General features: G+C 45.2%; 5 protein-coding genes across 6 annotated transcripts in view; 3 read left to right on the plus strand and 2 right to left on the minus strand.

Moving 5' to 3' along the window:
* LOC135532936 (thymidine phosphorylase-like) overlaps positions 1–1,043 on the plus strand; it is a 4,010-nt gene extending 2,967 nt beyond the window's left edge. Inside the window, 3 exon segments of the mRNA XM_064960365.1 lie at positions 118–345; positions 542–682; positions 805–1,043. Of these exon segments, the coding sequence (XP_064816437.1) occupies positions 118–345; positions 542–682; positions 805–944 (509 nt within the window). The 3' untranslated portion in view covers positions 945–1,043.
* An 8,521-nt stretch (positions 1,044–9,564) lies between these two features.
* LOC135532937 (U6 snRNA-associated Sm-like protein LSm8) lies at positions 9,565–13,413 on the minus strand. Its single transcript, XM_064960367.1, has 4 exons — positions 13,249–13,413; positions 10,789–10,829; positions 10,145–10,272; positions 9,565–9,903 (listed from the first exon to the last, which is right to left on the minus strand). Exons 1-4 carry the CDS (start codon positions 13,277–13,279, stop codon positions 9,813–9,815), a joined length of 291 nt encoding a protein of 96 aa, XP_064816439.1. The 5' UTR covers positions 13,280–13,413; the 3' UTR covers positions 9,565–9,812.
* A 1,349-nt stretch (positions 13,414–14,762) lies between these two features.
* On the minus strand, positions 14,763–29,229 carry LOC135532938 (RAD50-interacting protein 1-like). Its single transcript, XM_064960368.1, has 13 exons — positions 28,942–29,229; positions 28,487–28,728; positions 27,138–27,311; positions 26,628–26,768; positions 20,674–20,830; positions 20,143–20,253; positions 19,662–19,887; positions 19,197–19,334; positions 18,512–18,711; positions 16,751–16,971; positions 16,248–16,428; positions 15,829–15,947; positions 14,763–15,631 (listed from the first exon to the last, which is right to left on the minus strand). Exons 1-13 carry the CDS (start codon positions 29,170–29,172, stop codon positions 15,412–15,414), a joined length of 2,361 nt encoding a protein of 786 aa, XP_064816440.1. The 5' UTR covers positions 29,173–29,229; the 3' UTR covers positions 14,763–15,411.
* A 1,676-nt stretch (positions 29,230–30,905) lies between these two features.
* LOC135532939 (tetraspanin-8-like) lies at positions 30,906–40,883 on the plus strand. 2 transcript variants are annotated; one of them, XM_064960369.1, is made up of 9 exons: positions 30,906–31,167; positions 33,088–33,153; positions 33,430–33,546; positions 33,831–33,905; positions 34,901–34,996; positions 35,243–35,341; positions 35,793–35,903; positions 36,530–36,613; positions 40,298–40,883. In XM_064960369.1, the coding sequence occupies exons 1-9, from the start codon at positions 31,108–31,110 to the stop codon at positions 40,424–40,426; spliced, it is 837 nt and encodes a 278-aa protein (XP_064816441.1). In that variant the 5' UTR covers positions 30,906–31,107; the 3' UTR covers positions 40,427–40,883. The 2 variants fall into 2 exon arrangements, with proteins under 2 accessions (XP_064816441.1, XP_064816442.1); XM_064960370.1 differs by lacking the exon at positions 33,831–33,905.
* Positions 40,884–43,755: 2,872 nt separating this feature from the next.
* Positions 43,756–51,555, plus strand: LOC135532940 (ras-related protein Rab-19-like). The gene is made up of 3 exons (XM_064960371.1): positions 43,756–44,736; positions 48,754–48,937; positions 49,203–51,555. Exons 1-3 carry the CDS (start codon positions 44,533–44,535, stop codon positions 49,484–49,486), a joined length of 672 nt encoding a protein of 223 aa, XP_064816443.1. The 5' UTR covers positions 43,756–44,532; the 3' UTR covers positions 49,487–51,555.
* The last annotated feature ends 19,199 nt before the right edge of the window (positions 51,556–70,754 follow it).

Genomic DNA, 70,754 nt, shown 5'->3' on the forward strand with positions numbered 1-70,754 from the left:
TCAAGTCAATATTCTGTGTGTGTGTGTGTGTGTGTGTGTGTGTGTGTGTGTGTGTGTGTGTGTGTGTGTGTGTGTGTGTGTGTGTGTGTGTGTGTGTGTGTGTGTGTGTGTGTGTAGGTGGGCTGCTGTTGTGGATGATTGGCCGTGCAGGGAGCCTGGAGGAGGGTAGAAAGGTGATCTCTACAACCCTGCAGAATGGTGCAGCCCTGGAAAAGTTCCAGAACATGATGATTGGTCAGGGAGTAGCCAGTCAGATCGCTGCATCACTCTGTTCAACCAACGCAGACTACTACAGCATCCTGAGACGGGCAAACTACCAGACAGAACTGGAGACACAGGGCCACGGTAACACACACAGGCACAGATTAACAAATGCAAATGCGCACACACACACACAGGCACAGATTAACAAATGCAACATGCAAACACACACACACACAGGCACAGATTAACAAATGCAAATGCAAATACACACAGGTACAGATACACAAATGCACACACACACACACACACTGCATGATTTTGTCTTTTGGTCCTGCAGGAACAGTGCTGGACATAGACGGCATGGTCATTGCTCAGGTGCTGCACAGGCTGGGGGCGGGACGTTCGAAGGCCGGAGACCCTGTCAATCACAGCGTGGGGGCGGAGCTTCTGGTGTCTTTGGGACAGAAGGTGGAGAAAGGTGAGAACTCTCTGACCCTGTGTGTGTGTGTGTGTGTGTGTGTGTGTGTGTGTGTGTGTGTGTGTGTGTATGTAGGGTCGGTGTCACCCTGATCTGACTCGACCTTTGCCCTCTGACCCCAGGGCAGCCATGGCTGCGTGTCCACTACGAGACTCCGGCGCTGAGTGCAGAGCAGAGACTCAGTCTACAAGGGGCGCTGACACTGGGGCCCGTCGACCAGCTACACACACAGCCACTAGTGGCAGAAATCATACTGCCATAGTGACACAAATCCACTCTATGTTAAAGCTTGATTGGGAGATGACCTGCCTTTGGGAATCTCAGTGTTTAATTTTTAAAGGATGTATTTTTCACAACTAAAGCCTCTGTCTCCTGCTCTTCACTCTCAAAGTCCTCTCTGATTCATTCATATAAAGTCACAACGTTCTGTGGAGACTAAATAGATTTTAACCGTTTCCAAGAACTGCTATGAATCAGAGTATTGTTATCCAGGAAAACACACATTAAGTCAAGACATATGTTGATTTACAGCTGAGTTTCATTAGCATCTGTCTGTCTGTCTGTCTGTCTGTCTGTCTGTCTGTCTGTCTGTCTGTCTGTCTGTCTGTCTGTCTGTCTGTCTGTCTGTCTGTCTGTCTGTCTGTCTGTCTGTCTGTCTGTCTGTCTGTCTGTCTGTCTGTCTGTCTGTCTGTCTGTCTGTCTCTGTGTGTGTGTGTGTGTGTGTGTGTGTGTGTGTGTGTGTGTGTGGGTGGTGAGTGTTTGTGTAGGGATTTTCCTTTTTGGTTTGTCTCAGCATGAACTCAACAGATTCTTCCAAAACAACAACGATACTGCTTTTCCACGTTGCTTCTAAATATGAAAACACATGTCCACACATCTCTATTATAATACAAATATAAGAACAAAATGTTTGGCCAGTATGGCCCTGACAACCTGGTAACTTTAAAATATTATGCAAACGTTTGGTAACACAGAAAGAAAGGAAACATTGCAGAAAGAAAGGAGATATTACTGCACTGTTGGAGCTGGAACACAAGCATTTCACTACTCACTCACACACACCTGATAGATATGTGTACGTGACCACTAAAATGGAGTTTGATTTGATTTGTAAAGGACATCAATAAGGCCCAATGTAGGCTACATATCAATCAATAGAAAAATGTTTTGCAAATCTATTGAAAATTAAATACAGAAATCAAATTTTCATAGGTATTTACACCCCTGAGTCTATACTTGTAGAAGCACCTTTGGCAGCGATTACAGATTTGCTTTGTCTTGGGTTTGTTTGCATCAGCTTTGCACATCTGGATTTTTTTTCTTCTCATTCTTCCTTTTCTCACGCTCTGTTCTGTTCTCAAGCTCTGTTAAATAAGATGGGGAGTGGCGAAAAACAGCAATCTTCAAATCCTTCAATCCACAGATTTTCAATGGGTTCAAGTCTGGGCTTTGGCTGGGCCACTCAAGGACTTTCACATTCTTGTTCTGAAGTCATTCCAGTATTGCTTTGGCTGTATGCTTGGGGTCATTGTCTTGTTGGAACGCAAGTCTTTGCCTCAGTCTAAAGTTGTTTGCGCTCTGAAGCAGGTCATTATCAAGGATTTGCCTGTATTTGGATCCATTCATTGTTCCTCTGTCCTTGCCAGTCTCCCAGTCCATGCTGCTGAAAAACATCCCCATAGCATGATGCTGTGCCTGGCTTTCTCAACATGGTCTCAGAGCATTTCATATTGTTTTGTGCGTATGTAAAACCAAAACACTCCATTTACTATTATATGTATTGTATCTTTATTTGTGGATGTCCATTATCCATTTTGTATGATATATTATGAATAACAATTCACACGATATGTTTTGAATTTGTTAAACGTATCATATGTCACAAATTACAATTTTTTGTTGCTAACAGCTAAATGGATAACGCTAACTAGCTCTAGGGGTTAAGGTTAGGGGAAGGGTTAGCTAAAAGGGTTAGGGGAAGGGTTAGCTAAACGGGTTTGGGGAAGGGTTAGGGGAAGGGTTAGCTAAACGGGTTAGGGGAAGGGTTAGCTAAACGGGTTAGGGGTAGGGTTAGCTAAAAGGGTTAGGGGAAGGGTTAGCTAAAAGGGTTAGGGGAAGGGTTAGCTAAAAGGGTTAGGGGAAGGGTTAGCTAAACGGGTTAGGGGAAAGGTTAGCTAAAAGGGTTAGGGGAAGGGTTAGGGGAAGGGTTAACTAACTTGATAAGTAGTTGCAACGTAGCTAAAAAGTAATTGCAAAGTTGCTAAAGTTTTCTGTGATGAGATTCAGACACGCAACCTTGGGGTTGCTAGACGTTCATGTTATATGCCCACTCATCCACCCCGACAAACCACCCTACTTTATTTTTTGCCTTAAGAAACATGTCTTATGTAACCATTATAGAGGAAATTATTGAATTAACAACCATGTTGTTTAATTGAACATACTATGCTGTTTTTACTTGGAGAATTATCCATTGTTATATTTTAGTATAGGCTTGTCTTGTGTGACTTAGTCATGGGTCTGGGCGTACAGATAAGAGCCGTTTGGGTGCAACTGCAGAAATTGAGATCCTGTTTTAACAATCTACAGGAACTTTGATGTGTGAAAACTGTAAGTGAATTATTACGTATTTACCTGCTTTGTTGAATATTGATTGTTGAATTATATGCTTAACAATAGTAAGAGATTTTCATAACTACAAATGCTGTGCTTCTGTAAAGGGATGGTTCCCCTCTAGCTCCCTGCAGCTGGTCTGTGGGTATAGTCAAGGACATGGTGTGAGCCGAGATAGAGAGAGCCTGAGAAACAAAACAAACCCCTATTGTTTCTAATAATGTTTGTTTCTGAGAATCTAAGCCAGGGTACGGGGAACCAACACCCGGTGAACATAACCACAAAATGAACCCAAGGTAGCTTATGATTCCCCGATCTGCATGGGAGGGGTGGAACCAGCCATGACTAAGCATTTCTAGGTCTGCTATATAGGACCTCTGTTTTTTCTGTATCATTGAGCTCTCTGCCTTACACTCAAGAGTGTGGGGTCGACCAGCTTCATTATTGCAATTCTTAATAAATAAAGATGATCGTTTGAAGAAATGACAAAGTCTCTCTCACTTGGTTAGAATGTCCTGCTAAACATTCAGGTAACACAGACACACACACACACACAAACAAGCACACACACTTGTGCACACACAAACAAACAAGCACACACACACACACACACCTCAGCTGTTCACATTTGTCTTGATTGACATGTTTTTCAGTTAGTTTGTTGTTGTTGATGATGTTAAACAGGTCCTTTAGTTTCTAGTGACTGTGTATCTATACCACTGTTGGTCAGAAAGTCAAGCTGAGATACGTTAGTCAACTGATTCTCTCTGAGGACCATTGGGAACCAAACTCTGACTACCTTGATGACCCTGACTACCCTGAGCAAAAACATGGCTATCCTGAACCAAACCAGGCCTACACACATACAAACCTTGCCGAATTGATGCAAAATATTGTGCAGTAATGTCATTTTTCACTGGATAAGTCTGAAACTGTGCACACAGACTGCTGCCATCTGGTGGCCAAAATCTAAAGTACAGCTACACTGTGAAAATGATGGTGGGGGGGGGGTTGTATTATTTTTTACCATATCCAATGTGTTATATTCTCCTACATTAATTTCACATTTCCACAAATTTCCCAGAGTTTCCTTTCAAATGGTATCATGAATATGCATATCTTTGCTTCAGGTCCTGAGCTACAGGCAGTTAGATTTGGGTATATCAATTTAGGCGGAAATGGAAAAAAAGGTACGATCCTTAAGAGTGCTGCCTTTAAATATTTAATTGAGTTTGATAGTGCTATCATTGTGTGATGCCTGACATTGGTGATAAGTGATTGATTGTCTGTAAATTAGGCATTCTGAATTAGATTGATTGATTCTTCACAATGGCACCCTCTTCTGGTTATCTTGAGTAACACAGGTGGGTTTTATACATACAGAGTAACATTCTGTTTGTGAGATGTGGCGTAAGTGATGTTATGGGTACAGGCCTATGAAATGCTTTGATTAAGCTCCATTATGTGTCTTTCATATTTGATGGAAAACCATATCTATTAAGGCATTAGGGAAGACAGGTCAGATGTTAGGTACGGACTGGGGAGGGTACGGGTCGAGGAAGACAGGTCAGATGTTAGGTACGGACTAGGGAGGGTACAGGTAGAGGAAGACAGGTACAGACCAGGGTCAGGGAGGGTTCAGGTAGAGGAAGACATGTACAGACCAGGGTCAGGGAGGGTTCAGGTAGAGGAAGACAGGTACAGACCAGGGTCAGGGAGGGTTCAGGTAGAGGAAGACAGATACAGACCAGGGTCAGGGAGGGTTCAGGTAGAGGAAGACAGGTACAGACCAGGGTCAGGGAGGGTTCAGGTAGAGGAAGACAGGTACAGACCAGGGTCAGGGAGGGTTCAGGTAGAGGAAGACAGGTACAGACCAGGGTCAGATTAAATGATCAGGGAGGGTTCAGGTAGAGGAAGACAGGTACAGACCAGGGGGAGGGTTCAGGTAGAGGAAGACAGGTACAGACCAGGGTCAGGGAGGGTTCAGGTAGAGAAGACAGGTACAGACCAGGGTCAGGGAGGGTTCAGGTAGAGGAAGACAGGTACAGACCAGGGTTCAGGGAGGGTTCAGGTAGAGGAAGACAGGTACAGACCAGGGTCAGGGAGGGTTCAGGTAGAGGAAGACAGGTACAGACCAGGGTCAGGGAGGGTTCAGGGAGGAAGACAGGTACAGACCAGGGTCAGGGAGGGTTCAGGTAGAGAAGACAGGTACAGACCAGGGTTCAGGGAGGGTTCAGGTAGAGGAAGACAGGTACAGACCAGGGTCAGGGAGGGTTCAGGTAGAGGAAGACAGGTACAGATTTATGATAATGGATAGAGTTAATACACTGGATGATGTGGGGGGGTGGGGGTAAGGGGAGGGGTGAGGGTAAGAAGAAGGGTGAGGGTAAGAAGAAGGGTGTGAGGGTATTGGGATGAGGGGATGTGGGCGGGTCATATTTATTTAGGTCAAAATTACTGTTTCCCTTTCTGACTCGTGATGGGTTGTGACTACTGTCGTAGTTAATGACGAACTGACCCGCTCCACCACTCACACCCATTGGTCACTAGTCCATCCATAAAGACAGACAGAGAGGGGTATTTGACCGGTGTGTATCCTCAAGGTTGGAAGACATGACAGTGTTCAGGAGCAGCTTTCTGGTACAACTCTGATGTTTTGAAAACATTGACAGACCCAAATTGAAAGCAATTGCATAAAACTACTATAGATTTGTTCTCCTCCTGACTATAGTTATGACACTACCATTTGTTAAACGTATGATATGTCACGAATTACAATTTGTTATTGCTCACAGCTAGGTGGCTAACGCTAACTAGCTCTAGGAGTTAAGGTTAGGGGAAGGGTTAGCTAACTTTCTAACAAGTTGCAACATAGCTAAAAAAGTAGTTACAAAGTTGCTAATTAGCTAAAATTGTCCGTGATAAGATTCAAGACATTCGTGTTATACAGCCACCCATCCACCCCACTTTTGTTTTTGTCTTAAGCAACCTGTCTTTTGTAACCATACCATACCAAACATAACATACTAATTTGAGTTGTCCCAGATTTACTTTTAATTTGCATTCAGGTCAAAGAGCAACATTTTTGTCTCATCAGACCTTTATCCAAACTTAAGGAGTGCCTTTTCTCTGGAGTGGTTTCCATCTGGCCACTCCCATAAAGCCCAGATGGGTGAAGTCCTGTAGAGACTTGTCCTTCTGGCAGGTTCTCCCATCTTAGCAATGGAACTCTTTAGTTCTGCCAGAGTGGTCATTGGGTTCTCGTCAGTTTCCTGACCATCTTGACCAGTTTGGTCGGACGGCCAGCTCGAGGCAGTCTCGGTAGTTTCATATCTTTTCAATTTCCCAATGATGGAGACCACTGTGCTCTAGGAAACTTTCAACATTCTTGATATATGGCCCATCACAATTCTATCTCAGAGATCTACAGACAGTTCATTGGACTTCATGGTATAGTTCCTGCTCTGACATGCACTGTCAACTGGGGGACCTTATGTAGACAAGTATTGAGATGGCTCCGACAGAGATGGTCGCCTCGCTTCAGGTCCTTAGAAAACTATGCAGTATTTAGTTTGTTTAATGTATTATTTCTTACATTGTTAGCCCAGAACATCTCAAGTGTTATTACATACAACCGGGAAGAACTATTGGATATCAGAGAGACGTCAACTTACCATCAGGAATACATCTTTCCTGAGGCGGATCCTTTGTTCGGACCTCCAACCTGGACATGGGATCTAATCCCAGAGGCCGACCCAAAACAACGCTGTCGCCACAGGAGAGGCAGACGGAGCGGCCTACTGGTCAGACTCAGAAGGAGAAGACACCGTCCACCGCTTCCGAGCATAATACTCGCCAATGTCCAATCTCCTCAGGAAGCTGAAGAAAATGTATCCAAAACACTCTCAAACTTCTACAGAGGCACAATCGAGAGCATCCTGTCGGGCTGTATCACCGCCTGGTATGGCAATTGCACCGCCCTCAACGGCAAGGCTCTTCAGAGGGTGGTGCGGTCGGCACAACGCTTCAACGGGGGCAAACTACCTGCACTCCAGGACACCTACAGCACCCGATGTCACAGGAAGGCCAAAAAAATCATCAAGGACATCAACCACCCGAGCCACTGTCTGTTCACCCCGCTATCATCCAGAAGGGGAGGTCAGTACAGGTGCATCAAAGCTGGGACCGAGAGACTGAAAAACAGCTTCTATCTCAAGGCCATCAGACTGTTAAACAACCATCACTAGCATAGAGAGGCTGCTGCCAACACACTGACTCAAATCTCTGGCCACTTAAATACATGGACTTAATAAAGGTATCACTAGCACTTTAAATAATGCCACTTTAATGTTTACATAACCTACATTACTCATCTCATATGTATATACTGTATTCTATAACATCTACTGCATCTTGCCTATGCCGCACGGCCATCGCTCATCCATATATATATATATATATTCTATTCATCCCTTTACGTGTGTGTATAAGGTTGTTGTGAATTTGTTAGATATTACTGCAGTCGGAACTTAAAGCGCAAGCCTTTCGCTACACTCACATTAACATCTGCTAACCATGTGTATGTGACCAATACAATTAGATTTGTTTCTTTCAAAATGATGTCCAAACAATTGAATTTGCCACAGGTCAACTCCAATCAAGTTGAAGTGCCATCAAGGATGATCAAATGAAATTGGATGCACCCGAGATCAATGTGGAGCATCAGAGCAAAGGAGTGTGAATAGTTATGTAAATTAGACATTTATAGATTTCATTTTCAAAACATTTGCAAACATTTAAAAAAAAAACATGTTTTCACTTTGTTATTACAGGGTATTGTGTGTAGATGGTGGAGAAAAAAATATATTAAATCCATTTTGAATTCAGGCTGTAACACAAAATGTAGAATAAGTCAAGAGGTCTGAATGAATACTTTCTGAAGGTACTGTATATTTAAGCACAGGGGGTGTGGTATATGTGCACAGGGGGTGTGGTATATGTGCACAAGGGAGTGTGGTATATGTGCACAAGGGAGTGTGGTATATGTGCACGGGGGTGTGGTATATGTGCACGGGGGGTGTGGTATATGTACACGAGGGGGTGTGGTATATGTGCACGGGGGGGTGTGGTATATGTGCACGGGGGGGTGTGGTATATGTGCACGGGGGGTGTGGTACATGTGCATGGGGGGTGGGTATATGTGCACGGGGGGGGTGTGTGCACGGGGGGGTATATGTGCACGGGGGGTGTGGTATATGTGCACGGGGGTGTGGTATATGTGCATGGGGGTGTGGTATATGTGCACGGGGGGTGGTATATGTGGGGGGGTGTGTATATGTGCATGTGCACGGGGGGGTGGTATATGTGGGGGGTGGGTATATGTGCACGGGGGGTGTGGTATATGTGCATATGTGCATGCGGGGGTGTGGTATATGTGCATGGGGGGTGGTGTGGATACGGGGGGGGGTGTATATGTGCACGGGGGGTGTGTGGTATATGTGAACGGGGGTGTGTGGTATATATGCACGGGGGGTGTGGTATATGTGCATGGGGGGGTGTGGTATATGTGCACGGGGGTGTGCACGGGGGGTGGTATATGTGCATGGGGGGTGTGGTATATGTGCATGGGGGGTGTGGTATATGTGCATGGGGGGTGTGGTATATGTGCACGGGGGTGTGTGGTATATGTGCACGGGGGGGGTGTGGTATATGTGCATGGGGGTGTGGTATATGTGCATGGGGGGGTGTGGTATATGTGCACGGGGGGGTGTGGTATATGTGCACAATAGGGGGTTGTGGTATATGTGCACGAGGGGGTGTGGTATATGTGCACGAGTGGGTGTGGTATATGTGCATGGGGGGTGTGGTATATGTGCATGGGGGGTGTGGTATATGTGCATGGGGGGGGGTGTGGTATATGTGCAGGGGGGTGGTATATGTGCATGGGGGGGTGTGGTATATGTGCACGGGAGGGGTGTGGTATATGTGCACGAGGGGGTGTGGTATATGTGCACGAGTGGGTGTGGTATATGTGCACGAGGGGGTGTGGTATATGTGCACGAGGGGGTGTGGTATATGTCCAATATACCTCGACGCAATTGCTATTATAAACTGGTTACCAACGTAGTAGTGAAAATAATTGTTTTGTCATACCAATGGTATATGGTCTGATATACCACGGCTGTCAGCCAATCAGCATTCAGGGCTCGACCCACCCCGTTTATTATAGCCCTTTACTCACTCTGTTGTTGTGGAGTAACAACACACACTTCATGTTAAACGAAACACTTTATTAAAAAATATCACCACATCCATCAACATCCTATTATTAGTCCCCTGGGTCCTTCATGGGGGAGATAAACTGTGCTCTTCAGACAGGAACATCAGCTATTGCTGAGTAGGTGGTGAAAATTGAAACACTACTCTATTTCTAGCTTTCTCTTTCACACTCTCTCTCACACACAATCACTCAGGTGTAGCGGTCAGCACATCCGAGTTGGGGGGTCAGGGTGAGAGGTCAGTGGACTATAGAGTTAAGGGGTTCAGCGCGGATGTTCCCCAGGTCCAGCGAAGAATCTGTGTCCTCGTCAATCTCCCCAATCACAGCTCTGCAAAATAGAGGAGAGCAGTTGGGCCTGGGTGTACTACTATGTGTTGAAGTCTGGGGGGTCAAAGTGGCCAGTTAAAGTGTTCATTCCCCTCACGGTTTCAGAAATTTTGTCGACACTCAGTCTCTTCACCAATCCAAGTCCTTGATGGGGAGTGAACGGGCGCAGTGAGAGGGAGAGGTCATAAGGGGTCGTTTGGGTGAAAGGTGAGAGTTCCGCCAGAGGTCGACATGATACTTACACGTTGTCTCCTCTGACGATATATAGTCCCAGGACCACCTGCTCCACGCCCTGAGAGGAACTGAACACACGCTCATGACTCTCATCCAGAATCAGGTTGATGGTCTGGTCAAAGCCCTTCAGGGTGCCCTGAACACACACAGTCAGATTAACGGTCCAATCAAGACAGTACACACAGATCAACGGTCCAATCAAAGCAGTACACGCACAATCAGATCAACGGTCCAATCAAAACAGTACACGCACAGTCAAATCAACGGTCCAATCAAAACAGTACACGCACAGTCAAATCAACGGTCCAATCAAAACAGTACACGCACAGTCAGATCAACAGTCCAATCAAAACAGTACACACAGATCAACAGTCCAATCAAAACAGTACATAGATCAACAGTCCAATCAAAACAGTACACGCACAGTGAAATCAACAGTCCAATCAAAACAGTACACACAGATCAACAGTCCAATCAAAACAGTACACGCAGTCAGATCAACGGTCCAATCAAAACAGTACACACAGATCAACGGTCCAATCAAAACAGTACACGCACAAAATCAGGTTTATGGTCCAGTCAAAACCATTCAGACACATACAGACGCACAGATCTGGAGCCAAGTACGGCAGTGAAGTAGCCAGAGACATACCACTATCATCCGCCCGTCAGATGTAACGATGGCCACTGTACCTGAAACACAGCAGCTAAGGAAAACATTTGGGACACTATTTTCAACCTGGTCTCAGGGGTAGACGTAACATAGTAAATGTAAATCCGTGACGCTCAATATTTGTATAAGTTACATTTCGTATGGTATGTATTCACTTGTGGATGTCCTTCATCCATCCATCCATGGGCGGCAGGTAGCCTAGTGGTCAGAGGCAGGTAGCCTAGTGGTCAGAGGCAGGTAGCCTAGTGGTCGGAGGCAGGTAGCCTAGTGGTCGGAGGCAGGTAGCCTAGTGGTCGGAGGCAGGTAGCCTAGTGGTCAGAGGCAGGTAGCCTAGTGGTTAGAGCACTAGACGAGTAACCAAAAGGTTGCAAGATCGAATCCCCGAGCTGACAAGGTTCACATGTCGTTCTGCCCCCTAGCATTAGTTAACCCACTGTTCCTAGGCCGTCATTGAAAATAAGAATTTGTTCTTAACTGACTTGCCTAGTTAAATAAAGGTCAAATTAACATTTAAAAAAATATGATACAATACTAATTCCAATTTGTTGTGGCTAACATTAGCTAGGCTTGGGGTTAAGGTTAGCTAACATGCAAATTAGCTAAACAAATAGTAAGTAGTTGCAAAGTTTCCAACTAAAATGCTTAAGTTGTCCGTGATGAGATTCTTACAGCTTTTGGGTTGCTAGACATTGGCGTTACACACCCAACCACCCTACTTTACTTTCTACTTATTGAGTAACGTTCTCTCTTATGCATCCATACTAAACGTAACATATATACTCATTTGAGTGCCCAGGATTTACGTTTACTATATTACGTCTAGTCTATCCCCTCGATCAGACCGACAGCGTCAATGCGTTTTGGTTCATTCATTTCCAAAGAAACGCTGCACTTGCCTTGCAACATTGCGTTGCAGAGGCAGTAGCTGTGGTACATACGCTGAACAAAAACATGTGAAGTGTTGGTCCCATGTTTTACGAGCTGAAATAAAAGATCCCAGAAATGTTCCATACACAAAACAAGCTTATTTCCCTCAAATGTTTTGCACAAATTTGTTTACATCCCTGTTAGTGAGAATTTCTCTTCTGTCAAGATAATCCATCCACTTTAAAGGATAGGCATGTCAAGAAGCTGATTAAACAGCACCATCATTACACGGGTGCCCCTAAAAGGTCACCAAAATGTGCAATTTTGTCACAACAATGCCACAGATTTCTCAAGTTGAGGGAGTGTGCAATTGGCATGCTGACTGCAGGAATGTCCAACAGGGCTGTTGCCAGAGAATTTAATGTTAATTTCTCTACCATAATGTCATTTTAGAGAATTTGGCAGTACTTCTAACCACAGACCATGTGTATGGCAGTGTGTCGGTGAGTGGTTTGCTGATGTCAACCTTGTGAACAGAGGCCCCCCCATGGTGACGGTGGGGTTATGGTATGGGCAGGCCCCCATGGTTTGGCTGGTGATGCCATTCATCTTGCCCAATCGAGGCATATGAGACCAGGCTGAGCTTTTTATTTTATCATGAGAAGTTAAGCTGCACATGAGCAATGGGTTAACTGCAGAGGCAGAACGACTGTTGTCAGCTTGCATTCGATCTTGCAAACTCAGTTCAACACTCTAACCACTCCATAGTTAGCTTGCTATTATACACTGGTGGTTCAAGCCCTGAATGCTGATTGGCTGAAAGCCGTTGTATCAGACCCCCATACCACAGGCTATGACAGTGAATACATGGCTATTTGTACTGTTCTAATTACTGGCTGCATTTGGCACCCGAAAGACCATGACGCTTTGAGACCCGACGTCTAACCACTGCTACCCGACGCTCTAACCACTAATATGAGACCAGGCTGCTATTTCATGAGAAGCTGCACATGCAGCAATACTGTTGAGCTTGCACGACAAATCCATAGTTAGCTTGCTATTATACACTTGGTGGTTCAAGCCCTGAATGCTGATTGGCTGAAAGCCGTTGTATCAGACAGTATACACAGGTATGACAAACATGTATTTGTACTGTTCTAATTACATTTGTAAACAGTTTATAATAGCAATAAGACACCTCGGGGGTTTGTGGTATATTGGCAATATACCACAACTAAGGGCTGTATTCAGACACTCAGCTTTGAGTCGTGCTAAAGATCAGCCCATAGCCGTGGTATATTGGCCATATACCACACCTCCTCGGGCCTTATTACTTAAATAACACATTTGGATAAACATGTACCCATGTTTGGCTTCCAGGAATCATTTGTATTATATTTTATCTAACTAGCGCACAGTTACATGTCATTCTACTAAAAAGCCATATGCGATGCTATTGCTAGCAAAGCTCAATCTAGCAGGCCAAAGCACCCACGCATCAATAATCACGCGATTCATCAGCAAAAGTCCCATTCAGTGACTGTACCAGGATAACTTAAGTTCAAAGGATACGGTTGATGTAGCTCTCGAGGGCGGTTGACATGGTGACAACAAAAGACTCGTTCAAATCCGCCGGGTTTATTTGGAAAACACAAACGTAGTTCCACCGTAGATCACAAAATCGGCGTGCAGGCACAAACCGGAAACAGCATCAGACCAGACTAGATGATTGCAGATCCCACTAATGATTTTGGTCTCCAGAAGATGGCGCCGAATCCACAGAAAATGAGTGTCGCGCCGTTCTTTCTACCTCAGTGATCCATGAGTTTACCAGACCGCCCTTTCTAGAGAAAATAGGCTTGTTCGACCTTGGATCATAATTAATTACTGATTATTATTTGTAGATCTGTCAGTCACCATTTACCCACAATGCATCACGGATTTGATGTTCTCCAACCAAAGGGACCAGGGTTCTGGTCTTGAAGCATGGTTTCAACTGCTCCTACAGTTTTGCTTCGGTACTGCAGTTTAACTGACACCCGGCCCAGAAAGCCAATTTCCATAGATGGCCACATAGAAAAAAGTCAGATTAGAAAATTCATAATAAGACACTTTAGTCATAACCTTTGTGCACAAAACAGCCATTTCATTATTTGAATTATTTTCCCCCAGTGCTCACAGCTGAAGACAGATGTCCTGTTGGTGAGACAGATGAAGACAGATGTCCTGTTGCATCAACGTGATGTATCATTGGTCAATTGTGACTGACTGATCTACAAATAATGAGTCGTTATTTATGATGCAAAATTTGTAGATCAATCAGTCAGCAGTCACCTGCAATGTCAAACAAGCCCATTAACATGTTAATATTCATCCAATGTCTGCTGTTTTCGGATGACGTCATCGCTACTCCCTTTGCACATTGAGTGCTAGTGCACATGTGATGTTGGTCTGTATAAACCGGATAAAACCTGGCCATGAAGAACGTCAGTAGATTACCTTAAACAGTCAGACATATGGATGCCGTCTCTAGCGCTCATTATACCTCAGTGTCTCCAGCACGGCTTCTGTTTCTATGGCATACTGCACCTGGGCAGGCTGCTGAGACCCATACTGCACCTGGGCAGGCCGCTGAGACCCATACTGCACCTGGGCAGGCCGCTGAGACCCATACTGCACCTGGGCAGGCAGCTGAGACCCATATTGCACCTGGGCAGGCCGCTGAGACCCATACTGCACCTGGGCAGGCCGCTGAGACCCATACTGCACCTGGGCAGGCAGCTGAGACCCATACTGCACCTGGGCAGGCCGCTGAGACCCATACTGCACCTGGGCAGGCCGCTGAGACCCATACTGCACCTGGGCAGGCCGCTGAGACCCATACTGCACCTGGGCAGGCCGCTGAGACCCATACTGCACCTGGGCAGGCCGCTGAGACCCATACTGCACCTGGGCAGGCCGCTGAGACCCATACTGCACCTGGGCAGGCTGCTGAGACCCATACTGCACCTGGGCAGGCCGCTGAGCAGGAACGTACATGATTGGTTGTCAAAAAGGCAGTTACTGACATAAATAACATTTTCGGGATTTAAACGTTTTTATTTCTCACTTCTTTACAAATGTATATGACATTAAATAAGGTAATGTGACAGACAGGGCTGTCGTTGTTATCATATGCACTGGACTGCTTAAAACAGCAGTGTTAAGGTCTCCTATATCTCGTGTGGTTAAAGACAACCGTCCCTGTCAGGAAGTGAGAGGGGGACCTCCTGACATACCCATCCACACCATGTGGTACTACTAGATCTCCTCCACAAGAAGACAGAAGTCTGTGCTGTCAGTCAACAGACAAATAATGTCATCTACATGAGCAGTTCATTTAAACACATCCTTCAGGCTCCAGTCGAGGTCTCTCCCCTGCGTTTAGACCTGGAGTGGTGAGTTGATATGGAACAGGTGCTGAGCTTGTAGACGGAGGATCGGCGGAGTAAACTAAACTGGGATGAAACGGGACGGGAGTATTCAGGAATGGCAGCGGTCTATTCCAGGTTTCTGGGATACGGTGTAGGTCATTGGTAGTGTTTGCTCTTTGTCAGCTGAAGCCCGTCCTCGCCTGGTCACAGATCTGTTAGTGCTGCCTTGCTCAACTCCTACGGCCAATCGGCGTCACAAAGACCATAGGAGTTGTCAAAAACCCATCTGGGACCAGGCTACTGTTCTTCCTCCCATCTCCTCTCACTTTCCCGGCCAGGAGGCCCTGAGGTTGAGCAGGATGAGGACGTCGCAGGGGGCCAGGCGGTAGACCCCCAGCTCGTTGAGGGCTGACGTAGGGCTGGGCTGCTTGCCCTCCGGGGTCCCTGGTTCCTCCTCGTCTTCCTCAGCCTGCCTCAGGACGTCTCGTAGAAGAAGAGCTGAGCCCACATTCAGACACAGGATGACGCAGGCCTCCTTCACACTGAGAGAGGGAGACATGACCGATCATTTTTTACCTAGAAATTATTTGACAAGGAATTCAACCCCTGTGCAGGACATTTAATAACCTAAGGAACTACAAACAAACTGGAGGTCTCTTCTAAAGAATATGGTACAGTGGACAATGTTTTCAGGTGATGTTGTCAGCAGAATTGCCATTGTATGTCATGGCCCACTCACTGTTTGAAGAAGTTCTCAGGCCTCTTGCAGTAGTGTCCAAACAGAGGGAAGAGGTTTCTTGTCATGTCGAATTGGAGCTGGGCTGCACCCCCCTCGTTGAAGTGGTTATACAGAATCACCTGAGGGAGACAGGTAGCAGGTCCATAAGTTAATAGAGATGTAATTACCCCCTAAAAAACATCCTCTATTGCTTCATCCTATTTTATTTTGTCTGTATTTTATCATTAGAATTAGTCGGTAGCCAATGTAGTTTTGATGTATTAGAGAACAGATGTGTCTAATGATGTGTGACAATCTAATTACCTTCTTTTAAGTCTCTCCAGACAGTAGTATCTGCAAAATCACTAAACGTTCAAATATTTAATGAAGTCAATGATCTGATTAATTCCCATTGTAAGCAGGCCAGCAGTGTGACTCACATTCTGGTAGAGGAAGAGGTCCAGCCTCTCAGCCAGGTCCTGCCAGCCCATCTGGAAGAGAGGCAGACACAGCATCTGCTGCAGCTGGAGCAGGTGGTCCCTGAGACAGAGCATCAGAGGACAGGCTAAACTGGACAGGGACATGGTGGCCTGGTCACACTGGGACGGCAGAGACAACCACCTGGGAGGAGAAGGAAACACGTGTCATTCTAGTTTTGAACATTTTGTTCACTCCAACATTGTGTTGTTCAATTGGTTATATGGTGGCTGTAGGTGATGATCTGAGCTCAAGAAATCACATTTCATTCCTACTGTCCAGGCGTGTTACAGGACAAAGACATTTGTCACAAAGTGCTTACAATCAGCCTGGGCCTAAACACCAAGCAAAGCAAGGTGACAGTGGGTGCCTGGTGTTTAAAACTCCAAAGATAGGACTACATCTGGAGAGGAAGGAGATTGAACAGAAAGAGCCCTTCCTCTAAGTGAAGAGTGTCTCCACTGACCTGTCCCTGCAGTAGGGCTGGGCCTTCTTCTGTACGTCCCTCATGACAGCCTCCAGTAACCTGCCTAGCATGTCTCCTCTCAGCCTCTCCAGCAGCCCCAGGAGCCCCTCAAACAGAGACCCCTCCAGAGAGGCCAGACGGCCGGACTCAGTGACCCCCAGCGGCCCCAACAGCTCCTCCTCCCCCAGGGCCACAGCGGACTGCTGCAGCTGCAGGAAGAACTGAGGAAGAACAGAGGAGAGAGAAAGGAAGTTGAACAGCCTTGAAGAAGACCTCTGGAGCAGTGCAGTAAAAGGAGGGACCATACAGCAGAGTGAAGGTGTTAATATGTGGCATTTTCTGTCCCCTTAACTACTTCTGAACGGACAACACATGTACAGTCAGACAGACTGACAGGCAGGCAGACAGGCAGGCAGACAGACAGACAGACTGACAGACAGGCGGGCAGCATGTGGAGAAGCAGCAGCTACTCTTCCTGGGGTCCAGCAAAATGAAGGCAGTTTATACAATTTTAATACATTACAATACATTCACAGATTTCACAACACACTGTGTGCCCTCAGGCCCCTACTCCACCATGTGTATTTATAGTGTGTATGTTATCGTGAGTGTGTGTGTGTGTGTGTGTGTGTGTGTGTGTGTATGCATGTGTCTGTGCCAATGTTTGTGTTGCTTCACAGTCCCAGCTGTTCCATAAGGTGTTTTTTAATTCTAATTTCACTGCTTGTGTCAGTTACCTGATGTGGAATAGAGTTCCATGTAGTCATGGCTCTATGTAGTACTGTGGAATAGAGTTCCATGTAGTCATGTCTCTATGTGGTACTGTGGAATAGAGTTCCATGTAGTCATGGCTCTATGTGGTACTGTGGAATAGAGTTCCATGTAGTCATGGCTCTATGTGGTACTGTGGAATAGAGTTCCATGTAGTCATGGCTCTATGTGGTACTGTAGAATAGAGTTCCATGTAGTCATGGCTCTATGTGGTACTGTGGAATAGAGTTCCATGTAGTCATGGCTCTATGTGGTACTGTGGAATAGAGTTCCATGTAGTCATGGCTCTATGTGGTTCTGTGGAATAGAGTTCCATGTAGTCATGGCTCTATGTGGTACTGTGGAATAGAGTTCCATGTAGTCATGGCTCTATGTGGTTCTGTGGAATAGAGTTCCATGTAGTCATGGCTCTATGTAGTACTGTGGAATAGAGTTCCATGTAGTCATGGCTCTATGTGGTTCTGTGGAATAGAGTTCCATGTAGTCATGACTCTATGTAGTACTGTGTGTCTCCCATAGCCTGTTCTGGACTTGGGGACTGTGAAGAGACCTCGTGGCTTGTCTTGTGGGGTATGTATGGGTGTCTGAGCTGTGTGCCAGTAGTTTAGACTGACAGCTCGGTGCATTCAACATGTCAATACCTCTCATAATTAAAAGTAGTCATGAAGTTAATCTCTCCTCCACTTTCAGCCAGGAGAGATTGACATGCATATTATTAATATTAGCTCTCTGTGTACATCCAAGGGCCAGCTGTGCTGCTCTGTTCTGAGCCATTTGCAATTTTCCTAAGTCCTTTTTTGTGGCACCTGACCACACGACTGAACAATAGTCAAGGTGCGACAAAACTAGGGCCTGTAGGACCTGCCTTGTTGATAGTGTTGTTAAGGCAGAGTATGGCTTTATTATAGACAGACTTCTCCCCATCTTAGCTACTTCTGCATCAATATGTTTTGTATAGCAACAGCGTGATGACTCCGAGGGGCCACGTACCACGTTGTCTCCCCAGTCCCCCAGCACAGTGGAGATGTAGTTGGCAGCGTTGAGAATAGCACAGTATCTAGCGCCCAGCGGGTTACGGGACTCTTCCTTCATCACCTGGGTGAGGCGGATACGGAAGTCGTCCACCAACTCTCTCTGTAGCGCCAGGAAACGCAGCTGGGCACGAGGGCAGGGGAGGGCACGGTAGCGGTCTGGTAGGGGGAGTATTAGAGATTGAGGGGGAGAGAGAGGGTGGAGGGGAGAGAAAGGGAAAGCAGAGAGAGGGAGGGAGAGAAGGGGAGAGAGAGAGAGAGAGAGAGAGAGAGGGAGAGAAGGGAAGAGAGAGAGAGAGAGAGGGAGAGAAGGGGAGAGAGAGAGGGAGGGAGAGAAGGGGAGAGAGAGAGAGTGCAGTAAGTCAGAGGCTGCCCCAACAGCAGGTTGTCCCTCTACGACAAACAGAGGGATGAACGGTGACAACCAACAAGACAGACAGAGTGAGACAGAGACAGAGAGAGAGAGAGAGGAGAGAGAAAGAGAGAGAGGCAGAGAGAGAAAGAGAGTAGGCAGAGAGAGAGAGAAAGAGAGAGAGGCAGAGAGAGGCAGAGAGAGGGAGAGAGAGAGAGATAGAGAGGAAGAAAGAGAGAGAGAGAGAGAGAGAGGTAGAGAGAGAGAGTGATAAAGTAGTTAATAATCCTACCAGTGATGACCAGCAGTAAGGTCATGAAGGTCTCAGCGCAGTCTGGAGCCTTGAGTTCGTCCATGTCACTGATGTCTTTGTACTGGGAGCTCCAAGCCCCCTCAGCAGACAGCATGGCATCCACCTTCTCTATCGCCACTACAGAGAGACACACAGTTGGAATGAGCACACATCACACATTCACTAAATCACATACACTGACATAAACGGAATCTAACAGAGAAGTAAAATCCCACATAAAATCAATCTATTTTGTCAGTCCCAAATGGCTTCCTACCCCTTCACTTCACCCAAACCCTTCAATGTTTGCAGATCTGTAAGGTAGAAGCGATATGGCGGAAGCTCTGCCAGTACACTGCTTATACCTATCCAGCCCCTTCAGATCTGCGGAAATTGGAGGGTTAGGGCCAAGGGGAAAGAGTAGGGAACGATGAGAGATGCTCCACTGCTGCCTCTCTCACTCACTCTTCCTCTCCACAGTGAGCCACTTCTGCAGCACGACCTCCTCCAGCAGTACATGCAGCACTCCGGGCAGGGTGCTGGGGTAGGAGTGGGTGGTGCGCAGCTCCCTCTCAAACTGCAGGATCTCATCCACCAGGTGGCAGAAGAGAGAGTCGTCGTAGAGCAGCCGTGGAGCATCCAACGCTAGCTTCTCCTGGGCCAGGGTGAGTAGACCGCGACACAGCTCCACCTGGTGGGGACGTGAGGGATGACACAAGATACTTCAATAGCTATAACCATTATATTTTATTATATTAATATATATATATATATATATGTTTATATCCTCTCATATGACTGTGGAACATCAAGAGCTGCTACGATTGACAGATGACTGCAATGGACTCAGCTTGACTTTCAGCTTTGAACCTTGGGGGTGAACACATACTTCAATGGCACATGAACTCAGGATTCCAGATGATCACATAGCGGCTGATCCTCTCACCTTGGCGTTGACGTCAGCTCCATTCCTGTCCAGAATGGGCTGGATCTTCTCCTCCATGAAGTTGGAGCTGTTACCCATCCACATCAGGACCTGGGTCAGGAACCACTCAGGCTGCATGGAGACAGAGATGGAGGTTATTATTATTGTCATAGTCTGTCTGTCTGTGTTTGAGACGTGCTCTGTGTGTGTGTGTCTGTGTGTGTGTGTGAGACATGCTCTGAGTGTGTGTGTGTGTGTGTGTGTGTGTGTGTGTGTGTGTGTGTGTGTGTGTGTGTGTGTGTGTGTGTGTTGAGAGACATGCTCTGTGTGTGTGTGTCTGTGTGTGTGTGAGACATGCTCTGAGTGTGTGTGTGTGTGTGTTTGAGAGACATGCTCTGAGTGTGTGTGTGTGTGTGTGTGTGTGTGTGTGTGTGTGTGTGTGTGTGTGTGTGTGTGTGTGTGTGTGTGTGTGTGTGTGTGTGTGTGTGTGTGTGTGTGTGTGTGTGTGTGTGTGTGTGTGTGTGTGTGTGTGTGTGTGTGTGTTGCTCTAACCTTGTTGAGTGAATTGGTCTGACGGTTTCCAGTGAAGTGGTATCGAAACCTCTTGCTCAGAGGAAGCAACATGATCTGGACAGGAAGAGACAGGGGTGTCGTCGGGGGCAACCCTACACGGGACACAGAGGTTGGCTTCTCTGATATGAGATCATCACTGAGAAACAGGTTAAAGAAACTGGCCAGGTCTTCATCTCAGTACAATATCAACATCAATATCAGTCAATATCTTAGGAAGTGTGTGGGGAACGTTATGTCTGTGGCTGGGAATGTATGAAGTATGAAGCTGGTGTATGAAGAAGTGGAAATACTGCACTGTGTGTATAACCTAGTAGTGTCTATAACCTAGTAGTGTCTATAACCTAGTAGTCTCTATAACCTAGTAGTGTCTATAACCTAGTAGTGTCTATAACCTAGTAGTGTCTATAGCCTAGTAGTGTCTATAGCCCAGTAGTGTGTATAACCTAGTAGTGTGTATAACCTAGTAGTGTGTATAACCTAGTAGTGTCTATAACCTAGTAGTGTCTATAACCTAGTAGTCTCTATAACCTAGTAGTGTCTATAACCTAGTAGTGTCTATAACCTAGTAGTGTCTATAGCCTAGTAGTGTCTATAGCCCAGTAGTGTCTATAACCTAGTAGTCTCTATAACCTAGTAGTGTGTATAACCTAGTAGTGTCTATAACCTAGTAGTGTCTATAGCCTAGTAGTCTCTATAACCTAGTAGTGTCTATAGCCTAGTAGTGTCTATAACCTAGTAGTGTCTATAACCTAGTAGTGTCTATAGCCTAGTAGTGTCTATAGCCTAGTAGTGTCTATAACCTAGTAGTGTCTATAGCCTAGTAGTGTCTATAACCTAGTAGTGTCTATAACCTAGTAGTGTCTATAACCTAGTAGTGTCTATAACCTAGTAGTGTCTATAGCCTAGTAGTGTCTATAGCCTAGTAGTGTCTATAACCTAGTAGTGTCTATAACCTAGTAGTGTCTATAACCTAGTAGTGTCTATAACCTAGTAGTGTCTATAACCTAGTAGTGTCTATAACTTAGTAGTGTCTATAGCCTAGTAGTGTCTATAGCCTAGTAGTCTCTATAACCTAGTAGTGTCTATAACCTAGTAGTGTCTATAACCTAGTAGTGTCTATAACCTAGTAGTCTCTATAACCTAGTAGTCTCTAACCTAGTAGTCTCTATAACCTAGTAGTCTCTATAACCTAGTAGTGTCTATAGCCTAGTAGTGTCTATAACCTAGTAATCTCTATAACCTAGTAGTGTCTATAACCTAGTAGTGTCTATAACCTAGTAGTCTCTATAACCTAGTAGTGTCTATAGCCTAGTAGTGTCTATAACCTAGTAGTGTCTATAGCCTAGTAGTGTCTATAACCCAGTAGAGTCTATAGCCTAGTAGTGTGTATAGCCTAGTAGTGTCTATAACCTAGTAGTGTCTATAACCTAGTAGTGTCTATAACCTAGTAGTGTCTATAGCCTAGTAGTGTCTATAACCTAGTAGTGTCTATAGCCTAGTAGTGTCTATAACCTAGTAGTGTCTATAGCCTAGTAGTGTGTATAACCTAGTAGTGTCTATAGCCTAGTAGTGTCTATAGCCTAGTAGTGTCTATAACCTAGTAGTGTCTATAACCTAGTAGTGTCTATAGCCTAGTAGTGTCTATAACCTAGTAGTGTCTATAACCTAGTAGTGTCTATAGCCTAGTATTGTCTATAACCTAGTAGTGTCTATAGCCTAGTAGTGTCTATAACCTAGTAGTGTCTATAACCCAGTAGTGTCTATAACCTAGTGGTGTCTATAGCCTAGTAGTGTCTATAGCCTAGTAGTGTCTATAGCCTAGTAGTGTCTATAACCTAGTAGTGTCTATAACCTAGTAGTGTCTATAACCTAGTAGTGTCTATAACCTAGTAGTGTCTATAACCCAGTCCTGTCTATAACCTAGTAGTGTCTATAGCCTAGTAGTGTCTATAGCCTAGTAGTGTCTATAACCTAGTAGTGTCTATAACCTAGTAGTGTCTATAACCTAGTAGTGTATATAACCTAGTAGTGTCTATAACCTAGTCCTGTCTATAACCTAGTAGTGTCTATAACCTAGTAGTGTCTATAACCCAGTAGTGTCTACAACCCAGTTGTCACGCCCTGGTCGAGGTATTTTGTGTTTATCTTCATTTATTTGGTCAGGCCAGGGTGTGGCATGGGGTTTTTGTATGTGGTGTGTTGGTATTGGGTTTGTAGCTTAGTGGGGTGTTCTAGTTAAGTCTATGGCTTTCTGAAGTGGTTCTCAATCAGAGGCAGGTGTTTATCGTTGTCTCTGATTGGGAACCATATTTAGGCAGCCATATTCTTTGTGTGTTTCGTGGGTGATTGTCCTTAGTGTCCTTGTTCCTGTCTCTGTGTTAGTTTACACAAGTATAGGCTGTTTCGGTTTTTGTTACGTTCATTACGTTCTTTGTTTTGTAGTATTTGTATTGATTTCGTGTTTATGTTTGTTGATTAAACATGGATCGCAATCTACACGCTGCATTTTGGTCCGACTCTCCTTCACCGCATGAAAACCGTTACACCAGTCCTGTCTACAACCCAGTAGTGTGTATAACCTAGTAGTGTCTAGAACAGCGTGCGTATAACCTAGTAGTGTCTATAACCCAGTCCTGTCTACAACCCAGTAGTGTGTATAACCTAGTAGTGTCTAGAACAGCGTGCGTATAACCTAGTAGTGTCTATAATCCAGTCCTGTCTACAACCCAGTAGTGTGTATAACCTAGTAGTGTCTAGAACAGCGTGCGTATAACCTAGTAGTGTCTATAATCTAGTCCTGTCTACAACCCAGTAGTGTGTATAACCTAGTAGTGTCTAGAACAGCGTGCGTATAACCTAGTAGTGTCTATAATCCAGTCCTGTCTACAACCCAGTCGTGTGTATAACCTAGTAGTGTCTAGAACAGCGTGCGTATAACCTAGTAGTGTCTATAATCCAGTCCTGTCTACAACCCAGTCGTGCGTATAACCTAGTAGTGTCTAGAACAGCGTGCGTATAACCTAGTAGTGTCTAGAACCTAGTAGTGTCTATAGCCTAGTAGTGTCTATAGCCTAGTAGTGTCTATAACCTAGTAGTGTCTATAACCTAGTAGTGTCTATAGCCTAGTAGTGTCTATAGCCTAGTAGTGTCTATAACCTAGTAGTGTCTATAGCCTAGTAGTGTCTATAACCTAGTAGTGTCTATAGCCTAGTAGTCTCTATAACCTAGTAGTGTCTATAGCCTAGTAGTGTCTATAACCTAGTAGTGTCTATAACCTAGTAGTGTCTATAGCCTAGTAGTGTCTATAGCCTAGTAGTGTCTATAACCTAGTAGTGTCTATAGCCTAGTAGTGTCTATAACCTAGTAGTGTCTATAACCTAGTAGTGTCTATAACCTAGTAGTGTCTATAACCTAGTAGTGTCTATAGCCTAGTAGTGTCTATAGCCTAGTAGTGTCTATAACCTAGTAGTGTCTATAACCTAGTAGTGTCTATAACCTAGTAGTGTCTATAACCTAGTAGTGTCTATAACCTAGTAGTGTCTATAACTTAGTAGTGTCTATAGCCTAGTAGTGTCTATAGCCTAGTAGTCTCTATAACCTAGTAGTGTCTATAACCTAGTAGTGTCTATAACCTAGTAGTGTCTATAACCTAGTAGTCTCTATAACCTAGTAGTCTCTAACCTAGTAGTCTCTATAACCTAGTAGTCTCTATAACCTAGTAGTGTCTATAGCCTAGTAGTGTCTATAACCTAGTAATCTCTATAACCTAGTAGTGTCTATAACCTAGTAGTGTCTATAACCTAGTAGTCTCTATAACCTAGTAGTGTCTATAGCCTAGTAGTGTCTATAACCTAGTAGTGTCTATAGCCTAGTAGTGTCTATAACCCAGTAGAGTCTATAGCCTAGTAGTGTGTATAGCCTAGTAGTGTCTATAACCTAGTAGTGTCTATAACCTAGTAGTGTCTATAACCTAGTAGTGTCTATAGCCTAGTAGTGTCTATAACCTAGTAGTGTCTATAGCCTAGTAGTGTCTATAACCTAGTAGTGTCTATAGCCTAGTAGTGTGTATAACCTAGTAGTGTCTATAGCCTAGTAGTGTCTATAGCCTAGTAGTGTCTATAACCTAGTAGTGTCTATAACCTAGTAGTGTCTATAGCCTAGTAGTGTCTATAACCTAGTAGTGTCTATAACCTAGTAGTGTCTATAGCCTAGTATTGTCTATAACCTAGTAGTGTCTATAGCCTAGTAGTGTCTATAACCTAGTAGTGTCTATAACCCAGTAGTGTCTATAACCTAGTGGTGTCTATAGCCTAGTAGTGTCTATAGCCTAGTAGTGTCTATAGCCTAGTAGTGTCTATAACCTAGTAGTGTCTATAACCTAGTAGTGTCTATAACCTAGTAGTGTCTATAACCTAGTAGTGTCTATAACCCAGTCCTGTCTATAACCTAGTAGTGTCTATAGCCTAGTAGTGTCTATAGCCTAGTAGTGTCTATAACCTAGTAGTGTCTATAACCTAGTAGTGTCTATAACCTAGTAGTGTATATAACCTAGTAGTGTCTATAACCTAGTCCTGTCTATAACCTAGTAGTGTCTATAACCTAGTAGTGTCTATAACCCAGTAGTGTCTACAACCCAGTTGTCACGCCCTGGTCGAGGTATTTTGTGTTTATCTTCATTTATTTGGTCAGGCCAGGGTGTGGCATGGGGTTTTTGTATGTGGTGTGTTGGTATTGGGTTTGTAGCTTAGTGGGGTGTTCTAGTTAAGTCTATGGCTTTCTGAAGTGGTTCTCAATCAGAGGCAGGTGTTTATCGTTGTCTCTGATTGGGAACCATATTTAGGCAGCCATATTCTCTTTGTGTGTTTCGTGGGTGATTGTCCTTAGTGTCCTTGTTCCTGTCTCTGTGTTAGTTTACACAAGTATAGGCTGTTTCGGTTTTTGTTACGTTCATTACGTTCTTTGTTTTGTAGTATTTGTATTGATTTCGTGTTTATGTTTGTTGATTAAACATGGATCGCAATCTACACGCTGCATTTTGGTCCGACTCTCCTTCACCGCATGAAAACCGTTACACCAGTCCTGTCTACAACCCAGTAGTGTGTATAACCTAGTAGTGTCTAGAACAGCGTGCGTATAACCTAGTAGTGTCTATAACCCAGTCCTGTCTACAACCCAGTAGTGTGTATAACCTAGTAGTGTCTAGAACAGCGTGCGTATAACCTAGTAGTGTCTATAATCCAGTCCTGTCTACAACCCAGTAGTGTGTATAACCTAGTAGTGTCTAGAACAGCGTGCGTATAACCTAGTAGTGTCTATAATCTAGTCCTGTCTACAACCCAGTAGTGTGTATAACCTAGTAGTGTCTAGAACAGCGTGCGTATAACCTAGTAGTGTCTATAATCCAGTCCTGTCTACAACCCAGTCGTGTGTATAACCTAGTAGTGTCTAGAACAGCGTGCGTATAACCTAGTAGTGTCTATAATCCAGTCCTGTCTACAACCCAGTCGTGCGTATAACCTAGTAGTGTCTAGAACAGCGTGCGTATAACCTAGTAGTGTCTAGAACCTAGTAGTGTCTATAGCCTAGTAGTGTCTATAGCCTAGTAGTGTCTATAACCTAGTAGTGTCTATAACCTAGTAGTGTCTATAGCCTAGTAGTGTCTATAGCCTAGTAGTGTCTATAACCTAGTAGTGTCTATAGCCTAGTAGTGTCTATAACCTAGTAGTGTCTATAGCCTAGTAGTGTCTATAACCTAGTAGTGTCTATAACCCAGTAGTGTCTATAACCCAGTAGTGTCTATAACCTAGTAGTGTCTATAACCTAGTAGTGTAATCTATAACCTAGTAGTGTCTAGAACAGCGTATGTATAACAGACGATAATGCTGGTGTGTATGTCTTCGACTCTGATAACACTATATTAGGGTGAAGGATACGAGGTCTGTAGAGACAGGAGCTGGGCCACCAGTAGCTCCAGCTGGCTGTGGAGCTCCTGAGCGTTGGCAGGGGGGGAGAGAGACTGGGTGGGAGGAGAGATGAACGGCCAGTGGAGCTGGATCAGCAACTCCTCAAAATCACTGCCAGACAGAGGGGGAGGAGTTACAAATCACATTCAGGTCTGAGGTAGCTAGACTTTGGATCATCATCATAACTGTGAATCACCAAGCCCGGTCCCGGAGAGCTACCGTGTGTCTCTTACTTGTTCTGGCCCAACACAAATACACCTGGTCAACTAATCATTTAGACTGAATTAGATGGGTTAGTGTCAGGCTGGAACAAAGCCCTGCATGGACAGTTGCTCTCCAGGACCAGGGTTTCTGACCACTGATCTAAACAGAGATCCTAATAACTAGCACAGAGTTCTCCATCGACAGTCCTTCTGCTCCGGCCCGGCCCGCTAACACAACACACTGCCTGCCCTGTCTGACCCACTCAGACACACATACCCAGCCAGTCTGTCCTTAATGATCTTGTGCCAGAAGCATAGTGTCTCTCTGAGGAAGGCCTGGAGATGAGAGCAGCCAGACTGCTTTAGGCCCACATCTAGACGGGCCATGCTGCCCACCGCCACCACTGCCTCCCATATACTGTTGGTGATCAGACACTGCTGGATGCTGTCACTGTGGGAGGAGAGAACGACAGTGGGCGGAACAACTTAACATACAGTAGGATACCATTTTGTGTGTGTGTATTCCAACCAGGATCCTATATTTGAATAGTGTCAAATATATTGTCCAACTACAAGAAGATGAAAATATATTGTCCAACTACAAGAAGATGAAAATATATTGTCCAACTACAAGAAGATGAAAATATATTGTCCAACTGCAAGAAGATGAAAATATATTGTCCAACTGCAAGAAGATGAAAATATATTGTCCAACTGCAAGAAGATGAAAATATATTGTCCAACTGCAAGAAGATGAAAATATATTGTCCAACTGCAAGAAGATGAAAATATATTGTCCAACTGCAAGAAGATGAAAATATATTGTCCAACTGCAAGAAGATGAAAATATATTGTCCAACTGCAAGAAGATGAAAATATATTGTCCAACTGCAAGAAGATGAAAATATATTGTCCAACTGCAAGAAGATGAAAAAAATATATTGTCCAACTGCAAGAAGATGAAAATATATTGTCCAACTGCAAGAAGATGAAAATATATTGTCCAACTGCAAGAAGATGAAAATATATTGTCCAACTACAAGAAGATGAAAATATATTGTCCAACTACAAGAAGATGAAAATATATTGTCCAACTACAAGAAGATGAAAATATATTGTCCAACTGCAAGAAGATGAAAATATATTGTCCAACTGCAAGAAGATGAAAATATATTGTCCAACTGCAAGAAGATGAAAATATATTGTCCAACTACAAGAAGATGAAAATATATTGTCCAACTACAAGAAGATGAAAATATATTGTCCAACTGCAAGAAGATGAAAATATATTGTCCAACTGCAAGAAGATGAAAATATATTGTCCAACTGCAAGAAGATGAAAATATATTGTCCAACTGCAAGAAGATGAAAATATATTGTCCAACTGCAAGAAGATGAAAATATATTGTCCAACTGCAAGAAGATGAAAATATATTGTCCAACTACAAGAAGATGAAAATATATTGTCCAACTACAAGAAGATGAAAATATATTGTCCAACTGCAAGAAGATGAAAATATATTGTCCAACTACAAGAAGATGAAAATATATTGTCCAACTACAAGAAGATGAAAATATATTGTCCAACTACAAGAAGAAGAAGAAAATAATAATACTGTTGCTCACCTGAGTTCTTCAATGCGTGACAGACACTGCAGGTATTTCATGTGTTTCTCTGTGTTGTCCAGCTGTTCCAGGGTCCGTCCCAGACTGTCTGCCCAGGGCTGGGCGCCCTGCAGGTGCTGTATCAGGGTGTTGGACAGGACCCTCTCCCGCTGGAGCAAACCTTCCAGAGACACACGGGACTCCTCGGCAGCAGACAGCGCTGCTGACACCCGCAGCGGCACCGAACTGGACACCGTCAGAACCTGAGAATGTGGGTGGAGGAAGACCTGTCAGCAAGGGAAATGCACGCCCTTAAACTAGCTAGCAAAGGTTAGCTATAGATCATGTTTGTATTACTTACATTAACTAGCAAGGGGCAGAATAATACTCGCATTATTAACGATTCTATTATTTTTCATGCAATAATTGATACAGCATTGAAAGCTGATGTGAGTGTGCAACATGAAGTTAACTACCTGCTCCTCCAGCAACTTGTTTTCCGCTGTCAGTTTTTCCAGGAGCGCGCTAACTTTCTTCAGCGACTTCAGATCCACTCCGATTTCTTTCTCTATCAAGTCGACAAGGTAGACGGGGAGAGCTCCCTCCCCCGATCCTGTTTCGGAGTCTTCATCATTTGTCGATATAGGGCTTTGTAGATCAGATTCATCACTTTGGCCGTTTTGCTGCTCTGCAGAGGGCGCCGCCATCTTTCTTCTGTGTCTCTTCCACGTCAACAGCACGCAGATGTAAACACAGCACCGAACACAGCCGTCACCGTCTATACACCCCCTCTAGTGATGGCAGTTAGTACTACGGGACCTTTCACGGGTAAACACTTGGGACATTTCCAACTACGACACAATCCACGCTTCCTTCCCTCCTCCATTCATTGGTTCATGTAACCAGTGATATCATAATTGGAGTGGTGATAGCTTCAGACAATTTACCGTAGATGTGTTATTTCAGTGATTACTAAAGGGAATTAGGAAGGATGTTTCCAAAACAAGACCCTCTTCAGTGTTGGGTGTCATGTTGACAATCAAGACCTCACAGGAAACAACTGGACATACTGTATCTACTCAGTTATGTAGTTGTTGAACTAATCTGTTACCCAGAACGGAACAGTTACTCTCTAGCGTCTTATTCTGTCCTATTCTACTGTATCTTAGTCTATGCAGCTCTGACATTGCTTGTCCAAATATTTATATATTCTTAATTCCATCCCTTTACTTTAGATTGTGTATATTGTTAGATATTACTAGTTAGATATTACTGTACTGTTGGAGCTAGAAACACAAGCATTTCAACACCCGCAATAACATCTACTATACACGTGTATGTGACCAATGAAATGTGATTTGATTATATCTCAAACATATTATAAAATGTGTACGCTCCCTTATCCTTCATTCGTACATCCTTTTCCTGTGAATGGGAAATATGCTTGGGTCTCTTCCGTTACTATCATATGCTTGGGTCTCTTCCGTTACTATCATATGCTTGGGTCTCTTCCGTTACTATCATATGCTTGGGTCTCTTCCGTTACTATCATATGCTTGGGTCTCTTCCGTTACTATCATATGCTTGGGTCTCTTCCGTTACTATCATATGCTTCAGTCTGTTCCGTTACTATCATATGCTTGAATCTGTTCCGTTACTATCATATGCTTGAGTCTGTTCCGTTACTATCATATGCTTGAATCTGTTCCGTTACTATCATATGCTTGAATCTGTTCCGTTACTATCATATGCTTGAATCTGTTCTGTTACTATCATATGCTTGAATCTGTTCCGTTACTATCATATGCTTGAGTCTGTTCCGTTACTATCATATGCTTGAGTCTGTTCCGTTACTATCATATGCTTGAGTCTGTTCTGTTACTATCATATGCTTGAGTCTGTTCCGTTACTATCATATGCTTGAGTCTGTTCCATTACTATCTTCCTTTGTACAAAATGTGCTCCAGATGTTTTGCGGGGTTGCATTGACATTGACATTGCTTAACACTTGGCCCACTTGGCCCTCTGGATTCCTAGAGACCCAATGGGGTTGCTTCTAAAATAGCACTCTATTCCCTATATAGTGCACTACTTTTTGACCAGGGCCTATAGAGCACTAGGGAATAGGGTGCCATTTTGGACGCAAGTGGTGAGGTCATAGTTGTCCAGAAATGGCTGATTATGTGATTTTATGTTCACTCAGGCCTCCTTGCTCTGGACTGGACCTCTGGATTCACATAGTAGATGCTTTGTTCTGCCAAGACAACAAATAGGAGGGCAGACAATAAACAGATCAATATTTACAATGCTGTTTGTACTCCACTTGTTACCGTTTTCTCAGGGCAACTGGCTACAAATCTTACTGCTGTGGTTGCACATCTCTCTAACTTCCGGGAGAGCCCATTTAAAGAAAATATAAGTAAAGTTCATGGGGCGTTGCGTTCATGCGGGCTAGTCCCTCCCATGACACAAAACACCATTCAGCAGCATGTCAACACACTCTCATGTTGAGAAGAATAAGAAACAGTTAAAGGAATCGGACAATCTATTTTCTGGACTTAAAGATCTTGGGCATCAGCGAGACCAACTCTGAAGTGAACCGCTTATCCAAAAAGTTGTTTATATTATAACCAAACATAGAAATGGGAAGAATACATATCTGCGTAAAACGGACGTTCATTTTCGTCTGTGTCTTGATCGGGGTAAGTTATCGTCCAGTCTGTTGGCCTGGACGTATTCGAGTAGATAAACCCGTTTTTTTATAGGAGCATGTTGCCAATTATGGCTGTCGATACACGTTTTTTAATACGACATTATTTGTTTACATTATGGCTGGTTATTTTTGTAACTTCAACGCAAGCAGTGAGAGTTGCAGTTTACACGGGACGGAATAAAGAGTGGTGCCGCTTTCATCAACAATAATGAGCCGATTGTTTTATAGTGCGGTATCAAGACAAGCACACAAATTAAATATAAATATTCTATTTAATGTTGCAATTGGGCTGCTGGGCTTTAATCTTTCACTGGAACACGTTTTTGAGCTTTGGTTTGTGGGTGTGTTCAGCTTATTTATTTATTTTTCGGCCTTTTAATTTGTCCTCTATTTGTTTATTAACTGCTAAATATCTTAACGTTATTTGTTATTTTTTTATTTATTTTATTTAACCTTTATTTAACCAGGTAGGCTAGTTGAGTACAAGTTCTCATTTGCAACTGCGACCTGGCCAAGATAAAGCTTGGCAGTGTGAGCAGACAACACAGAGTTACACATGGAGTAAACAATTAACAAGTCAATAACACAGTACAAAAAAGGTGAGTCTATATACATTGTGTGCAAAAGGCATGAGGAGGTAGGCGAATAATTACAACCTTGCAGATTAGCACTGGAGTGATACATGATCAGATGGTCATGTACAGGTAGAGATACTGGTGTGCAAAAGAGCAGAAAAGTAAATAAATAAAAACAGTGTGGGGGTGAGGTAGGTGAAAATGGGTGGGTTATTTACCAATAGACTATGTATTATCATCTTCAAATAGGCCTATTGACCTTAGTTATCACGTTTTTGTCAGAATATTAGGATAGTCAATAACTGATATTAGATTTTTATAAACAGCCTACTAAGTAAATATTTCAGCTATTCATTTCTTAATAATGTATAATTTCTTAGTCTATTTATAAATGAGGTATAATATATGTAAATACAATTTACTGTCTGCTTACAAACCATTTGTAGATGGTGTTGGTCAAATGCATTATTGAAGTTATGAAGAAATGGATCCCTCAACTCCTCTGAAACAAATGACTGTATCAACCTTTACTGTGCATTATCACTGGAATTCTCAGTATAATACCCTGTACATTGTAATGATTGTATCAACCTTTACTGTGCATTATCAGTAGAATTCCCAGTATAATACCCTGTACATTGTAATGACTGTATCAACCTTTACTGTGCATTATCAGTAGAATTCCCAGTATAATACCCTGTACATTGTAATGACTGTATCAACCTTTACTGTGCATTATCAGTAGAATTCCCAGTATAATACCCTGTACATTGTAATGACTGTATCAACCTTTACTGTGCATTATCAGTAGAATCCCCAGTATAATACCCTGTACATTGTAATGATTGTATCAACCTTTACTGTGCATTATCAGTAGAATTCCCAGTATAATACCCTGTACATTGTAATGATTGTATCAACCTTTACTGTGCATTATCAGTAGAATTCCCAGTATAATACCCTGTACATTGTAATGATTGTATCAACCTTTACTGTGCATTATCAGTAGAATTCCCAGTATAATACCCTGTACATTGTAATGATTGTATCAACCTTTACTGTGCATTATCAGTAGAATTCCCAGTATAATACCCTGTACATTGTAATGATTGTATCAACCTTTACTGTGCATTATCAGTAGAATTCCCAGTATAATACCCTGTACATTGTAATGATTGTATCAACCTTTACTGTGCATTATCAGTAGAATTCCCAGTATAATACCCTGTACATTGTAATGATTGTATCAACCTTTACTGTGCATTATCAGTAGAATTCCCAGTATAATACCCTGTACATTGTAATGATTGTATCATGTGTTGTATCCTCTTCAGATCATCAGCACCCTCTTGCTGGCCATCACATTATTTGGACATGGGTACTTCCACCAATCAGAAGAAGTAATTCTGTTGTTTTTTTATAGCTCCTATTACATTTACTAATTATATCATATTGATTTCATTATAATAATGCTGTGTCCATCTAGCCTGGTCCCAGATCTGTTTGTGCTGTCTATCCAACTCCTACAGTGTTTAGCATGACAACAACCATAGGAGTTGGCTATACAGCATAAACAGATCTGAGACCAGGTTAGAATCCAGCAGTATCATTGTAACATTATGATTATAAACCCACAGTTGCCATTTCATTAATTTGGCTTGTCTTCCTATGCACAGATAGAGGAGATGCTGCCAGGGATAGTAGTTCTGTATGTCCTAGAAGCAGCAACCCTGGTCCTGTCAATCTTTGGGGTCTATGGCGCTCGGAAGGAGAAGAAATGGACTGTGGTTCTGGTAAGCCTGACGAGACCTGTCTCAAAGTGTTAGCCTGATCCCAGATCTGTTGGTTTGTCTTGGATAATTATCATAGGAGTTGGCTACACAGCACAAACAGGTCTGGGATCTGGCTACCGACTTGACTTCTCTGCTGCAAACTGTTCCTTTCTGATAGGTAATGGCCATACAACTCAACTGGAACCAGTCAACACTTTCCCCATGACATGTTTCCCTTAAAGCGGGTTAGTTTGAATGAACCTTAAGTATTGATTTTGCTTGACAACCCCAATATGTGTGTGTAGTTTTCTGTAGGTATGTCACTGGCCAGCCTATACCTGTTTGCGGAGTGTGTGAAAGCATATTCAAGCAAACACGAGGTACAGTAGTCTATATATATAAACACACAGGTAACTGCCAAAATGATGGAAAACACCAACATAAAGTGGTTTAATAGGGCGTTGTGGCACCATGAGCCAGAACAGCTTTAATGCACCTTGTCATAGATTCTACAAGTGTCTAGAAGTCTATTGGAGTGATGCGAGACCATTCTTTCACAATAAATTCCATAATTTGGTGTTTTGTTGATGGAAAACACTGTCTCAGGAGCTGCTTCAGAATCTCACATAAGTGTTCACTTGGGTTGAGATCTGGTGACTGAGACAGCAATGGCATATGGTTTTACATCGATCGTTTCCATGCTCATCAAACCATTCAGTGACCTCTCATACCCTTTGGATGGCAGCATATCATCCTTTTTTATTTTATTCAACCTTTATTTAACCTTTTTTTAACCTTTATTTAACTAGGCCAGTCAGTTAAGAACACATTCTTATTTACAATGACGGCCTACTTGTAAAGCCCCCCTGGCCAAACCCTCCCCTAACCCAGACGACGCTGGGCCAATGGGACTCCCGATCACGGCCGGGTTACGATACAGCCCGGGATCGAACCTGGGTCTGTAGACCGCTGCACCACTCGGGAGCCCTAGCCATGGGGAAGTAGCCATTGTAGCCAAAATCATTTTCATACTGTACATAACCCTAAACATGATGGGATATTAATTGCTTAATTAACTCAGGAACCACACCTGTGTGGAAGCACCTGCTTTTAATATACTCTGTGTCCCTCATTTACTCAGGGGTTTCCATTAGTTTTGGCAGTTACCTGTATATATCTTCATTTTCTAATTCAACCTTGAGACAATATTTGTTTGCTGTTCTGGTGAAAAGATATTTAAGAAGTTATTGTATGATGGCGCAATGCATCTGACTCTTGATAATTCAATGTATGTATCTGTCCTTTTCAAATTCAGAGCTGATTATAGCTTTCAACTGTGACTATAACACTGAATATAAACTTGATTAATTTCAAGATGGAGGAGTTAACCAGAGAGGAACATCTGGCGATGATGCCTCTGAGTGGAGCGAAACAAAAAGATATAGAAACGATATACAACATACAGACTAACGTGAGTCATCTTCATTTAATGCTTCTTATGGTCTCTGCTTGTGCCAATTCAATGTGCCAATTCAAATTCCCAGAGTGACAATTCAATGTATGTGTGTCTTTAGGGATGGTTTTCCATATGATGTAAACCAAGGCCTGGACTAAAAACACTTTCTCCATGGAGGTTTCTCCAGGCCTTAACTATATATGGTAATTGTTTGCCTAATTGTTTTTAAAATGCCTGTTGTGCTGTTCCCTTCACTTTCAGTTCAAATGCTGTGGGCTCCTACAAGGCTACCAAGACTGGGGAACAGACATCCCCCTCTCCTGTCTCTGTTCTGATGAGGACTCAACAGACTTTACATGTGTGAGTCTGCTGTGTTAAATACCTTAACTTGATGCTGTTGATGATGTTGTTGTTGTGTGTATGCTGAGGAGGATTCAGTGTGTCCGTCTGTGTTAAATACCTTAACTTGATGCTGTTGATGATGTTGTTGTTGTGTGTATGCTGAGGAGGATTCAGTGTGTCAGTCTGTGTTAAATACCTCTGTTATGTCTTTTGGTAAAAGAGCAATACATTTTTTATTCTATTATCTTTAAAATGTGTTTTTAAAACAAAATTTAAAAAAGAGACGATGAGGACAGTGACAAGACGACCATAAACTGAGGAAGATGTACATGACAAAACTCTAAAAGACCAACAAATACCATAGAACACATTTGGACCAGACACATAATGGATGCCAAGCTGCAGTCTAGTAAGAAATCATGCAGCTAAAGTAGAGCACTGTTTTAAACCATGTCACATTCTATTTCAGGTTGCTCCTGGTAACAATACAAGATATGTTATTCACTATCCCAACAGTGATATGTCTGAGGATGATGACCACAAGGGATTAACGGATGAACACATGCTGGTATATAAAGAGGTACAATCATGTCATTCCACTACACCAGGGATGGGCAACTGGCGGCCATTTTGAAGGCCCTCAAATCAACTAGCCCATGTCAGATAATATTTTTTAGATTGCTAAATTAGGTTAGTAGACAGTTATCTAAACTTGTTATCATGGTCAAATTACTACCCATGGTGCCCTCATTGATGTTGTTAGTCAGTCTCACTATGTCATTAAAAACGGCATACATTTCTCACCACCCTATGGCAAAATGTGTAGAATTGCAGGAAATGATCTGTAAAACAACTCATTTTCCTCTGCCCCATGGCAACATGTGTAGAATTGCAGCGAACTTGCTTTAAAACAGCAACGTTTTCACTACACCCTAAGTTAAAATGCGTAGAATTACACCATTTTTTAAATGTATCTGCTGTCAAGAGGGTGCAACTAAACTGTTTTGCTCGTAATTTTGCTCAAAGTGTTTTGCTGGCAGCTGTGTATCCACTGGAATGTCATAATTCTAGTTGGATCCACAGAGATGACTTGTACAATACTCATTGATACAATAAACGGATGTTTGTTTAAGTTCTGATATAATACAGAGCTGTATACTCTTGTTTTTCACACAAAATGACAAACTCTTAATTGTTCATTTTCAGCCATGTCTTCCCATCCTGATCTCTGTCGAGAGCTATGCAATCAGCCTGGGAATAGGAATATTAGTAGCACTGACAGCATTATGGGTATGTATTTCTAATATATTTCTGTACTATTTAACGAGGGCCGAGCCTTGCCATTCTGCCTCCATAGGCAAGACCAAAAAATACCAACCCCGCAAAACTAGAATAGTCTCGTAAGCAAAATGACATATAAAAGACAGATGAATGAAAGTTGAAAATACGTATTTTACAGAGGTTAAAATCATGCACATTGTTGGTTCTGAATGAAAGTTGAAAATAAGTCATTTCTAGACATCTATGTTTGGGTCAACATGATTGGTTCAGATTTGGTCCGGACCAAAACAAATGTCTGGATGTGGAAATCAACGGCCGGTGCTGAACTGTCGCAAACAAAGTCGTACAAAAGGTGTCACCTGAAGTGTCGCCTACAGCTTTGGCCTGAAATGGAATGGTATGAATGCCCATCTACAGTGCATTCGGAAAGTATTCAGACCCCTAAACTTCCCCCCCCCAAAATGACGTTACAGCATTATTCTAAAATGGATCTGGTCCATTCAAGGTCCCCAAGGACACAATGGCATCCATCATTCTTAAATGGAAGAAGTGTGGAACCACCGAGACTCTTCCTAGAGCCGCCCTGCCAAACTGAGTAATCGGGGGAGAAGGGCTTAGGTCAGGGAAGTGACCAAGAACACAATGGTCACTCTGACAGACCTACCTAGTCCCTCTGTGGAAATGGGAAAACCTTCCAGAAGGATAACCATCTGCAGCACTACACCAATCAGGCCTTTATGATAGAGTGGCCAGACTTCCGTTTGGAGTTTGCCAAAAGGCATCTAAAGGACTCTTACCATGAGAAACAAGATTATCTGGTCTGATGAAATCAAGATTGAACTCTTTGGCCTGAATGCCAAGCATCACGTCTGGAGGAAACCTGGCATCATCCCTACGGTGAAGCATGGCAGTGGCAGCATCATGCTGTGGGGATGTTTTTCAGTGGCAGGGACTGAGAGACTAGTCAGGATCGAGGGAAAGATGAACGGAGCAAAGTACAGAGATCCTTGATGAAAACCTGCTCCAGAGCCCTCAGGACCTCAGACTGGGGTAAAGGCTCATCTTCCAACAGGACAACGACCCTAAGCACACAGCCAAGACAACGCAGGAGTGGCTTTTGGGACAAGTCTCTGAATGTCCTCGAGTGGCCCAGCCAGAGCCCAGACATGAACCCAATCTAACATCTCTGGAGAGGCCGGAAAATAGCTGTGCAGCGCTATCCAACCTGACAGCGCTTGAGAGGATCTGCAGAGAAGAATGGGAGAAACTCCCCAAATATTGTAGTGTTATATCCAAGAAGACTTGAGACTGTAATTACTGCCAAAGGTGCTTCAACAAAGTACTGAGTAAAGGGTCTGGATACCTATGGAAATGTGTTCATTCAGTTTTTTAAAAGTTTTTTATTAAGAACATTTTCCAAAAAAAAGTGCTGCCTTGTTTTTATGGGATATTGTGTGTAGATTGATGAGGGAAAAAAAAACAATTTAATATTTTTTTTTGAATAAGGCTGTAACATAACATTTTGAAAAAGTCAAATGGTCTGAATACTCTCTGAATGCATCGTATGTGGTAAGCCTACCGTTCTGTAAAACACATAAAAATGACATCCGAACAGGACCAAAAAAATACATCTAAAATATGTTGTCTCGGGCTTACTGGGGTGTGGGGTGTAGCTTGGAATGTGGTAGGCCCATCCATGTGGTAGGCCCGTCCATGTGGTAGACCCACCCATGTGGTAGACCCACCCATGTGGTAGACCCGTCCATGTGGTAGACCCGTCCATGTGGTAGACCCACCCATGTGGTAGACCCATCCATGTGGTAGACCCACCCATGTGGTAGGCCCGTCCATGTGGTAGACCCACCCATGTGGTAGGCCCGTCCATGTGGTAGACCCATCCATGTGGTAGGCCCGTCCATGTGGTAGACCCACCCATGTGGTAGACCCACCCATGTGGTAGGCCCATCCATGTGGTAGGCCCACCCATGTGGTAGGCCCACCCATGTGGTAGGCCCATCCATGTGGTAGACCCACCCATGTGGTAGGCCCATCCATGTGGTAGGCCCGCCCATGTGGTAGGCCCGCCCATGTGGTAGGCCCGCCCATGTGGCAGGCCCGTCCATGTGGCAGGCCCGTCCATGTGGCAGGCCCGCCCATGTGGCAGGCCCGTCCATGTGGCAGGCCCGTCCATGTGGCAGGCCCGTCCATGTGGCAGGCCCGTCCATGTGGCAGGCCCGTCCATGTTGTAGGCCCGTCCATGTGGTAGGCCCGTCCATGTGGTAGGCCCGTCCATGTGGTAGACCCGTCCATGTGGTAGGCCCATCCATGTGGTAGGCCCATCCATGTGGTAGGCCCATCCATGTGGTAGGCCCATCCATGTGGTAGGCCCATCCATGTGGTAGGCCCATCCATGTGGTAGGCCCATCCATGTGGTAGGCCCACCTTTGGAAAACAGACCGTGACATTGGCTTTATTAGTCCTGATTCCTGTGACTAATCAATTTGGCAATTTAAGCCCTGAATATCAGCTACCCGACTTTATCAGGAGTTCTCAGGAGCCCATTTGCAATGTAAAAAATATTGCAAATAATTTATTTTTAATTGTGATCAGCTTATCAAAACTGGACAGATACCAACTTGAAACCACTGATCTTGACAACGGGATGAAACTCCTGGACAACAGCTGTGATTATTCATTTCACTTTGACCTGTCCTGTTTTTAGGATATGTTGTTTGTTATAATGACAGCAAATGTTCTATTTGATTGATCTCCGTTTAGGTTAGGCTATTTGATTGACCTCCGTTTAGGTTAGGCTATTTGATTGACCTCCGTTTAGGTTAGGCTATTTGATTGACCTCCGTTTAGGTTAGGCTATTTGATTGACCTCCGTTTAGGTCAGGCTATTTGATTGACCTCTGTTTAGGTTAGGCTATTTGATTGACCTCCGTTTAGGTTAGGCTATTTGATTGACCTCTGTTTAGGTTAGGCTATTTGATTGACCTCTGTTTAGGTTAGGCTATTTGATTGACCTCCGTTTAGGTTAGACTATTTGATTGACCTCTGTTTAGGTTAGGCTATTTGATTGACCTCTGTTTAGGTTAGGCTATTTGATTGACCTCTGTTTAGGTTAGGCTATTTGATTGACCTCTGTTTAGGTTAGGCTATTTGATTGACCTCTGTTTAGGTCAGGCTATTTGATTGACCTCTGTTTAGGTTAGGCTACTCTGTTTAGGTTAGGCTATTTGATTGACATCCGTTTAGGTCAGGCTATTTGATTGACCTCTGTTTAGGTTAGGCTATTTGATTGACCTCTGTTTAGGTTAGGCTATTTGATTGACCTCTGTTTAGGTTAGGCTATTTGATTGACCTCTGTTTAGGTCAGGCTATTTGATTGACCTCTGTTTAGGTTAGGCTATTTGATTGGAGAAAGCTGCATGATGTAAAAAAAATTGAAATTCAAATTAAAAATTGTCCATAGTTTTTTATGTGGATTTTTCAATTCAGGAAGTGAATTTCAATTGACTCTGCCTGAATTTAAAACTTAATTGAACCAAATGCTGTTCCATACTTTTTTTTTTTACCATAGGTTTTGAGTGTAGGCCTATTAGATTGAACCATCATCTATCACACTCAGCATCTGGTCACCTGCTCCGTCAATCCTGACTGAACCGTTACTGTGTGTCTGGTCCTCAGGATGTTGGAGTTGTCCTGGCCATCACAATACTCTGCCAGATGAGAAGAAAGGTTGATGTGCCACCTGTGATCTTCACCTCTCAACCACCTCAATACAGGGAGCTGTGTGACACAGCAGAGGGTGTCTGACATGAAATGGTCCTCTTATGAAGGAGACTCAATGCACTAGTCTGAGTGCCAGTCTGTTTGTGCCATCATGACAACTCCTGTCACTCATTTGTGTCAAGCCAAACATGACAATGGGTGACAAAGAGTTGGCTTGGCAATGACAGCAATGGAGTTGTCATTAGCCTGACCACAAACAGATCTGGGATCAGGTTAGCAATGCATCCATATTATGTACATACTCATAACACACATGAAAGGACAACTCAGGACATTATTAGACATTAGACATCTCTACTGTGTTGTCCAAAGTATTACTGTTCAACTGATTATCCATCTGACTGCCAGCAAGGGTCTTCTTATTGGCTGTCAAATGTTCTGTGGTTTGTTTTTCTGTTGTAAATAATTGGTAACCATTTAACCATTGAAGTGCCTCAGTGTTGGTTACAGTGTCTTGAATAAAGGGACAAGCATCTTTTAACATTATGTTCCTTTTATTCGACAACCAACATCTCTTAAAAATATTCCTCTTTTCAACCTGTTCTCTCCTCTCAACCTCTCTCTTCCTCTTTTCCTCCTGTTCTCTCCTCTCATCCTTCTCTCTTCCTCTTTTCCTCCTGTTCTCTCCTCTCATCCTTCTCTCTTCCTCTTTTCCTCCTGTTCTCTCCTCTCATCCTTCTCTCTTCCTCTTTTCCTCCTGTTCTCTCCTCTCATCCTTCTCTCTTCCTCTTTTCCTCCTGTTCTCTCCTCTCATCCTTCTCTCTTCCTCTTTTCCTCCTGTTCTCTCCTCTCATCCTCTCTTCCTCTTTTCCTCCTGTTCTCTCCTCTCATCCTCCTCTCTTCCTCTTTTCCTCCTGTTCTCTCCTCTCATCCTCCTCTTCCTCTTTTCCTCCTGTTCTCTCCTCTCATCCTCCTCTTTCTTCCTCTCTTCTTCTTTCCCTGTTTCACCCTCTTCTCCTCCTGTTCTCTCCTCTCACCCTCTCCTCCTCCTGTCTTTCACACTCCCTCAGCTCTTTCTCTCTCCTCTTCTGTTCTGCCTTCTCTGTCTTTGTCTCTGCTTCCTTTCTCTTCCTCTCCCCCTTCTCTTGTTTCTTCAACTTGTCTTTCTCTTTCTTCCAACTGAATACAGTCTGACTCCGGGGGAAACGCTGATTAAAACAATGAAGATATAATGAAGGACTCTAAACTGTATGATATTAGACCAGTGGTTGTAACCCGGGTACCAGTCTGTTTAGCTATCATTCCACTCCTTGCCACTCCTTGTCATGCTAAACATTTGGCATGTGACACGGAGTAGAAGGGGTGGAATGTTAACTCAACAGACTGGCACCCAGGCTACTGTAGTACATACCTATAATATCATTTTACGTTCATTCAATAAACTTCTTTGTTCTATTTGCCTGTGTGGCAGAAGTTTCCTTGGCAACGTGCTGCGATGCTGTGGTTCCATTGTCATGGCTCCCCAAATGACCTGCATTGCACTGTAAAATCACAGGAGGGCAGTAGATATTAACTCATCAAGTTAGTTAGATGCACACATCCTAGAGAGAGGGGCCTAGCCTGTTCCCAGGTCTGTTTGTGTTATCATGTGTTTGGCATGACAAGCAGAGGCATGATGGCACAAACAGACTGGTTCCCAGGCAAAGAAGGGCCCCTGATACTTCCTGACGGTCCTCCAGATATAGCTGGTCCTCCAGCGCATCTCTCTCTCTAGCTGTTCCACTCTAACCAAAGCTTCTTCTGGTTAACTCTGTTATCCTCTAAATCTATCATCTCCTTTTCCTTCTCCTGGTTATCTCTGTGCACGTTTTTTTTTCTCTCTCCGTCTCCAGCTCCAACTCTACCTCCTCCTTCTTCTCAGCTCTCTCCATCACCACTGTGCACTGTTTCTCTCTCTCTTCATTTCCTTCTGCTCTCTCCATCTCCACATGCACCTTTTCTCTCTATCCTTCTCCAGCTCTACCTCCTCCTCCTCTCTTGTCCTCCTCAACTCTGCCTCTAACAACCTTCTCTCTCTCCATCTTAATTAGATGCCATTCCAACTCCCCATCTTGCTTCAGATGTACCTTCTTCTCTCTGTCTCTCTTATCTCTGCACTCCATTCTTCCTTTTCTCTTCCTGATTCTCTGTCTCTCCGTCTCTCTTATCTCTGCACTCCATTCTTCCTTTTCTCTTCCTGATTCTCTGTCTCTCCGTCTCTCTTATCTCTGCACTCCATTCTTCCTTTTCTCTTCCTGATTCTCTGTCTCTCCGTCTCTCTTATCTCTGCACTCCATTCTTCCTTTTCTCTTCCTGATTCTCTGTCTCTCCGTCTCTCTTATCTCTGCACTCCATTCTTCCTTTTCTCTTCCTGATTCTCTGTCTCTCCGTCTCTCTTATCTCTGCACTCCATTCTTCCTTTTCTCTTCCTGATTCTCTGTCTCTCTGTCTCTCTTATCTCTGCACTCCATTCTTCCTTTTCTCTTCCTGATTCTCTGTCTCTCCGTCTCTCTTATCTCTGCACTCCATTCTTCCTTTTCTCTTCCTGATTCTCTGTCTCTCCGTCTCTCTTATCTCTGCACTCCATTCTTCCTTTTCTCTTCCTGATTCTCTGTTTCTGTATCACAGATCTGAATGTATCACACTCCCCCACTGCTTGTCTTGCCTGGTCTACTGCAAAGCTCCAGCCTTTCTTCCTCATCCAGTCCCCCATTTATTCTCCTCTTCATCCATCTGTTCCCTCTTCTTCTGAAAGTCAGTTTCTTCTACTTTTAAGTTCTCTTTCATTTTATTTTGATGTTTTCTTTTTCCCCGAAACTCTTTCCTTTTCTCCCCCTGGAGATCAACACTCGTCATCTCGTACTCTCTGGCACTGTCCCCAAGACTCTGCAAAGGTAGCCAAGCCATTGCTCCACCAATCCACAAGCCGGAGTTATGTTGTGGTGGAGAATGTTTTCATTTAAGTGTTCTGGAAGATGCTAGTCATTTGAATAGAATGTTTAATTCAAAACAACTGTTTACAGTTCTGAGTTCCAACATTGAATAGAATGTTTAATTCAAAACAACTGCTTACAGTTCTGAGTTCCAACATTGAATAGAATGTTTAATTCAAAACAACTGCTTTACAGTTCTGAGTTCCAACATTGAATAGAATGTGAGGCAGAGTTTCCATAAATACTGAACATTGTTTTTCTCACAGTTAAAGACAATAATAATAACATGATATATAATTATAATAAATCAAAACGGTATTTCTGTTTTAGTATCTATTTTGGTATCTATTTCATTTGGAAAGTGTTGAAACAAAATATTTTTAACAGATTGTATCCAGGTTTTGAGAGCAATGTCAATGAGAACTGAAACACTACATTTCCCACAATACCACAGGTGGGAGCTCACGTGACGATTAGCAGGTAGGGCGGGATTACATTGGTAGAAAGAGACGGAAAACCTAATGAGGCAACAGGTGGATGGAGGAAGAGAAAGTAACATCCACTAACAAAGACAATCTGGAGGAGAAAGAAGGCAGCTCTTTTGACAGTGTAAAGGAGACTCAATCTGTTTCTTATTCTGTGTGGAAGAGTAGTGCTTACTACTGGCTGTTCAGTGCATTCTGTTGCCGTTGGAAATGAACTGGGGCAACACCTGAGAGGAGGCTGGTCGGGAGCAGAAAGGGAATGTTTTCTTTCTGTAGAATTGAGCCGCTGTTAACCTCACCTGATGGATGTACGGGGGGAGAGAGGCCTGATTGGAGGGAACATTCTGGGCTTGACTGAAAGACCTGTGCTCCGTTCTCAGCTCTGAGGTGGTTATATGGCCAGAAGGAAATCCTGTATCACACCTGATCAACTAAAGAATGCTATTTTCCACACTTGTGCTGTGACCTACTACAGTACTGAAGCTACTGTATATGAGAACCTTCTCTGGCCAGGGAGGATTTAGAAGTCACGAAGCGACAGGTACAAGTCAACAAGAGACCCTGGGTCATCTGGGATTATAACCTAGCAACAACCATCAGGGGATAGCATTGTAAGGCAGACATCACTCACTTGCTTATAACACAGTTGTAACATAGTCCTAGCATTGTGACGTGACACTAAGTCAGTGTCTTGGTGTGGCTCCCAGGCCCAGACAGCCCACTCCTCTTCACGATGCAACAGCCAACTGGAGGAGTGGAGCAGCAGGACCAATCCTTTGATTTCCTGTTCAAGATCATCCTGATTGGAGATTCTAACGTGGGCAAGACCTGCGTGGTCCAGAGCTTCAAGTCAGGACAGTTCTCAGAGAGGCAACAGAACACCATAGGAGTGGACTTCACCGTGCGGACAGTGGACATCGAGGGCAAGAAAATTAAGGTAAGGAAGTCAGCCTCAAACCTTTAGGAGAAATGGTGCTTTATAGAACTATAAGGGATCAGTGAAAGTCAGCCTAAACCTAACCCTACAGTCACTGTCACTCCAGCAAGCTGTTGCATAGCAACAGAGCTGCAGTTGGTGGTTTGTTGATAGTATGAACATCTACAACACATCTTCTGTTGTTGACTATACACATAACGTAGAACTGAAATGTCAAAGTGTTGCCTCCTGATCAGATGAGTTGCTGTCTGAATACTTCAGTTTGGAGGCCATTGGGGTGGTTGGTGTAAAACACAGCTGTTGTCTTGTGATACTGTCAAGAAGGCTTTGCAGGCCTTAATTAAGTTGACACTTAATACAAGTTGGACCAGCATTTCATGAGGGACTCGCCTTTCTGGTTCTCCTACATCACATCAGTCACTCCTCTTTCTCTTCCCTGACCAAAAACATCAGTATTTGTTTTTAAACTTCAATGAGGAAAGTGAGAGTAAGCCTTGAGTACCTATTGAGGTCAAACTACTGTATGCTTGAATAGGAAACCTCTATGAGGGACTGGCTACACTCTTATCATTTTGTTTGCTATCTAGATTCTAGAACCTTAAAGGCTTTTTGGTTGCAGGTAGAATGCTTTGTGTTCCATGTAGAACCCTCTCTACAGATAGAACCGTTTTTGGCTCCAGGTAGAACTAACCGGAATCAAAAAGGGTTCTCCTATGGGTCAGCCGAAGAACTCTTTTGGAACCCTTTTTTCTAAGAGTGTAGGTTTAAATACTTTAGAGATACTTTAGGTTTAAATGATTTTGTAGCTGGAGGGCCCCTCCCTCCCTACTCTACCAACACCTGCTAACTGTATTGTTCCCCAAACCTGCCAGACAAGAGAGGCGATAGGAAGGTATTTATGGTGCGGTCTCTTCCTCTTACCAACCACTCTTAGAAAAAAGTGTCACAAAAGTATTCTTCCACTGTCCCCGTAGGAGAACCCTTTTTGGTTCCATGTAGAACCCTCTGTGGAAAGAACCAAATAGGGCTCTATGGGGACAGCCAAATAACCATTTTCGGTTGTAGATAGCACCTTTTTGTTTAAGAGGTATAGTAACATTATTACTAGAGGGGCCTACTGTGTGTCATATACCTCCTTCATTCTAGAATGGGTTCTATTTCATTCTGTGTTACTGACCGTATCCTCTACCAACTGACCTTTGACACAGGAAGGAAGGAAGAGCAGGCAAGTGGATGGCTTCAGAATGTATCTTAGTCTGGGGCTCTGTCCCAGAGCGCACCCTATTCCTTATCTAGTGCACTACTTTTGACCAGGGCCCATGTCTCTGGTCGAATGTAGTGCACTATATAGGGAATAGGGTGCCATTTGGTTTATGGCCACTCTGTGTGAATAGGGCCATGTTGCCTCAACTGACCACACATCAGAACGTATGCAAATCATGCATGATGACAACACTAGACAATTGTTGCTATCCCTGTACCACACACATAACTCTACGTGACAACTGTAACCACACAAAGAGACAGAGATCAATGCAAACAGCATTCATTCTGTCTGCTTGTACTATTTACTGACAGGAACATGGATATTATTTAACTGTAAAGAGTTGTATTTACTGACAGGAACATGGATATTATTTAACTGTAAAGAGTTGTATTTACTGACAGGAACATGGATATTATTTAACTGTAAAGAGTTGTATTTACTGACAGGAACATGGATATTATTTAACTGTAAAGAGTTGTATTTACTGACAGGAACATAGATATTATTTAACTGTAAAGAGTTGTATTTACTGACAGGAACATGGATATTATTTAACTGTAAAGAGTTGTATTTACTGACAGGAACATAGATATTATTTAACTGTAAAGAGTTGTATTTACTGACAGGAACATGGATATTATTTAACTGTAAAGAGTTGTATTTACTGACAGGAACATGGATATTATTTAACTGTAAAGAGTTGTATTTACTGACAGGAACATGGATATTATTTAACTGTAAAGAGTTGTATTTACTGACAGGAACATGGATATTATTTAACTGTAAAGAGTTGTATTTACTGACAGGAACATAGATATTATTTAACTGTAAAGAGTTGTATTTACTGACAGGAACATGGATATTATTTAACTGTAAAGAGTTGTATTTACTGACAGGAACATGGATATTATTCTGATGTAAAGAGTTCTATTTAATTTATTTAGTCACTTTGCATGACAACGGCAGGGCTCTTGGTCCAGGCAGGGCTCTTGGTCCAGGCAGGGCTCTCGGTCCAGGCAGGGCTCTCGGTCCAGGCAGGGCTCTCGGTCCAGGCAGGGCTCTCGCTCCAGGCAGGGCTCTCGCTCCAGGCAGGGCTCTCGCTCCAGGCAGGGCTCTCGGTCCAGGCAGGGCTCTCGGTCCAGGCAGGGCTCTCGGTCCAGGCAGGGCTCTCGGTCCAGGCAGGGCTCTCGGTCCAGGCAGGGCTCTCGCTCCAGGCAGGGCTCTCGCTCCAGGCAGGGCTCTCGCTCCAGGCAGGGCTCTTGCTCCAGGCAGGGCTCTTGGTCCAGGCAGGGCTCCAGGCAGGGCTCTTGCTCCAGGCAGTGCTCTTGCTCCAGGCAGGGCTCTTGCTCCAGGCAGTGCTCTTGCTCCAGGCAGGGCTCTTGCTCCAGGCAGGGCTCTTGCTCCAGGCAGTGCTCTTGCTCCAGGCAGGGCTCTTGCTCCAGGCAGGGCTCTTGCTCCAGGCAGTGCTCTTGCTCCAGGCAGTGCTCCAGGCAGGGCTCTTGCTCCAGGCAGGGCTCTTGCTCCAGGCAGGGCTCTTGCTCCAGGCAGGGCTCTTGCTCCAGGCAGTGCTCCAGGCAGTGCTCCAGGCAGTGCTCCAGGCAGTGCTCTTGCTCCAGGCAGAAATGGAGTTGCAGGGTGTTTTGCTTCCTGCCCTATAGAGGTGTGTCATTGTTAAACACAGGAACCAGTGGAAATCCCCTGTACATCACTGCACACATACTGTATATAAGCTGTCCCTCCCAAAGCCAGTGGCAGAGACATGTTTACTGCATTAGAACTACAGCACATGTGAATCAAAACAGATCATCCCTACAGTAGCTTTTGGAAGCATATAAAAAACAACATGTTCTCCTGTGCTTGTGTACATGTTGTGTGGATGATTAGGAGAAAGAGATGAAATGATTTAACGGGGGTTTTAGAGGAAGACAAAGATAAAGTCTGTGAGGAGAGTGATACAGAAACCAAATGCAGGGTAAGACCAGGTGAGCATGGGAGTTTAGGAACTCTGGTGCCAGGTGTGTCAGGTTGCTATGGCAGTTGTTGCTATGCTAACATGAAGAGAGGAGCAGATCAGGCGGAGGCTGAAGGAGATACCTGAGACACACAGTGGCATATTGCAGCCTTTTTTAACATTTACAGTACATCATCATTTTGTTAAGGTGTCATTTCAATAGTGCTGCCTTCACACAGAGTGTTGTATTGTTCCCTCCAGGAGAATATTAGACTGTGAGATCACTGTTTTGTATTGTTCCCTCCAGGAGAATATTAGACTGTGAGATCATTGTTTTGTATTGTTCCCTCCAGGAGAATATTAGACTGTGAGATCATTGTGTTGTATTGTTCCCTCCAGGAGAATATTAGACTGTGAGATCATTGTATTGTATTGTTCCCTCCAGGAGAATATTAGACTGTGAGATCATTGTTTTGTATTGTTCCCTCCAGGAGAATATTAGACTGTGAGATCATTGTTTTGTATTGTTCCCTCCAGGAGAATATTAGACTGTGAGATCATTGTTTTGTATTGTTCCCTCCAGGAGAATATTAGACTGTGAGATCATTGTTTTGTATTGTTCCCTCCAGGAGAATATTAGACTGTGAGATCATTGTTTTGTATTGTTCCCTCCAGGAGAATATTAGACTGTGAGATCATTGTGTTTGTATTGTTCCCTCCAGGAGAATATTAGACTGTGAGATCATTGTGTTTGTGTGTGAGATATTTATCTATTTCTGTGTGTGTCTGTGTAAAACAGATGCAGGTATGGGACACGGCTGGACAGGAGCGTTTCCGGACCATCACCCAGAGTTACTACCGCAGCGCCCACGGCGCCATGATTGCCTATGACATCACACGCCACGGAACCTTTGACTCTGTGTCCAATTGGATCAGGGAGGTGGAGCTGTACGGCGCGGCCAATGTAGTGCTCTGTCTCATTGGTGAGTGGGAGCAAAAATATTTGCTAACGCTATGTGGCATGGGCCATTGTTATGAATTTAAAGGTTTGTTCTATCCTTTTTAATTCTATAATTGAGATGTAAAGATTTGAAACAAAAAATCTGGGCCTCTCTCAGAAAAGAGGTTCACACCTTTAAAATTATTTAACCCCTGACCCCTTCCTGTTCAAATAAAGGTCAAATCAATGTGTTTTTGACAAATCAGTTCTGAAAACAAACTTGAAACACCTATTTCTCTCCTTCCCAGGTAACAAGTCTGACCTGGAGTCTGAGCGTCAGGTGTTGTTCCAGGAGGCATGCTGTATGGCTGAGGAGAGAGGCATCCTGGCAGCGTTAGAGACCTCAGCTAAGGAGAACCAGAATGTGGACGATGCCTTCATGATGATGGCCCGCGAGCTGCTGGCACGCAACGGCACTGCCGTCCGGCAACAGGCCCCTGGCAACAATGACTCGCCCCGCGTCCTGCTCCGAGCCAACTCACGACCAATCAACGGGCCAGCGGTGATCACAGACAGGAAGACGTGTTGCTGACATAGAGAGGAGGAAGGACAGCAGAGGGAGTGTAAGAATGGATACCTGCGTGTGTGCCGCTGTGTTACCTGGAAGAGGACAGGTAAGAATGGATACCTGCGTGTGTGCCGCTGTGTTACCTGGAAGAGGACAGGTAAGAATGGATACCTGCGTGTGTGCCGCTGTGTTACCTGGAAGAGGACAGGTAAGAATGGATACCTGCGTGTGTGCCACTGTGTTACCTGGAAGAGGACAGAATGAGGCAGGGATCATCAACTAGATTCAGCTGCGGGACGATGTTTTACTGGAACGGATGGTCGAGGGGCCGGGAACACAATTACAATTCATTTGTAAACCACAAATTGACCGCAAGAAGCCCAAACAGATATAGTTTGACGAAACATAATCATTTCAAACCTTGGTCACGTTTGTATACGGTCACGTGTCTCTCCATTATGCGTGGGAATACTTGGGAACAGATTTCTTAAATTAAAATCACTTGGAGCTGATTTCCTGGTGTTTCAACAATCTTTAATGTCCAACAATAAAAATTCCACAATGAAATATATATATATAATAAATAAAACCCACCCGCGGGCCGCCACCTGGGGAACCCTGGAAAAGGGGAAGCTGAGACCGTTACAGGCAGAACACACACTCCTTTGTGTGTGACTTTAAGTACTATTGACCTATGACCTATGTAGTGGTGTAGCGCAGTTTCTCAAACCCCCGACCCCCCCACAAGGTACGAGCAATTTAATTTTAGAAATGCTATGTAGCATTTTTATAGCTGATCTCATGCTCTTTTCCATATTCTGCTGAGAGAACATGTTGCTGTTTTAGTTCTCAGGGATTCTTGAAAGACGGGACAATTTCAACTTTTTCCCACGAATGTTGGTCTTAATATTAACAAAATGTGAAATATATATTTTGATCGACCAAAGTATCAGCTATCACACCATGTAAATGAATAACTTCCTAATCACATTTTTCATAAATCATCAAATGCAACTAATTGGATTTATGTCAACTCCGTCAGACACCATAAGGCATTTTCATTTACAATTATTAAGTGTTTAAAACGGCCTTGGATTGTTTCACTCTAACATTAGATTATTAAAATAAGTAATCCAAATCTCCAAACTTCTTTTTGTTTAGTTTTCTGGATTTAAGACATAAAACAACATTTATAAAACTAACATCAGCCCCAGGTCGAACATAGCAAATATTAGAACTGTTTCACCATCTGTTGCAGAACAATTCAAATATTTTGTCTGAATATTGACAACAACAAAATCTTAAGGGGGTTCGTCCTCAGTGACGGAGTTGACAAGCCACTGATGTAGTTGGCAACACATGATACTGCCTCTAAAAATACAAGTTCAATACAAACATTTGTAAAATATGGAAAATGATTCATTTCACCACTCTGACGGAGTTGACGTTAGACAAAAACCCGACAGAGTTGATGCCTAACAGAGAGGACAAAAATGGATGCCTAACAGAGAGGACAAAAATGGATGCCTAACAGAGAGGACAAAAATGGATGCTTAATTCAAGTGGAATACACAGTAGCAATTATGTTTTACTCAGTTGCTTTATGACTCTAAAACCTCATTTAAAGAATATTTTTCACTCGAAACTGAGATTTGGTGAACTCCGTCAGATTAGTCTAAAATCTCAAAAGAATCAGGATTGAGTAGGGTCAGCTATGCCATAAGGACCCCTTGTCATTAGAGTACGATATAATATGAATTTTGGTTAAAGTGTGTTACATTTAAGTCACAGAGGGCTCTTGCATAAAACTACATAAGATCGAGTTTCAGTTAATATCCATTATTACCATTTTTTAATTTTTATTAAAAAATAGTTTTGGGGAGTTTGAAATTAGGATCCTTTGCTCAGGACAGGGCATTTCCAGGCATAGAGCCGACATGGAAATTAATAATATTGAAAGTATTTAGAAGATTTGAAAAATATATATATATAGTGTGTGTGCTATGCCAGTGGATCTATGACACTGTGACCTTGTGTGTCCCGGGGGGTAATGGACTGGAGTGGTGGATCTATGACACTGTGACCTTGTGATTGTCCCGGGGGTGGGGGGGGGGAGTGGACTGGGGCAGTGGATTTATGACACTGTGAGTGCACCAGGGTGGGAGTGGACTGGAGTGGTGGATCTATGACACTGTGACCTTGTGATTGTCCCGGGGGGGGGAGTGGACTGGGGCAGTGGATCTATGACACTGTGACCTTGTGAGTGTCCCAGGGGGGGAGTGGACTGGAGCAGTGGATCTATGACACTGTGAGTGTCCCGGGGGAGTGGACTGGGGCAGTGGATCTATGACACTGTGACCTTGTGAGTGTCCCGGGGGGGTTGGACTGTAGCAGTGGATCTATGACACTGTGAGTGTCCCGGGGCGAGTGGACTGGAGCAGTGGATCTTGTGAGTGTCCCGGGGGGAGTGGACTGGAGTGGTGGATCTATGACACTGTGAGTGTCCCGGGGGGAGTGGACTGGAGCGGTGGATCTATGACACTGTGAGTGTCCCGGGGCGAGTGGACTGGAGCAGTGGATCTATGACACTGTGACCTTGTGAGTGTCCCGGGGGGGTTGGACTGGAGCAGTGGATCTATGACACTGTGAGTGTCCCGGGGTGAGTGGACTGGAGCAGTGGATCTATGACACTGTGACCTTGTGAGTGTCCCGGGGGGGTTGGACTGTAGCGGTGGATCTATGACACTGTGAGTGTCCCGGGGGGAGTGGACTGGAGCGGTGGATCTATGACACTGTGAGTGTCCCGGGGCGAGTGGACTGGAGCAGTGGATCTATGACACTGTGACCTTGTGAGTGTCCCGGGGGGGTTGGACTGGAGCAGTGGATCTATGACACTGTGAGTGTCCCGGGGTGAGTGGACTGGAGCAGTGGATCTATGACACTGTGACCTTGTGAGTGTCCCGGGGGGGTTGGACTGTAGCGGTGGATCTATGACACTGTGAGTGTCCCGGGGGGAGTGGACTGGAGCGGTGGATCTATGACACTGTGAGTGTCCCGGGGCGAGTGGACTGGAGCAGTGGATCTATGACACTGTGAGTGTCCCGGGGCGAGTGGACTGGAGCAGTGGATCTATGACACTGTGACCTTGTGAGTGTCCCGGGGTGGTTGGACTGTAGCGGTGGATCTATGACACTGTGAGTGTCCCGGGGGGGGGGGGGGGTTGGCCTGGAGCAGTGGCTGAAGCACTACATTACTGTTCCACCTGCTGCCATCCATGTTGTTGCTGAAAGCCTACAGTGCCTGAACAAAGCCTGCACATTGCCTGTAGTGTGACTCCCACCAACCTACTCACACAGAGCAGGCGATGGTATTGTATTAGAAAAAAGGTGCACATCAGTGACGTTCTACTGACGTCTCGAGAGACATTTTAATTTGTGATTTATGTAAAATGTTGCCTAATATGTGACAGTCAATGGTCAATGGTCATACGTTATACTATTGTTATAGACATTCAATTAGATTTTAATTTGAGGCCATGTGGCAGAAAGTGATAAGGGAAGCTAGTGGGTCTGGGAAGGTGTGATGTCGTTGATGTTTGTATGATGTATTTTGTATCTTTTGTATTGTTTCTCAAAGATCAAATAAAATCAACAACAAAAAAATACATAGATTGTAAAAGATGATTGTGGTTATTCGTCGAGGAAAAGGGTTGAGGTTCAGTTTGAACTAAGTGTTGCACTACGGGCTTTTCAAGTTGGGCCTTTGGAAAAGTACGATACCTGTGTGTCAGTAAGGAGAATACGGACATGTGTACACTTTGGTAAAAGACACCGAAAAACGTTGTAACTCTGGCTACCACTAGAGGGGGTAGAAGACCTACATTCACTTATCCACTTCGGAGCATCAGAAGAAGAGAGAACGAAGCAGCTCCATTATTATGAGTCAAGTGAAGCATCATTGACAACAACCACAGTATTTCTGCCTGGATACTGTAACTCCTAGACCTGCTATGACCTAACATCACAGGGCCTCTTGTTGCTAAAAAAGTATAGACTCATATATCCAAATACGTAAATTGTGTTGAAATGTGTATGGCCTGCCAAACTATCCTGCTTTTATGGCATACTACTTCTACTCTCGACAAAGAACTCAGCAGCATCTGGACGAAATGTGAGTTTGGAGAATACACATAGCTTGGCAGTTAGTACCAGGAGAGAGCCTTTGATTCTGCAGCAGGTATGACAGTTAGTACCAGGAGAGAGCCTTTGATTCTGCAGCAGGTATGACAGTACCAGGAGAGAGCCTTTGATTCTGCAGCAGGTATGACAGTTAGTACCAGGAGAGAGCCTTTGATTCTGCAGCAGGTATGACAGTTAGTACCAGGAGAGAGCCTTTGATTCTGCAGCAGGTATGACAGTTAGTACCAGGAGAGAGCCTTTGATTCTGCAGCAGGTATGACAGTTAGTACCAGGAGAGAGCCTTTGATTCTGCAGCAGGTATGACAGTTAGTACCAGGAGAGAGCCTTTGATTCTGCAGCAGGTATGACAGTTAGTACCAGGAGAGAGCCTTCGATTCTGCAGCAGGTATGACAGTTAGTACCAGGAGAGAGCCTTTGATTCTGCAGCAGGTATGACAGTTAGTACCAGGAGAGAGCATTTGATTCTGCAGCAGGTATGACAGTACCAGGAGAGAGCATTTGATTCTGCAGCAGGTATGACAGTACCAGGAGAGATCCTTTGATTCTGCAGCAGTTATGACAGTACCAGGAGAGAGCCTATGATTCTGCAGCAGGTATGACAGTACCAGGAGAGAGCCTTTGATTCTGCAGCAGGTATGACAGTACCAGGAGAGATCCTTTGATTCTGCAGCAGGTATGACAGTACCAGGAGAGATCCTTTGATTCTGCAGCAGGTATGACAGTACCAGGAGAGATCCTTTGATTCTGCAGCAGGTATGACAGTACCAGGAGAGATCCTTTGATTCTGCAGCAGGTATGACAGTACCAGGAGAGATCCTTTGATTCTGAAGCAGGTATGACAGTACCAGGAGAGATCCTTTGATTCTGCAGCAGGTATGACAGTACCAGGAGAGAGCCTTTGATTCTGCAGCAGGTATGACAGTACCAGGAGAGAGCCTTTGATTCTGCAGCAGGTATGACAGTACCAGGAGAGAGCCTTTGATTCTGCAGCAGGTATGACAGTACCAGGAGAGAGCCTTTGATTCTGCAGCAGGTATGACAGTACCAGGAGAGATCCTTTGATTCTGCAGCAGGTATGACAGTACCAGGAGAGATCCTTTGATTCTGCAGCAGGTATGACAGTACCAGGAGAGAGCCTTTGATTCTGCAGCAGGTATGACAGTACCAGGAGAGATCCTTTGATTCTGCAGCAGGTATGACAGTACCAGGAGAGATCCTTTGATTCTGCAGCAGGTATGACAGTACCAGGAGAGAGCCTTTGATTCTGCAGCAGGTATGACAGTACCAGGAGAGAGCCTTTGATTCTGCAGCAGGTATGACAGTACCAGGAGAGAGCCTTTGATTCTGCAGCAGGTATGACAGTACCAGGAGAGATCCTTTGATTCTGCAGCAGGTATGACAGTACCAGGAGAGATCCTTTGATTCTGCAGCAGGTATGACAGTACCAGGAGAGAGCCTTTGATTCTGCAGCAGGTATGACAGTACCAGGAGAGATCCTTTGATTCTGCAGCAGGTATGACAGTACCAGGAGAGATCCTTTGATTCTGCAGCAGGTATGACAGTTAGTACCAGGAGAGAGCCTTTGATTCTGCAGCAGGTATGACAGTTAGTACCAGGAGAGAGCCTTCGATTCTGCAGCAGGTATGACAGTTAGTACCAGGAGAGAGCCTTTGATTCTGCAGCAGGTATGACAGTTAGTACCAGGAGAGAGCATTTGATTCTGCAGCAGGTATGACAGTACCAGGAGAGAGCATTTGATTCTGCAGCAGGTATGACAGTACCAGGAGAGATCCTTTGATTCTGCAGCAGTTATGACAGTACCAGGAGAGAGCCTATGATTCTGCAGCAGGTATGACAGTACCAGGAGAGAGCCTTTGATTCTGCAGCAGGTATGACAGTACCAGGAGAGATCCTTTGATTCTGCAGCAGGTATGACAGTACCAGGAGAGATCCTTTGATTCTGCAGCAGGTATGACAGTACCAGGAGAGATCCTTTGATTCTGCAGCAGGTATGACAGTACCAGGAGAGATCCTTTGATTCTGCAGCAGGTATGACAGTACCAGGAGAGATCCTTTGATTCTGCAGCAGGTATGACAGTACCAGGAGAGAGCCTTTGATTCTGCAGCAGGTATGACAGTACCAGGAGAGAGCCTTTGATTCTGCAGCAGGTATGACAGTACCAGGAGAGAGCCTTTGATTCTGCAGCAGGTATGACAGTACCAGGAGAGAGCCTTTGATTCTGCAGCAGGTATGACAGTACCAGGAGAGATCCTTTGATTCTGCAGCAGGTATGACAGTACCAGGAGAGATCCTTTGATTCTGCAGCAGGTATGACAGTACCAGGAGAGAGCCTTTGATTCTGCAGCAGGTATGACAGTACCAGGAGAGATCCTTTGATTCTGCAGCAGGTATGACAGTACCAGGAGAGATCCTTTGATTCTGCAGCAGGTATGACAGTACCAGGAGAGATCCTTTGATTCTGCAGCAGGTATGACAGTACCAGGAGAGAGCCTTTGATTCTGCAGCAGGTATGACAGTACCAGGAGAGATCCTTTGATTCTGCAGCAGGTATGACAGTACCAGGAGAGAGCCTTTGATTCTGCAGCAGGTATGACAGTACCAGGAGAGAGCCTTTGATTCTGCAGCAGGTATAACATTGTAGCATACCCACATGAGATAACATTTTCAAACATTAACAGTGTAGGGGTTAGTTTGATCCACTGTTGCTTCTAGCTAAGATGATCTACTTCCTGAAGGCTTTGATCAATTAGTAAATAGCTATTATGACTGCGCCGTAGGAGCTAGAAACACAAGCATTTCGCTGCACCTGCGATAACATTTGCAAATCTGTGTATTCGACCAATAAACTTTGATTTGATTTGAAATCGTGTGATACTGCTTTCAGCCTTACCAATGTATACTGCAATGTCCCTTGGTGGGATGAATAAAGTACTACTAACTATATCTACCTGCATTACTACTGCTTTCAGTGTTGTTATTATTATAACAGCAGTCAAAAGCACCATGACCATGACAGGCGTTCATGCATGCAGTTTTTTACAATGGGTCTTAATGGAATTTTGTGAGGCACCGACTGAAACAGATATGGTTTAAATTGATGGTTTTCAGATGCGCTGAAAAGCAACACAACTGAACCCAGGTATGTGAACCCCTGTGACCTGTATTGAGAAACACATCCAGGGACACCCTATGAATGTCGAGCAGTATTAAGCCTAAAGCTATTCCAGCGTTCCTGTTCCCAGCTCCACATAACAGGGGCATTACTGTTATCTGACGCCTTGGTTGGTTCCCGTATGGATTTCATGGACTTCTGTTCAAGCATTAGGGGGCCTAGTGAAGTAACAAAAGAACTACTGAGAACTGAACGACATCGAAACAAATAATCTAACAAACTAAACAGACATCACTTTTCTGGCAACACACAACCCTCTGGAGTGGGGAAATCTCTTCTGAAACATCTGTAGCTAAACTGTCCTATCCATTCAATGAGAATAAGGCTGGAGGAAGAGTGTTTTGTTACGTGGATGGAATGTCCACCATGTTGAGTCAGTCAGGCAATAACAACTTTCAGCACTGACACAGTTAATGGTAGAAGACTGAGAGGTGTGTGAATGGAGTTGACAGATAGACCACAGGGGGATATTTAATGGACAGGGGGCAGAGGAGAGCGAGAGAGCGAGAGCGAGAGAGAGAGAGAGAGAGAGAGAGCGAGAGAGCAAGAGAGCGAGAGAGAGAGAGAGAGCTAGAGAGAAACAAACAAACAGAGAGAGAACACTAGTGAGAGAGAGAGAAACAAAGAAAAAAAGAACACTAGAGAGTGAGAGAGAAAGAAAGAGCGATCACTACAGATAGAAGGAAAAGCTTTCAGTGGGGTGATCAGTGTAGAATAATTGTCCCATTGCTGGATACCATGTCTGCTGAAGACAGATGGAAGCAATTACCACAGTCTGTTTACCAGAAGCCCAGGAACCAGAGTCTGGATCCCTACAGAGAGGCTCTATCCCTACAGAGAGGCTCTATCCCTACAGAGAGGCTCTATCCCTACAGAGAGGCTCTATCCCTACAGAGAGGCTCTATCCCTACAGAGAGGATGACGAAACAGAAAAAAGGTTGACATTTACATGGATATATAAGAAAGCATTCCTCCACTGGGGGCCCCAGTGTTACCTCTGGTTTCATCCCAGCCACAGTCATGCCAAAGCAGCCACTTCCTCCAGGACGCTCCCCGTGGGTGTGGAGCTTCCAAGACATAGGCCATTTCCTCTCTAGCTACACACACAACTGCTGAACCTATAGAAGAGCCACGCTTCACATCTAATAGATGAGTGTACCAAACCTCGAAGAGGAATGTCACTTTATATTCCTATGAGAAGTTCTATTAGGATATTTCTGACCAAAAGTATGTGGACACCTGTTCGTCAAACCTCATTCCAAAATCAAGGGCATTAATATTGAGTTGGTCCCCCCTTTTGCTGCTATAACTGCCTCCACTCTTCTGGGAAGGCTTTCCACTAGATGTTGGAACATTGCTTCCATTCAGCCAAAAAAGCATTAGTGAAGTCTGGCACTGATGTTTGGCAATTAGGCCTGGTTCTCAAGTCGGCGTACCAATTTATCCCAAAGGTGTTCGATGGGGGTTGAGGTCAGGGCTCTGTGCAGGTCAGTCAAGTTCTTTCACACCGATCTCAACAAAAAAAATCTGTATGAACCTCGCTTTGTGCACAGGGGCATTGTCATGCTGAAACAGGAAAGATCCTTCCTCAAACTGTTGCCACAATGGTGGAAGCACAGAACTGTCTAGAATGTCATTGTATGCTGTAGCGTTAAGATTTCACTTCACTGGAACTAAGGGGCCTAGCCCAATTCCTCCTCCACCAAACTTTACAGTTGGCACTATGCATTGGGGGCAGGTAGCATTCTCCTGGCATCCACCAAACGCAGATTTGTCTGTCGGACCGCCAGATGCTCAGCGATGAAAACCCATTTCATGAAGCTCAAACAGTTCTAGTGCTGACGGTGCTTCCAGAGGCAGTTTGGAACTTGGTACTGAGGGCTGCAACCGAGTACAGACGAATTTTAAGCACGACGCTTGTGTGGCCTACCACTTCGCGGCTGAACCATTGTTGCTCCTAGACGTCTCCACTTCACAGTAACAGCACTAACAGTTAGCGGGGCAGACATTTGACGAACTGACTTGTTCGAAGGGTGGCATCCTATGATTGTGTCACGTTGAAAGTCACTGAGCTCTTCAGTAAGGCCATTCTACTGCCAATGTTTGTCTATGCAGATTGCATGTCTGTGTGCTGGATTTTATACACCTGTGGTTGAAACAGCAAAATCCACTCATTTGAAGGGGTGTCCACATACTGCTGGATATACAGTGTATGTCATGGCTCTGATGTTAATGATAGTGTAGTTACTATGTGTATTTTGGTGCTAATCACACTGTCACTCTACAAATGTAGACTGTTATTAAATGTGGAGTGGTACACTCATGGGTTTAAAAGACAATAATATTGAGACTGTAGATGGTAAAAAAGCTTTTTAAATAATAATAAGACAAAGTGGCCTGTTTTTGTTTTATTTTCAACCAGTGAGACGTTAGTCGTATGAATGGCTGAAAGGCAGTTAGTGTTGTTTCCTTCATGGATAATAACGGCATCTTGAATAGTTTACTTCTGTTTTAATGTGAGCATTCACAACATATTTCACCATGTTTTCCTCCCACTTTGGTCAGAAACACACTGTTATATATATATATATGAGCTTTTTTCTGAGAAACCCTGTGATTATTCCCACACCAAAATTACAGCTTCTGAACACACAGATCTTGGAAGGACATGTTGCGGAATAGCCCAGCCCAGAACTCAAACTATGGCAACAGACCCACAGACAACAATGACACTCAATGGAAACATCCAGATCTCTCATCAACCAAATCAAGAGAGGTGTTTACTAGCAGCCCAACAGGAGAGTTCTAGAGAAACAAGCTGGCCCTCCCTTGAGCTGATACAGTATGTGTCTGTTTGAGACTTTACAGAGACACGGTCTGCTGAGACTGTACAGAGACACGGTCTGCTGAGACTGTACAGAGACACGGTCTGCTGAGACTGTATAGAGACACGGTCTGCTGAGATTGTACAGAGACACGGTCTGCAGAGACTGTACAGAGACACAGTCTGCTGAGACTGTACAGAGACACGGTCTGCTGAGACTGTACAGAGACACGGTCTGCTGAGACTGTACAGAGACACGGTCTGCTGAGATTGTACAGAGACACGGTCTGCAGAGACTGTACAGAGACACGGTCTGCTGAGATTGTACAGAGACACGGTCTGCTGAGACTGTACAGAGACACGGTCTGCTGAGACTGTACAGAGACACGGTCTGCTGAGACTGTACAGAGACACGGTCTGCTGAGACTGTATAGAGACACGGTCTGCTGAGACTGTACAGAGACACGATCTGCTGAGACCCTACAGAGACACGGTCTGCTGAGACTGTACAGAGACACGGTCTGCTGAGACCCTACAGAGACACGGTCTGCTGAGACTGTACAGAGACACGGTCTGCTGAGACTGTACAGAGACACGGTCTGCTGAGACTGTATAGAGACACGGTCTGCTGAGACTGTACAGAGACACGGTCTGCTGAGACTGTACAGAGACACGGTCTGCTGAGACTGTACAGAGACACGGTCTGCTGAGACTTCACAGAGACACGGTCTGCTGAGACTGTACAGAGACACGGTCTGCTGAGACTGTATAGAGACACGGTCTGCTGAGACACGGTCTGCTGAGACTGTACAGAGACACGGTCTGCTGAGACTGTACAGAGACACGGTCTGCTGAGACTGTACAGAGACACGGTCTGCTGAGACTGTACAGAGACATGGTCTGCAGAGACTGTACAGAGACACGGTCTGCTGAGACTGTACAGAGACATGGTCTGCAGAGACTGTACAGAGACACGATCTGCTGAGACCCTACAGAGACACGGTCTGCTGAGACTGTACAGAGACACGGTCTGCTGAGACTGTACAGAGACACGGTCTACAGAGACTGTACAGAGACACGGTCTGCTGAGACTGTACAGAGACACGGTCTGCTGAGATTTTACAGAGACACGGTCTGCTGAGACTGTAAAGAGACACGGTCTGCTGAGACTGTATAGAGACACGGTCTGCTGAGACTGTACAGAGACACGGTCTGCTGAGACTGTACAGAGACACGGTCTGCTGAGACTGTACAGAGACACGGTCTGCTGAGACTGTACAGAGACACGGTCTGCTGAGACTGTACAGAGACACGGTCTGCTGAGATTGTACAGAGACACGGTCTGCTGAGACTGTACAGAGACACGGTCTGCTGAGACTGTACAGAGACACGGTCTGCTGAGACTGTATAGAGACACGGTCTGCTGAGACTGTACAGAGACACGGTCTGCTGAGACTGTACAGAGACACGGTCTGCTGAGATTGTACAGAGACACGGTCTGCTGAGACTGTACAGAGACACGGTCTGCTGAGACTGTACAGAGACACGGTCTGCTGAGACAAGGTCTGCTGAGACACGGTCTGCTGAGACTGTACAGAGACACGGTCTGCTGAGACTGTACAGAGACACGGTCTGCTGAGACTGTACAGAGACACGGTCTGCTGAGACTGTACAGAGACACGGTCTGCTGAGACTGTACAGAGACACGGTCTGCTGAGACTGTACAGAGACACGGTCTGCTGAGACTGTACAGAGACACGGTCTGCTGAGACAAGGTCTGCTGAGATTGTACAGAGACACGGTCTGCTGAGACTGTACAGAGACACGGTCTGCTGAGACTGTACAGAGACACGGTCTGCTGAGACTGTACAGAGACACGGTCTGCTGAGACTGTACAGAGACACGGTCTGCTGAGACAAGGTCTGCTGAGACACGGTCTGCTGAGACTGTACAGAGACACGGTCTGCTGAGACAAGGTCTGCTGAGATTGTACAGAGACACGGTCTGCTGAGACTGTACAGAGACACGGTCTGCTGAGACTGTACAGAGACACGGTCTGCTGAGACTGTACAGAGACACGGTCTGCTGAGACTGTACAGAGACACGGTCTGCTGAGACTGTACAGAGACACGGTCTGCTGAGACAAGGTCTGCTGAGACACGGTCTGCTGAGACTGTACAGAGACACGGTCTGCTGAGACAAGGTCTGCAGAGACACGGTCTGCTGAGACTGTACAGAGACACGGTCTGCTGAGAAAAACAACTGTGTGTCAGTGTGTGTGAAGGTATTTCCTTCCCAGCTGAAAGCAGGTATTGTGTTATGGACAGAGCTTGTATAGAGCTTGGTTGTAGTTATTCTCTGCTTCTCTGGTCTCTGCTAGGTTAGGATACGATCCCAGAGAAACCATCATGGTTCCCAGTTCAGCTCAGGCCAGCCCCAGTTGTAAATACCCAGGACCCCCACACAGGGGCAACGCTCTGTCTGCTCTGTTCTGAATCACAGACCCCCACACAGGGGCAAAGCTCTGTCTGCTCTGTTCTGAATCACAGACCCCCACACAGGGGCAAAGCTCTGTCTGCTCTGTTCTGAATCACAGACCCCCACTGTCCAATCAGACTTCAGCGGGTGCGTCCCAAATAGCCCCCTATTCCCGATGTAGTGCACTACTTTTGACCAGGGCACACAGCAAATAGACTCTCCCATAGGGCTCCGGTCAAAAGTAGTGCACCATGTAGGTAATAGGGTGCCATTTGGGATCGCCCAGTGTCTCAGCCTAACCCCCCCCGGCTCTTAAACCTCAAGATACCATGCTTTTGAAGGCCAATTTAGCAAGATCTTAAAAGTTCTTCTCAGTAAAATACATTATGAATGTCACTGGAGCTCACTGTTAACACAGTCAGTGAGGCTGCTACCATATGAACTGCTGCTGGAGTTTTTAATGGGCCTAGTCTACTACTGATTACTTGTGCAGACAACATGCAGCTTGAATGGCAATACAAGGGATTCAGTGTCTCTAAGGAGACATTGAAGGGGGGGCGGTGGAGAGGAGCTGCACAGTCAGCAAGGTGGAAGTAATGGAGCAGATGGAGCATGAGACAACCCACTGCGGTCACCTATGGGCTGTTCAATTGACCTTTGACCCCAGCCAGCTGTGTGAAACTAGACTTCTCCGGACAGACACCAAAGTCTGAAATTGCAATGTTATGTAACACATTCTGGATGTAACTTTTGGTGATGTGTATGTGTTTGTACATGGGTATGTGAGCCTGTGGAACAGACCGAGTTTAAAGGTCAAACATGCTTTAGCTTGTTGAAAGTCAGAGGGAGCGATTTGTGGATACAGGGCCTGCAGGGATATGAATGTAGATGATGTCAGTAACTACAACAGAAGATGGAGTTGTGCCTACTGTTCTGTACTGATCTCATGCATCAGGTGTTAGACTGAAAAAGCATAACGGAGCCTCCCACATCCAGGATCTGGAGACAGCAGAGACTCTGGATATTTGATACCTCAGAACCTGCAGCTCTGTTTCCTCCATTCACCAAGCAGACCTATCAAAGGGGGAAGAGCCAGGGAGTCTGGCCAGGGGGAAGAGCCAGGGAGTCTGGACAGGGGGAAGAGCCAGGGAGTCTGGCCAGGGGAAAGAGCCAGGGAGTCTGGCCAGTGGGAAGAGCCAGGGAGTCTGGCCAGTGGGAAAGAACCAGGGAGTCTGGCCAGGGGAAAGAGCCAGGGAGTCTGGCCAGGGGAAAGAGCCAGGGAGTCTGGCCAGGGGAATGAGCCAGGGAGTCTGGCCAGGGGAAAGAGCCAGGGAGTCTGGCCAGGGGAAAGAGCCAGGGAGTCTGGCCAGGGAAAGAGCCAGGGAGTCTGGCCAGGGGAAAGAGCCAGGGAGTCTGGCCAGGGGAAAGAGCCAGGGAGTCTGGCCAGGGGAAAGAGCCAGGGAGTCTGGCCAGGGGAAAGAGCCAGGGAGTCTGGCCAGGGGAGAGCAGGGGGTCTGTCCAGGGGGTCTGTCCAGGGGGTCTGTCCAGGGGGTCTGTCCAGGGGGTCTGTCCAGTGGAGAGCAGGGGGTCTGTCCAGTGGAGAGCAGGGGGTCTGTCCAGTGGAGAGCAGGGGGTCTGTCCAGGGGAGAGCAGGGGGTCTGGCCAGGGGAGAGCAGAGGGTCTGGCCAGGGGAGAGCAGGGGGTCTGGCCAGGGGAGAGCAGGGGGTCTGGCCAGGGGAGAGCAGAGGGTCTGGCCAGGGGAGAGCAGAGGGTCTGGCCAGGGGAGAGCAGAGGGTCTGGCCAGGGGAGAGCAGAGGGTCTGGCCAGGGGAGAGCAGAGAGTCTGGGCAGGGGAGAGCAGGGAGTCTGGGCAGGGGAGAGCAGGGGGTCTGGCCAGGGAGAGCAGAGGGTCTGGCCAGGGGAGAGCAGAGGGTCTGGCCAGGGGAGAGCAGAGGGTCTGGCCAGGGGAGAGCAGAGGGTCTGGCCAGGGGAGAGCAGAGGGTCTGGCCAGGGGAGAGCAGAGGGTCTGGCCAGGGGAGAGCAGAGGGTCTGGCCAGGGGAGAGCAGAGGGTCTGGCCAGGGGAGAGCAGGGGGTCTGGCCAGGGGAGAGCAGGGGGTCTGGCCTATTGTCGGAGGGATATCCCAGATGAATTAGCACTATGGGGAAGTAATCAGAGTGACAGACAGGAACACAGACAGATGAGATCATATGATGGAATAGACTGTGATAGGAGTTGTTGGGTTGTCTCTGGTTTGACTGGAAAAGCTGAGGGAGGGAAAGCAGTGGAGAGAAGCCCAAAGAGAGAGAGAGAGAGAGAGAGAGAGAGAGAGAGAGAGAGAGAGAGAGAGAGAGAGAGAGAGAGAGAGAGACCACAGCTGAAGTGTGTGGGTGCCATCTCTCTCTCTCTTTCACACACAAACACACATGCACAAACGTGACAAACATGGTGGGACAGAGATATCAAGTGTATTTCTGGATGTCCATTGTTACGGATCCCTTTTGGCCCGACAGTCTAGGGGGGGGATGGTAATGAGACCCCTAACAACTCATGCAAATTATAATAGTGACAAAGCAAAAGTTTGAACGAAATAACCAGGACAACTGAAATCTACCGTCAAACTCAAGGTTTATTTGAAAACACACGGTAATGGGGGGTAGCAGGAAAAGGGGCTGAGCTGGACCCAAGGAAAGAAACAATAAGTATTAAAAAAAAACCTAAGCTAGACTAGCCTACTTTAATAACAGCTAACTAACTAACCAAAAATACAGCACAGTTCTAACTAGTGTATTTAACAAAGTCTACCTACGGGTAGTGTATGCCCATGGGTGACTTGTCTTGGTTCCCCCTTTTCCCACCAGCAAACAAACACCATAACCAAAACAATACACAGGTGATGACAAAGTGCTATGGAGGTGCTCAAACAAAAGAGAGGTTAATACACAACGAGAGCGTGAACCACAGAGACCTACGGACATGGCATTTACAGAGAGATTGAGCTCTAGAGCAAACAACTGACAGGGTTTTTAAACCAAGGGAAAGGAACTGTGATAGGGTAGGAAAACAGGAGGAGGTGTGTCTTCTGATTGATGATTGATTGGTGACTGATGGGGGAGTGATGATTTTCACCTGTGAGGGGAGAGGGAGAGCAAACACAGGATACACACACACACACACAGGATACCTACATCCGTAACATCCATGTTTGGTGTAGCGTGGAAAATCCAACATGAAGCACAATACAGTATGTGTCTGAAGTCTATACGCTCATATGATAACACTGTGTTAGTCATGAACATCATGTTGTTTGATTCCTATAACAGATGTTAGTCATAAACATCATGTTGTTTGATTCCTATAACAGATGTTAGTCATAATCATCATGTTGTTTGATTCCTATAACAGATGTTAGCCATGAACATCATGTAGTTTGATTCCTACAACACATGCAGCTCGGCCTCCCGAGGGGCGCAGAGGTCTAAGGCACTGCATCGCAGTGTTGTGGCGTCACTACTGCCTGGGGTTCGATCATTACCGGCCGTGACCGGGAGTCCCATAGGGTGGGGGGGGGGGGGGTTACTTGGCTAATCGCGCTCTAGCGACTCCTTGTGGCGGGCCAGGCTCCTGCAGGCTGACTTCGGTCGTCAGTTGAACGGTGTTTCCTCCGACACATTGGTGCAGCTGGCTTACGGGTTAAGCAGTGGGTGTTATGAAGCGTGGTTTGGCGGGTCATGTTTTAGGGGACGCATGACTCGACCTTCGCCTCTCCCGAGCCCGTTGGGAGTTGCAGCAATGAGACAAGATTGTAATCACGAAAAATAAAACACATGCTCAAGTCATTTATATTATTTTTCTACTTCATGCACGAGGTCATAATTAGTATTGTTTCCTGTTTCTCTGAGCCAGTGTATTTATCTCTGTGTTTCCTGTCTCTGTGCCAGTGTATTTATCCCTGTGTTTCCTGTCTCTCTGGGCCAGTTCGTCTTGTATGTCCAAGCCTACCAGCATTTTTGCCTGTTTTCCTGACCATCGTGCCTGCCCTGACCTCGAGCCTGTCTGGACTCTGTACCCACCTGCCTGACCATCGTGCCTGCACTGACCTCGAGCCTGTCTGGACTCTGTACCCACCTGCCTGACCATCGTGCCTTCACTGACCTCGAGCCTGTCTGGACTCTGTACCCACCTGCCTGACCATCGTGCCTGCCCTGACCTCGAGCCTGTCTGGGCTCTGTACCCACCTGCCTGACCATCGTGCCTGCACTGACCTCGAGCCTGTCTGGACTCTGATCTGGCTATGACCTTTTGCCTGTCCTCGACCATTCTCTTGCCTACCCCTTTGGATTTATTAAACATCTTAAACTCCAACCATTCGTCTCCTGTGTCTGCATCTGGGTCTCGCCTGGTGTCATAATAGACTGTTTAATTTAATCCGTTTTGTGGAAGCTTTTAAAATGGTTAAGTGGATGTGAGATTTGGATTTTACCAGATGTTTTCTGATGACAAAACCAACAAAAAAGTTTGCTTCTTTATTGTCCAGACCTCCTGTTAAAAACGGGAGGAGAGAAGTGGTTGGAAACTCAAAACTTCCATGCTTAGTAACACTTAGCCTTCCAATGACTTTTGTTTGTGCCTTCACCTCAGATTTGAATTGGATGGTTTTCATGCACAGCCCAGGCGGGACCTGTAAAACGCTTTCATTCATTTACAGCTGCGAAAGTCAACATTATAATGTAAATCTGGCGCCCCCCTCAGAGTTCAGGATCAATTAACTGGCAGAGATATGTGTCTGGAAATCATTGTGAAAATCCACACAGCTTAATAAAAATGTACCAACAGAAGGTATAATATCAATACTGTACCATTCTACCATTCTGCTGTACTCTGAGAGGGACACTACCATTCTGCTGTACTCTGGGGGGGACACTACCATTCTGCTGTACTCTGGGGGGGACACTACCATTCTGCTGTACTCTGAGAGGGACACTACCATTCTGCTGTACTCTGGGAGGGGACACTACCATTCTGCTGTACTCTGAGAGGGACACTACCATTCTGCTGTACTCTGAGAGGGACACTACCATTCTGCTGTACTCTGGAGGGGACACTACCATTCTGCTGTACTCTGGAGGGGGACTCTACCATTCTGCTGTACTCTGGAGGGGACACTACCATTCTTCTGTACTCTGGGGGGGACACTACCATTCTGCTGTACTCTGGAGGGGACACTACCATTCTGCTGTACTCTGGAGGGGACACTACCATTCTGCTGTTCTCTGGGGGGACACTACCATTCTGCTGTACTCTGAGAGGGACACTACCATTCTGCTGTACTCTGGGGGACACTACCATTCTGCTGTACTCTGGGAGGGACACTACCATTCTGCTGTACTCTGGGAGGGACACTACCATTCTGCTGTACTCTGAGAGGGACACTACCATTCTGCTGTACTCTGAGAGGGACACTACCATTCTGCTGTACTCTGGGGGGGACACTACCATTCTGCTGTACTCTGGGAGGGACACTACCATTCTGCTGTACTCTGGGAGGGACACTACCATTCTGCTGTACTCTGAGAGGGACACTACCATTCTGCTGTACTCTGAGGGGGACACTACCATTCTGCTGTACTCTGAGAGGGACACTACCATTCTACCATTCTGCTGTACTCTGAGAGGGACACTACCATTCTACTGTACTCTGAGAGGGACACTACCATTCTTCTGTACTCTGAGAGGGACACTACCATTCTGCTGTACTCTGAGAGGGACACTACCATTCTGCTGTACTCTGGAGGGGACACTACCATTCTGCTGTACTCTGGAGGGGACACTACCATTCTGCTGTACTCTGGAGGGGGACTCTACCATTCTGCTGTACTCTGGAGGGGACACTACCATTCTGCTGTACTCTGGAGGGGACACTACCATTCTGCTGTACTCTGGAGGGGACACTACCATTCTGCTGTACTCTGGAAGGGACACTACCATTCTGCTGTACTCTGAGAGGGACACTACCATTCTGCTGTACTCTGGGGGGGACACTACCATTCTGCTGTACTCTGGGAGGGACACTACCATTCTGCTGTACTCTGGGAGGGACACTACCATTCTGCTGTACTCTGAGAGGGACACTACCATTCTGCTGTACTCTGAGAGGGACACTACCATTCTGCTGTACTCTGGGGGGGACACTACCATTCTGCTGTACTCTGGGAGGGACACTACCATTCTGCTGTACTCTGGGAGGGACACTACCATTCTGCTGTACTCTGAGAGGGACACTACCATTCTGCTGTACTCTGAGGGGGACACTACCATTCTGCTGTACTCTGAGAGGGACACTACCATTCTACCATTCTGCTGTACTCTGAGAGGGACACTACCATTCTACTGTACTCTGAGAGGGAGACTACCATTCTTCTGTACTCTGAGAGGGACACTACCATACCATTCTGCTGTACTCTGAGAGGGACACTACCATTCTGCTGTACTCTGGAGGGGACACTACCATTCTGCTGTACTCTGGAGGGGACACTACCATTCTGCTGTACTCTGGAGGGGGACTCTACCATTCTGCTGTACTCTGGAGGGGACACTACCATTCTGCTGTACTCTGGAGGGGACACTACCATTCTGCTGTACTCTGGAGGGGACACTACCATTCTACTGTACTCTGAGAGGGACACTACCATTCTGCTGTACTCTGGGGGGGGGACACTACCATTCTGCTGTACTCTGAGAGGGACACTACCATTCTGCTGTACTCTGGGGGGGACACTACCATTCTGCTGTACTCTGGGAGGGACACTACCATTCTGCTGTACTCTGAGGGGGACACTACCATTCTGCTGTACTCTGGGAGGGACACTACCATTCTGCTGTACTCTGAGGGGGACTCTAACATTCTGCTGTACTCTGAGAGGGACACTACCATTCTACCATTCTGCTGTACTCTGAGAGGGACACTACCATTCTGCTGTACTCTGAGAGGGACACTACCATTCTGCTGTACTCTGAGGGGGACACTACCATTCTGCTGTACTCTGAGGGGGACACTACCATTCTGCTGTACTCTGAGAGGGACACTACCATTCTACCATTCTGCTGTACTCTGGGAGGGGACACTACCATTCTGCTGTACTCTGGGAGGGGACACTACCATTCTGCTGTACTCTGAGAGGGGACACTACCATTCTGCTGTACTCTGAGGGGGACACTACCATTCTGCTGTACTCTGAGAGGGACACTACCATTCTACCATTCTGCTGTACTCTGGGAGGGGACACTACCATTCTGCTGTACTCTGGGAGGGGACACTACCATTCTGCTGTACTCTGAGAGGGGACACTACCATTCTGCTGTACTCTGGAGGGGACACTACCATTCTGCTGTACTCTGAGAGGGGACACTACCATTCTGCTGTACTCTGGAGGGGACAATACCATTCTGCTGTACTCTGGAGGGGACACTACCATTCTGCTGTACTCTGGGGGGGATACTACCATTCTGCTGTACTCTGAGAGGGACACTACCATTCTGCTGTACTCTGGGGGGGACACTACCATTCTGCTGTACTCTGGGAGGGACACTACCATTCTGCTGTACTCTGAGGGGGACACTACCATTCTGCTGTACTCTGGGAGGGACACTACCATTCTGCTGTACTCTGAGAGGGACACTACCATTCTGCTGTACTCTGAGAGGGACACTACCATTCTACCATTCTGCTGTACTCTGAGAGGGACACTACCATTCTGCTGTACTCTGAGAGGGACACTACCATTCTGCGGTACTCTGAGAGGGACACTACCATTCTACCATTCTGCTGTACTCTGAGGGGGACACTACCATTCTGCTGTACTCTGAGAGGGACACTACCATTCTGCTGTACTCTGGGGGGGACACTACCATTCTGGTGTACTCTGAGAGGGACAATGCCATTAGGCTGTACTCTGGGGGGGACACTACCATTCTGGTGTACTCTGAGAGGGACACTACCATTCTGCTGTACTCCGAGGGGGGACTACCATTCTGCTGTACTCAGAGAGGGACACTACCATTCTGCTGTACTCTGAGGGGGACACTACCATTCTACCATTCTGCTGTACTCTGAGAGGGACTCTGCCATTTTGCTGTACTCAGAGGAGGACACTGCCATTCTGCTGTACTCTGAGAAGGACACTACCATTCTGCTGTACTCCGAGGGGGGACTACCATTCTGCTGTACTCTGAGAGGGACACTACCATTCTACCATTCTGCTGTATTCTGAGGGGGACACTACCATTCTGCTGTACTCTGAGAGGGACACTACCATTCTGCTGTACTCTGAGAGGGACACTACCATTCTGCTGTACTCTGATGGGGACACTACTATTCTGCTGTACTCTGAGAGGGACACTACCATTCTACCATTCTGCTGTACTCTGAGAGGGACACTACCATTCTGCTGTACTCTGGGGGGGACACTACCATTCTGCTGTACTCTGGGAGGGACACTACCATTCTGCTGTACTCTGGGAGGGACACTACCATTCTGCTGTACTCTGAGAGGGACACTACCATTCTGCTGTACTCTGAGAGGGACACTACCATTCTGCT

The sequence above is a fragment of the Oncorhynchus masou genome, unplaced genomic scaffold (assembly GCF_036934945.1).
Source record: "Oncorhynchus masou masou isolate Uvic2021 unplaced genomic scaffold, UVic_Omas_1.1 unplaced_scaffold_2124, whole genome shotgun sequence".
In the NCBI taxonomy this organism is placed as follows: Eukaryota; Metazoa; Chordata; class Actinopteri; order Salmoniformes; family Salmonidae; genus Oncorhynchus; species Oncorhynchus masou.

What these genes read in the sequence shown, in the direction of transcription:
- LOC135532938 (XM_064960368.1), bottom strand. Translation starts at nt 29,172, where the DNA reads ATGGCGGCGCCCTCTGCAGAGCAGCAAAACGGCCAAAGTGATGAATCT. An exon ending in GCTCACTGTGGAGAGGAAGA is followed by an intron (nt 19,335 to 19,661) that starts GTGAGTGAGAGA and finishes GTCTCTCTGTAG; the next exon opens with TGGCGATAGAGAAGGTGGAT. An exon ending in CAGCCCTACTGCAGGGACAG is followed by an intron (nt 16,429 to 16,750) that starts GTCAGTGGAGAC and finishes TTCTCCTCCCAG; the next exon opens with GTGGTTGTCTCTGCCGTCCC.
- LOC135532940 (XM_064960371.1), top strand. Translation starts at nt 44,533, where the DNA reads ATGCAACAGCCAACTGGAGGAGTGGAGCAGCAGGACCAATCCTTTGAT. An exon ending in TCGAGGGCAAGAAAATTAAG is followed by an intron (nt 44,737 to 48,753) that starts GTAAGGAAGTCA and finishes TGTGTAAAACAG; the next exon opens with ATGCAGGTATGGGACACGGC. An exon ending in TGTAGTGCTCTGTCTCATTG is followed by an intron (nt 48,938 to 49,202) that starts GTGAGTGGGAGC and finishes TCTCCTTCCCAG; the next exon opens with GTAACAAGTCTGACCTGGAG.
- LOC135532937 (XM_064960367.1), bottom strand. Translation starts at nt 13,279, where the DNA reads ATGTCAACCGCCCTCGAGAGCTACATCAACC. An exon ending in CCTCGAGAGCTACATCAACC is followed by an intron (nt 10,830 to 13,248) that starts GTATCCTTTGAA and finishes GCTGTGTTTCAG; the next exon opens with GTACAGTGGCCATCGTTACA. An exon ending in CTGACGGGCGGATGATAGTG is followed by an intron (nt 10,273 to 10,788) that starts GTATGTCTCTGG and finishes GTGTGTGTTCAG; the next exon opens with GGCACCCTGAAGGGCTTTGA.
- LOC135532939 (XM_064960369.1), top strand. Translation starts at nt 31,108, where the DNA reads ATGGGAAGAATACATATCTGCGTAAAACGGACGTTCATTTTCGTCTGT. An exon ending in TCGTCTGTGTCTTGATCGGG is followed by an intron (nt 31,168 to 33,087) that starts GTAAGTTATCGT and finishes TATCCTCTTCAG; the next exon opens with ATCATCAGCACCCTCTTGCT. An exon ending in TATACAACATACAGACTAAC is followed by an intron (nt 34,997 to 35,242) that starts GTGAGTCATCTT and finishes CTTCACTTTCAG; the next exon opens with TTCAAATGCTGTGGGCTCCT.